This window comes from Kogia breviceps, chromosome 20 (assembly GCF_026419965.1).
Source record: "Kogia breviceps isolate mKogBre1 chromosome 20, mKogBre1 haplotype 1, whole genome shotgun sequence".
NCBI classification, from domain to species: domain Eukaryota; kingdom Metazoa; phylum Chordata; class Mammalia; order Artiodactyla; family Physeteridae; genus Kogia; species Kogia breviceps.
In genome coordinates, this window is record NC_081329.1 from 16,427,195 (window position 1) to 16,499,283 (window position 72,089).

A 72,089-nucleotide genomic window follows, 5' to 3' on the forward strand; every position below is an offset into this window, starting at 1 on the left:
CTTTTCAGCCTACTTGGATTTACCCTTAATCCCTAGATTCATAATTATATTACATTACTATATTAAGTTGGTTAAAAGTTCACAGACTTAGCACACAACTTTAAATTTCCACATAGATATAAGGCAATCTTGGTTGTATCTTGTGCTATCTGAGTAAAGATAAACATTAAAGAGAACCTGGGAAAGGGGAGGGAGTGTTCCTAAACTAACCTTGATTATGTAAAGAAAATCCCCCATCTAAATGATAAAAGAAAAGAGTAATGCTTGTACATTTTATTAGTGTTTTAAAATTAGTGAGTTAAACTGTCAAAGCTTTGATTTTCCTTTCATGTGTGTCTGGGCAGGTCTAAGCCTCAGGTAACGCCCCTTTTCCTTCTCCCTCTCTTACCTTTCTTTGCACCTGTCCACTGTAGGCTCCCAGCAGCTCCCAAGGAGTCCAAGTATCCTCTTCTCTCCTTTTCCCCCTCCTACCCATCCCCTCCTCCCCGCCCCCGTTTCCAGTTCCCTCCCTTCCCCCCTTCCCTTCTTCAATATACCTGCCAAGCTGGGCTCCTTTTAGCAGCGATCTATCACTGCAAAGGAGCTCACATCAAAGGCAATCGCACGGCCGCAGCAGAACAGCATCACGGTTGTTCCAAAGACAACCCCAAAGAGCGGCCTTGACTGCGCCTCCCCGAAGTTGCTGGCCAGCTTTGGCCAAGTGCGGGAATGATTTTTGCGACTGCATGGATAGAGAGCCGTCAAGGGCCCCTCTGGTCACTTCCGAAGAGCAAAAACGTGAGAGGAGGCCGGTTTAAGATTTCAAACAGAGCCTCCCCAGCGAGCATGAAAGGACTTGATTAGCATATGTCAAGAGGACCCGCATATATACTGTGTGTAAGTACACAGGACTCTGATCCGTTTGCGGAGTTGGAGCCCCAGGCCCAGCCCCAGTATTGGCAGCGGCAGCTATAGATGTTTCTGCAAAGCCAGCAACCGGCTCCCACCTACCCCAGGAGAGAAGATCGCTCCAAGACAGTGAAGGCCTCCCTGCTCTCAGTGCAAAGTTCATCCAGCGACCTCACGGGACTAACCGGGCCTTAGCTTTTTTGCGCTTGTTTGGCTATAATTTCTCTCCATTCACCTCCCCATCCCTGCTCCATTTTTTAATTGGGGGTCTTTTGTTTTCCGGATCCTCCGCCTCTCCCTCCGGCCGCCCCATGGCTCCCTTAGCCGAGGTCGGGGGCTTCCTGGGCGGCCTGGAGGGCTTGGGCCAGCAGGTGGGCTCGCACTTCCTGCTGCCTCCTGCCGGGGAGCGGCCGCCTCTGCTGGGCGAGCGCCGGGGCGCGGCGGAGCTGGGCGCCCGCGGCGGGCCCGGGGCTGCGGAGCTGGCGCACCTGCACGGCATCCTGCGCCGCCGGCAGCTCTACTGCCGCACCGGCTTCCACCTGCAGATCCTGCCCGACGGCAGCGTGCAGGGCACCAGGCAGGACCACAGCCTCTTCGGTACGTACCGGCACCCCGCCTCCCGCGCTCCTCTGCTCCCCCTGTTGCGTCTCCCTCCCCGTCCGCGGAGGGAGTCGGGGCTGCGCGGGGCCGGGAGCCCCCGGAGCCCTTCCAGTGCGAGGTGCTGGCCGGGGCTGCTGGGCGGCCAGCGCAGGCAGCGGAGGACTTTCCTCGCCCGCGGGCCGCCGCGGTTGCCGGCAGGCCTGCAGCTCCAGACGCTGAAGGCAGGAGGAGAAAGGGGGGCGCTCCGCCCGCACCTGGCTGCCCTGCCCTTCCTGCTGCCTGGGGCACCGAGCCCTGGACTCGGAGCCACGCCTTTCCCGCACTCCTTACCTCGCGGGCAGCTTTTTTTGTGTTTGTTTTCGAAATCCCTATTATTTTCTCCTGCTTCCTCTCATGTTTCCCCTTAACAAAAATTAACAACCGGAAGCCTTCCGCTTCTTTAAACCTGCGCTGCAGCTGTGCAGTTGATGAGCCTCCCATGGTTACTGCTCCAAGGATAGCTCTAACATAGGATGCGTGCTAGCTTTTACGTGTCTACCTAGAGAACCATAAATGTTCACCTGGAAAGGTAACAGATTAACTTTCCGTGGGCACCATCGCTGCTGTCAGGCTCACCTGCCTGCAGTTCTCAGCGCTCTTAAAGTTTGGTGAGGGGGGAAAAAAAAAAAAAAAAAAAAAAAAAGCTTATCCGGCTACTGAGCATGCCCAGTCCTTCAGCCAAGATCCTTTTTAGAAATTGTGAAATCTGAAAGCAAAGATCTTGGTATTGACCTTAGGTAAGAGGAAATGGGGAAGCGAAAGAAGATATGGGTGGGAACACAAAGGGACGTATTTCAGAATACCTCCAACAGTGCCTGGGAGCAGAAGTTAAAAGAAAGAAACAAAAACAAAAAACCCCGAATGATTGTTAAGGCAGATTGTTGAGACACTAGACTGGGAAACCATAAGGTCTCGATTGTTAATTACCCCCTAACTAGCTGTGTGACTAGCACGTGCCCTCAGCGGTCTGGGCCTTAGTTTTCTTGTCTGTACAATGATGAGGTTAAATCAGGTGATTCTCTCAAGATGCTCTCCTGTTCTAACAGCCCAGAATCTTTCCTCCACTGTGGACGTTTTCATCATTAGAGTTTACTGGCTAGCACTCTCAAAGGATTTTGATCATCAAACTTGGGACTTCATTGGAGAGAATCGGTGTATTTCATTTTAAGGATGTCATTTACCTGTCAGCAGCAATGTGAAAGGGCCTAACATAGTGTCCGTTTTCCCTTTCTTTCCTAAGCACTGGGATTCTTTGAGAATCTCTTCTCTGAAGGGTCCTCTCTTATCCTCACCCCTGTTCTTATTTGGCTTTTTTTTTTTTTTTTTTGACTCGTAGTCCTCATTAAAACTTTGGGGAAGTGTAAATCTCAGTTTGCGGGGCATTTGTAACTCTAGATGTAGAAATGAGCATGTGGTGGTCATTTGGTAGCACTTAAAGGCTTAGAAAATTAACTTTTTAAAACCCACATGTTTGCAGCTTCCACTGATCGCTTCCAAATTCCCATTGACTATGAGTCCAGAGTGTCATGACCTAGTGGCCCACCTTGCGGTCACTTTCAGAAAGTAGTTTCTAAATTGAGGGGGCTGAGATTATGAGTCTAAAGAACTTTGTGACACCAGGTGGCTCAGTTCCTTGCCTGTAAGAATTACTGCATTACAGAAGAACCCTCCAGCTACCAGAAAGATTTAGAAATGAACGCAAATGTGATAATGCCTATAAGTAGAGCAGGTAGAAGTTAAGCTGAGGTCATATTAAGACATCTCCCCACCCCCACACAGGGATACATAGTATAAGCTTGGAAATTCTACTTTTAAGACCCTTATAATTCAACCGCAATCTCTCCAATGTCAAGAGTTGCTTCTTTCACTTTCTGTCTCTTTATAAGACTGACTCTATGGGAAGAGATTAGTAAATATTTATAGACTTGATAACATTCATTAAACTGGTATTTTTTTTTCATTCCTTAATAAATGTTGCATATCAGAATGACCATCTTAGTAGAATTTTTTTTCGCTAAAATTTTGTATGCTTATTTAGTAATTGGAAAAATATGACTTGGACTGACGTTTGTGCTGGTTTAAGTCACTCTGTGGTGCAAGGTACCTATCATTACAAAATATTTACTGTTACACAAAGGAAAGATAACCCAGATTAGCATGGTAGCTTAAAGGAGTAACAGCCTCTAGGATGCCTTAGAGTGCATCCTAGTGGCCTGTGATCGCTAAAACATCATAATTTATAGCAAGAGAGTGCAGGTGAGAAGAAAGTATATATACAACACGTGCAATATTATAAGCTTCTCCCTATATTTGCCTTCTCTTTTTAGTGCTTCAATTATTAACTATGAAATTATTTTTCTCTCTAAAAATTCATTTCTGTGTCATCAAAGTAAGAATTTTGAAAATGCTTAAGATGTGCTATTTGAGATGTTAAAGTAAGTAACGTTTTTGACAATTTATACTAATTTGGCTATGATTAAATAAAAAATTCGGAATACTGTGTTTTAAAATTTCAAAACCACATCAATAGAATATAAACAAAAAGGTCCCAGTAAGATTTAAAAAATTTCCTATCTGAGTTAGCTCTGTATTTATAATAGAGTTTTCCTGCACAATAGTACAGTAGGAAGATTTTACCTAATACATAAACCTGGAATCATTACTTAAAAAAAAAAAAGTTTAGCCTGAGATCAAACATATTCCTTTAAAGCCCTTTCTTTTATTCTCCCCTATTCTCCATAGATTTGTCTGATGTGGTTGCATTGTGGGTTGACTCACCTGTTTATTATGATTTTTAAAAAGGCTGGCTTTGAAAATGATACCAAAAAGACAAAGTACCTCCAAGTCTTTCTATGGGACACTAGGCATTAGAACATCTATCTAAGATCTGTGATTGCCTCATAAGGAGAGCTTTTCATGTCTGCTCTTTGTTAAATAATTAGCTTAGTTGCCACCCCATATTATAAATAAGAAAGGCTTGTCAAATCTCATTTAAGAATCAAATGATTACAAATTACTCTGTGATATACTATTTCCTTGTGGAGAAAAAAGGATCAGCATTTAAAAGTGTGGCTAAAATCTTTAAGAGGAACATGAAAAACACATAACCTTTTTCCCATCAGCCCCTATGAGCCATTGCAAAATTATTTCGACCTTGTTATATGTATATTAGGCTTTGGATGTCGTTTAATGAAGTCAAAGCTATTGAATATAATTATTCTAAGAATATATGTAAGTGCTTGTCTTTCTACAATTACATATTTTTTGACAACATAACGGCATTATTTTCAGATGAGAATTAAAGTGGTTTACAATTTAGTTTTGCAAGAAAAATGGATACTTTATAAGATCTGTTTTATAATTGATTTATATGGAAATGAATCTTGTATTGTACTTGAAAACTAGTTCTATTATACAGTCTAATCAGTTAATCAGTTCCTGTTCTTTGAAAGACAAGAGCATCTTAACGTAAATCAGATACTTAAAGAGAATTAAGTTACAAGTGAACTGCAGTACACTTCTCAGTCTGAATGTAACATTCATTACAACTTCAAGTAATTATACATTTGTAAGTGTATCTGGATGAAATTCCATTAATGTATCTTCTTCTACCAATCATGTTTTGGGCCTATATTTTTGTTTCTAACAGGAATCACTCACTAATGAGCTTGGCAGTACATTTAATTTTCCTTTACTTCCCACCTCTATATCAGTCATTATAATGGCTATCCTATGAGGTCTGTGTCTTCCTACTATATCTTACCTCCTCTCTGCCTTAGGCTCTCATACAGGGACAGTGACTCTTTCAAGCCACTTAACAGGCAATTTAGCAGTACGACATTGTTGCTGTAAGATCCTTGTTAGCTCTAGTGCTCTACATGATCTCTTAATAGTTTGCAAGAGCTCATCTGAGCTCTTAAGAATCTACGTTTAGAGCTTAAGCATCCATGTTTCTGCCAAAGAGTGAATTAGGATCTGGACAGAACAGAGACCTCCATATACGCAAATAGCCAGATTTTGTACTTTCCTTCGGCCTTGGGAACATCACGTGTCCAAACAAGAACTTGTATAATAAATCAAGAAATGACTTAAGATCAAGAGTCAGGCTAAATGGTACACATTTATACTGTTTGTAGAACTTAAGAGGGAGTGAAGGGGTGAAGGTAGAAAGCTATTGAGGAAGGCAGTTCCAAGCATAGAAAGTATGTCTATATACTTTTTCAGCAAAGAGTCTAAAGAGAAGAAAAAGACAAAGACATTAGTCCAAAGGTTAGTGTGTGCAGAGAAAAAGAATGATGCAGAGGGAAGCATTAAGGTTTTTTGTTGTTGTTGTTTTTGTTTAACTATGGTGTATTAAGAGTATTAAGTGGAGAGTTTTTGGTACTAATTTACCTATAGATTAAATGAAAATAATTCTGGAAAGTTATTGAAAGCAAAATCTACTTGCATGCTAAATTCTTGGTATTTGGCTATTACATTTCATGAATTATAAAGTCCTTTTACTTCTTTGAACCATAAAATTTATTTTTAAGGATCGTGGGACAGGAAACAGCATATTATATAATCTGTAAATTTTGAAACTACTGTCTTGTCCTCAAGAAGCACTGTTTTGAAGTACAAACATTGGATTAGGGCTCAGAAGACGTGAGTTCAAGTATCTGTCCTATTAATTACAAATATCATGTCTTTAAGCAAGCCTCAGTTTCTTTATATGTAAAATGGAATAATAATATCTTCTATGCTTATCTTAGGAGGTTGTTTTTGAGGACCACATAGAAAGTACTGATAAAAGTAGAAGCCCTTTATAAACTACAAAATACTAATACAACCTTATAAGATATACTGGCTGATGCTAGAAAAAAATTTACTTGATTCATAGTAAGCAAAAGCAAAGCAAAACAATTAATGGAACATGGTTGTCGAGGAGGAGAAATAGGAACACTTCTGTTATGTACTAATTTTATGGTAATAATAGCCTCCATTTATTGCATGTCTAAATGTTGCTAGTCTTTACCACTCTCCTGTAAGGAAGCATTTCGCCCATTTTGCATATGAGGAAATTGAAGTTCAAAGAAGACAAATGACTTACATAGACTAATCAGTAAGTTACTGAACTGGATTCAAACCCAGGTCAGTCTGGTTTAAGGTTTTACACCCTTAACATTTTATCATGACGAACAATTTTTGGTTTTCTAGTTTTATTCATCTGCAAAATAGGAGGCTCATCATAATGACAACTGTACATCACTTTTCAGTTTACAAAGGACTTCCACGTGCATCATTATATTTAGCAATTTGATCTACTGCTCTTTGGAAGATTTCATTAGTCGTATGTTCTTTAATAAATGCAAATCATTATTTTGTTTATAAATTCAGGTATCCTGGAATTCATCAGTGTGGCAGTGGGACTGGTCAGTATTAGAGGTGTGGACAGTGGTCTTTACCTTGGAATGAATGACAAAGGAGAACTCTATGGATCAGTACGTATTTTTTAAAAAATTATTGCAATTCATTAAATAATGACTATCCATTTTATGAGTAAAATAGCTACCAATTATGCATATCAGAAGAAATACATAGATAACATACTTAAGTAGAAATTAAAAATCTAGATCCTGATAAATTTCCATATGTCTAGGCAGTAGTATAGCATATAAGTAAGATAGCTACCGATTATGCATATCAGAAGAAATACATAAATAACATACTTAAGTAGAAATTAAAAATCTAGATCCTGATAAATTTCCATATGTCTAGGCAGTAGTATAGCAACTCACTTTCATTTCTTTTTCTTTTTTTGGCTGCGTTGGGTCTTTGTTGCTAGTTGCTGTAAGCAGGGGCTACTCTTCTTTGTGGTGCGCGGGCTCGTGGGCTCAGTAGTTGTGGCTCGCGGGCTCTAGAGCGCAGGCTCAGTAGCTGTGGCACATGAGCTTAGTGGCTCCGCGGCATGTGGGATCTTCCTGGACCAGGGATCGAACCAACGTCCCCTGAATTGGCAGGCGGGTTCTTAACTGCTGCACCACCAGGGAAGTCCCCTCACTTTCATTTCTTAAACCCTAAAGCTTTATTGCTTTTAGCTCATTAGTTTTTTTTCTGCCTATTATCCTGGGACCAGAGACAGAAAAATGAGAGCATTTTCTTCTTGCCATGTTAGATTCTTTTCATCTTTACATTCATTTAATATAAATTTTCTCTACCTATTATTACCTTCGTAGATAAGTATACATCACTGACTTTCTGACCTTTGCAATATAGGAAATGAATGAATGAAATCTTAGGATACCTTAAACAATAACAGAAAATGGCAACCACACTAGTTGGACCATATCTGCAGACTTGATAATTACAGTAGCCACACGCTTACTCAGAGTTGCATTGGGCAGTTTTTAACTTATCACTGGGGATAAGTGCACATATCTGTAGGTCTACGATAAATGTTTTAAATATGGAACTTACAGTAAACTTTTCAAGTTAATACTTCATCAGTGTAAGGTTTTTTGAAATTTTCTTTTCTTTTCTTTCCTTTTTTTTTTAACGACAAAGCAGCAAAAACAACACAAGAATTAGAGCAACAGGATAATATAAAACTCAATCTGCAGTACTATGTAGATCTTTCTCTTTCTCATTTTTTATTTGTTCGCAGTTGCTATATAATCGTAAGAAAATTGTTAAAGTGTAAATGCGGCCTACTCCCATCCATTCTCTCATGTGAAATCCCTTCTTAAAGTCAAAGTCTCTGTAGCTATTTCCAAAGAGAATTTACTTTTATGATTTAGCAGATGACACTACCTGGTACCTTCTTTTTTCTTAAAATCTCAATTGAGACCACAATATACAGTTAGAATCTCAATATACACTGAGGAAAATCGGTTATCATATTTCAGTAAATGGTACTTCACTTAATATCTGTCCTTTTAAGGACAACACTTGCCCTTTCCAGGCTTTCTGTCAGCTCAGAAGAAAGAGAAATAATGCATTGTGTAATCTCCTAAGAGTAGAATTACAATTGAAAGAGAAAAACATGCACATAATCTTCCTTCTTCATGTATGTGTCAGATTAAAAAAGCAACTGTAGTCTACCCCTTGGGATAATATACAGTCCACCTTGAAAAGACAAGAAATCACTGGGCTTTTACTACATTTACCTAATAGTAATATCCAGATATGAGTTAATTGTGGGGATTATATCATCAAACAATAAATTCTTAAAAGGAAGATATATGATTTGGTGTGATGATCTTGAGTTAGGAATTTGAATATTAGCAAGGTCTTGAAACGTTTCAAGATGGTAATGGAGATTTGCTGTGTAGAACTTTGACATCTAATGATGGAACAAGATAAACTACAGGCCTATTTGGCAGTGATGGTGATTGAAGGGAGGTCAAATGAAGCATGGGCAAGTTTAGAATATTTATTGTTTGAAAATAAAATTGAGAATTGACATTTAACTTAGAGTTCTGTAAACTAAACTGCTGGATGGAGTCACCTGGGAGAAAGAATTCCAGATAACATGAGAACGAAAACAGAACAAAGCAAAAACAATTTACCCTTTCTCCTTCTTTGTCAAGGATAGGCAAAGAAATAGAGGGTTGAGACTTTTCTAAGGAAATTCTCTTAAAGATATCTTTTTCAATGGCAGTTATCTTCTCTCTTTTAGGAGAAACTGACTTCTGAATGCATCTTTAGGGAGCAATTTGAAGAGAACTGGTATAATACCTATTCATCCAACATATATAAACATGGAGACACTGGCCGTAGGTATTTTGTGGCACTTAACAAAGATGGAACTCCAAGAGATGGTGCCAGATCCAAAAGACATCAGAAATTTACACATTTCCTGCCTAGACCAGTGGATCCAGAAAGAGTTCCTGAACTGTACAAGGACCTACTGATGTACAGTTGAAGGGTGATAGTGTCTTTACTGAAGAACCAAACTACAACTATTCTTTCTTATTACAGTTCACACCATAAAATAATAACGCAGCAAGACATTCAGAATGTTATGGAGTCAATTTTCCACTGGGAGACTGAATTTGGAAAGAATTTTGAGAACAAACAAACAAAAAATATCTTGACTTGAAGTAGATCAAGATCTCTCTTTACAAGTGGATTAAGTTCCCTCGGGTACACTGGCTCTGTCCTCACTTGTAGACTGAAGCTGAAAATCTGTTAAACTGTGGGTAATGGGAACCCCACCTACTTTGCTGCTGGTGCCTCGCCTCTCTGGAGTATGTTTACTTTAAAAGTTACATTAAAAATAGATACTTCATGTTGAAGAGATGTATTGACATAGTTGGCCAAGATCATTGCTACATCAATTTTGAGAACCTTGTAGGATTTTGCAGGTTAACGGCATTTTATGTAAAAAATTTGGGTGAAACACGGACTATGAAACATGCCACACCAAGACGGAACATTTTTTTTAAAAGGATGGACCTATTTATACATTTTCAGTTTGAAAATATTTATTATATATATTTATTTATTGAAGAGTTTATTTTTTACTAGTATATGAAGATAATACAAGAGAAAAAAGCAACAAAAATTTCTTTATCGTGCCATTACTTTGTTGTGATGTCTTGGGCTGTAAAGAAGACATCATTATTGCTACACATTAAACATAGAATAAGATCCTGAATTTCTTTTTAAAAATAAAGTATAGCATAGATTATATTTTTTTGCAGTCAATTGCCTTCTAAATGTAACATTGGTTTCTTTGGCCTAGAAAAATGCTGTATCAATTTGTATTGAATTCAACACACATTCAAAAAGGGAATTAAACATTTTAATTTTTATGTTTTGGTTTCATTCCTTTTCAGGTGGAGTTATTCTACTTATATAACATATTTTTTAAGTGACAGAATTCTGAGCTCCTAGAGAAAAGCTTGATATTTAGAGAACTCCTAAGGTGAAAATTATTGGACATTACAAGCCATTTATGCTTACTTATTTTCTTGACTTAGTCTGGCAAAGCCCATTTCTTTTCACCACTATGATCACAGAAAGAATGTGTCTTTGTGGTACCACCATTAACAATAGTAAGGCTCCATCTACCTATCTGAGTGTGCTATCTTTTCCGTTATAGCTGCTATTTTGTCATCATTTCAATAAACAGTCATTCAGCCTACTATACAGAAGATACTGTTAGGCACTGAGGAAAATATGGTGATCAAGACAGAGGTGGGTCCTGCTTCATGGAGCTTAATGTCTAGTAAGGGAAGCTAACGAACACCGTAACTGTGAATTGTGACGTGCTCTATGAGAAAAACAAGGTTCAGATACAGAAAACAAGAGAGAATAAATTTAGATAGGGTGAGTCAGAGGCTTTTCTAAAGGGCTGACATTTCTTAAAGGATAAGGCTAAGAGGAGAATAAGAGCCTTAAAGGAAGAGGAAACAGTGAGTCTGGAGTCCCTAAGGTGAGAAAGAGCTTTGTGGCTGGAGCTGAGTGACCAATTGGGAGAGTGGCACATATAAGTTTACAGAGCCACAAAGATACAAATCCTGTAGGTTCTTAAAGACATTTCTGAGGTTTTATTTGCTCCTACCCAGCAGTTGTCAATGTCACCACCTTCACATGTAGCAGTCATCATTGGGAATGTGCTTACAATCATGGAAGCAGCTGTCACCAGTTAGAACCTGGAAGTCTTGGTGAAACACATCGCTGGGCTCCAGCCTCACAGTTTCTGATGTGTGGGTCTGGGGTGAGGCCTAAAAATTTACATTTTTAACAGGTTCCCAGGTAATATTGATGCAGTTGGTCTGGAGACCATACTTTAAGAACCACTCACTAGTCTAGAGCAGTGTTTCTCACACTTTAATGTACATGCAAAATCACTTGGGGATCTTGTTAAAGGACAGATCTGTTAAACTAGGTCTCAGTTAGGAGGTGAAGAGCTGAACTTTTGCATTTCTAACAATGTCCCAGGTGATGCTTGAGATGGCCAGACCATACACCACACTTTGAATGAAAGACTAACTGTTGCTTTTAATGTTCTCTGGAGTTATTCCTGTTAATTCATCGTCTCATTACTTGAGTGAATTAATGGTAATGTGGAGGGTGAGGGTAGGGAGTTCAACAGATACCTTTAATAAAGCTACATGGGAATGTGTGCGTGGCTAGAGGGGTAGTGTGTGTACTTGCGTGTGTACAGGGTAAGAGGCAGATAAATGGATTAGCTCAAAACCTATTGGTTTAAATATAGAATGGATAGCCAGTGCGAAGCAGCTACATAGCACAGGGAGATCAGCTCAGTGCTTTGTGACCACCTAGAGGGGTGGGATAGGGAGGGTGGGAGGGAGACATGAGAGGGAGGAGATATGGGGACATATGTATATGTATAGCTGATTCACTTTGTTATAAAGCAGAAACTAACACACCGTTGTGAAGCAATTATACTCCAATAAAGATGTTTTAAAAAACCCCAAAACCTATTCCTTTTATAAAGGTAAAAAAAATAGTAAAAATGGTTTAGCAGTAATACTTTAATAATCTTCAGAATAAAATAATTCCGATTTATTTTTATTTGTCAATAAAAGTGAAAAACTAGTTTTGGTTCAGTGTTTGACACCTATATTTAAAGCATGTGTCCCAAAGCTAGTATTATGCAAGTATTTCAAATCTTTTGCAAAATGTTGCTGGTGTCTAAATTTATAACTGTGGAGGAAGTGATATAAATTTAAACAGATAATACACTGATCAAAGATGGCCCACAATGGATATTGCTACTCAATCAGAATTTCTTCTTTTTTTTTTAGATATAATAAGAATATAAATTTAACGTTTTTAAAAAATTGGGGTATAGTTGCTTTACAATGTTGTGTTAGTTTCCTCTGTACAATGAAGTGAATCAGCTATATGTGTACATATATGCCCTCCCTCCTGGACCTCCCTCCCCCCTCCCCCATCTCACCCATCTAGGTCACCACAGAGCACCGAGCTGAGTTCCCTGTGCTGTACTGTAGGTTCCCACTAGCTATCTGATTTACACATGGTAGTGTATATATGTCAATCCCAATCTCCCAGTTCATCCCACACCCCATTCCCCACCCTGTGTCCACATGTCCATTCTCTATGTCTGTGTTTCTATTCCTGCCGTGCAAATAGGTTCATCTGTACCATTTTTCTAGATTCCACATATATGTGTTAATATATGTATTTGTTTTTTTCCTTCTGACTTACTTCACTCTATGACAGACTCTAGGTCCATCCATGTCTTTACAAATGACCCAATTTCATTTATTTTTATGGCTGAGTAATATTCCATTTTATATATGTACCACATCTTCCTTATCCATTCATCTGTTGATGGACATTTAGGTTACTTCCATGCAAGAAAACCATAAGTTAGACGAAAAGACAACCCTCAAAATGGGAGAAAATAGTTGCAAATGAAGCAACTGACAAGGGATTAATCTCCAAAATATATAAACAGCTCATGTAGCTCAATATCAAAAAAACAAACAATCCAATCAAAAAATGGGCAGAAGATCTAAGTAGACATTTCTCCAAAGAAGACATACAGATGGCCAAGAGGCACATGAAAACATGCTCAATATCACTAGTCATTAGAGAAATACAGATCAAAAGTACAGTGAGTTATCAACCCCTGACCCTGGTCAGAATGGCCATCATCAAAAATATCTACAAACAATAAATGCTGGAGAGGGTGTGGAGAAAAGGGAACCCTCTTGCACTGTTGGTGGGAATGTTAATTGATACAGCCACTACGGAGAACTGTATGGAGGTTCCTTAAAAGACTAAAATAGAACTACCATATGAGTCAGCAATCCCACTACTGGGTATATACCCTGAGAAAACCATCATTCAAAAAGTTTAACTTTTTTATGGTGATAGCTACCTGTAGAAATTTGGGATATGAAATATGATTGAAGCAGTGGCTTTACAAACTTTCAGAAAACTAGAAAGTCACTATATCTTGCATTCTAATTCTATTTATATATTGGCATGTCTTCCTATGTCAGAAAAACAATTTGTATCTACTGAATTTATACTACTTGAAGAAATGATCTATTCCATATCTGAATAGATTTCACTTGATACCCCTAAGTGGAAGTAGTGTGTGGACATATTAATTAATTCATACATGGAAGGATAAGAATAATTTGGTTTATTATCAAATCAATCTTTTGAAAATAATTTATTTTATCCTCAGGATGCTTGGGGAAAATCTCACCCATTAGTCATCTTCTTTCTTCTTTATTTTAAATGTTCTATTAGAAATTATTTATTAACTTACATTTTCCATTCTTTCTTGCTTGGAATGTTAACTATCATTTGCAAAACTTGCCTACAATTTCTGCAATGATAAGAGAATGTATCTAAATAAACTTTCATTAGCAACAATTAACTTTTCTCCTTTTGCTCAAGGAGAACAGATTGATCTCTTTCCTGGTTGAGGGTTCTCCACAGGCTCCAGCCATTGTCATGTATAACTGGATATAATGAATACTTTGAGACCAAGGTTCTTCTCTCTATAGAGACCACTCTGGCATGGGAGGCTGCAATGCGTCAAATGGCCCATGACAGTTGGTTAAATGATTCCATAAATGCTGAAAATAGCCTTGCTTCTCATCAGACTAAGCAACCCCACATACAGGCCCCAAAAGTGCAGTTGATTGGGACAAGCTTGTACAGTGAAGTTGCACCCTAGTCTTGCATAGGATACTATGTCCGTCAACAGAAAAGGAGGATTAGAGACTAGACGAGAAAAGAAAAAACGAATCAAAGGCCTGTTAGTTTTAAAAGATTTCTGGATTTCAAATTAAAGTTCCCCTGGCCCTGTTTGAAAAAATATTCAATGTTTCCTGGTTCCTCGCCACTAAAGCTTCCTGTATGATTTGGCTTCTAGGCGGTCCACATGTATCTTGCCATCCATTGGGTCAAAGGGAGTTTGAATATTTCTTTTAGCATTTCTGGCATCCAGAAACAAATACGTGTCCTCATTTCATACACAAGTCCCCCCCACCCACGGTTAAAATATAATAAAATATAACTTCAGAGACAAGTGCTTACTTATATTTTTTTGACCAACCCATGTTTTTTCCCCAATGAATCATACACTCTTTACCCCAATTCAGTAAATAAGTCAGCTCTACTTCTATTTTCTCTCTATGTTTTTGATGAAGAAGCATTCGGGACCTGTCACTTGTATTGCTCCAGATCTCTTCATGGTGGTGGAATGGCCAGTCGTGTGTGCGGTTCAAGCATTATTTATTGGCCAGACTGCTACCTCACCCTTTGCCATGGGGCTTGAGTTGTGTGGAGGGTGGGACTGTGAAGGGGGCAATTACTGTGAAGGGAGAAATTATTGAGAAGATAAATTGTTAAGATGAAGAAGACTCCACCTCCAATCACACTGAGCTTTGGATGGCTGCCACATCTTGTGGTATTTGAAAATAACCGTCTTGGAGGTATCAGAGTGAAGAGTGCAGTGGTCAAGCACAGTGTTTCTTAGAAGAAGCAGTGTACCTTGGGCATCGGCAAGGGTGCTCTTGCCAAGGGCTGGCTCCTAGTAGTGCAACATGCTTCTGTGAAGGGCAGGACTCTATCCTGATCCTACTGCTTCCGTCTAACAATGGAGCTCTCATCTGCCCATCATCCCTTGAGAGTACTTGTGTATCAGATATCATCAAATTTGTGGTGGTGGCAAAAGGACTTGATGTTCTGTCTTTGGGTGGCTCTGTTTTAACGATGGACCAATAAGTGGCTGGCAACTGATTTGTACTCGAAAATGAGTACACCATTTGACAGACATGACAACATTTTCCTTTCCTTAGGGACACGCCAATGATTCCACGTCAAGGGGTCACTGGAGAGCCCACTGGGGAGTCATTCTGGGTTATATGGGCTGAGAGGTTAGAACGTTGCCTCTGTAATCTATAAGAAACCTGCCTGTCAGGAGGCCATGAGATCTAATGATGTTACTGCAGTAGAATACCCCGTTGCGTCATTATCCGTACCCAGCACTTACTTTTTTTTGCATCCTGTGTAGTGATGTGAGTTTCAAGGACAGACATCTTGTCCATTCAGTGCATAATTTATATGTTCGAAATAACAACACTCCCATAAAAGTTATTGTTTGGTGGAGGGCCCTTGAATTTAGTTTCTCTGTTAAATTGTTCTATCATTTTAAGTTGTCAAACTAATAAAGGAAGGCAGAGCCTCAAGTACAATTATTTCCAACTGCTACCCCAATGTGCCAGCTCTTAAATGAATACATCTTCTATTTGAATCAGATCAAGGGCACCTGTTTCAGTGTTACCTTATTAGATGATAATGTAGTACTAAATAATTTATCCTGTAGTAGGGCCATTCTGGCCAGACAAAGGTGCACTATATCGATGACCAAAATTAACAGGTCATAATTAGCATCTAAAAGGATGCATTTGCTACATCAGTGACCACAGATTACCAAAAGGTTGATTCAATGTCCATCTCTCTTTTGGACCAGTCAAACCAGGGTTCAAGGGGTAAGTGGTGTGTAGGGTTAGTCCCAGTTTCTTCAACATCCCTGCTATGAAATTTATTATAGGCCTACTGCACCGTGGTACTATTCCATATTTGCAACAGTGCGGTTCTAGAGCTTCCCTTTTGGCAGGTCCAGTCGTTGGGGGTTCTATTCTTTGACATTTGAAGGCTCTTTCCATCCCTAGAATTGCAATAAATCCCTTGCAATTACACACTCAGGGAAAGGAAATATCACCCCAGGAAAACTTCTTTGGTCCTCTGTGTCCGGCCACTATCCTAACCCAGGAACCTCAGCTACTTCTCCTCCATATCTTTCAATGGTCAAAAAAATTTCTCTCCTTATGTTCAAGTTTCCCAGAATTCATGTTATCTTTAAGCCTGTATCTAAAAGTTCCTGAGATTCTTGAAAATTATCCTTTGTTCAAAACAAGTCTCGGGGTTTAGTGTCTCTCCAGGCCAATCTAATGTTTTACTGGACCCGATGTTAAGGACTTGGGGGCAGATTGTCCTTCCCTTTGAGAGACTGGGTCTGATCTCTAGACTTTAGTGCCAGGGTTCTTAAATTAAGAAAGATCAGAAGAAATCAAAGGAAACGCTCTGGAAGTTGTCCTTTGCTTTCCATGCGCAGGGGTTTATCCTTAGGATTTATGAAGCTCTTGTCTCAGTGTTCCCTCTCTTGGCTCAGCTCCCAGCGATTTTGAAGTGGCTTGTTGCTATCTGTGTGGAGGGTTTGCCAAGGTTGTTGCCATAGCTGCCGTGCCTGCAAGTTTAGCCGATTCTTCTGTCCTATTGATCTCCTCCGAATCTCAGTAACTTGTCAGTGTTTCTCTTGTGAATGGAGGATATGATTCCAAATCGAATGACCCTTTGTCTTTAGCCCATAGGGAAATTGTTGTGCAGACAGTGGGCCCAATCGAAATTCATATCTTTCCATTAGCCTATTCTCCAGCTATTTCCCATGAAATTCATGCTTCCATAGAAAGCTTTTGGGAGTTAGAAACATGACCCTTTGGGAGAGACTCAAGATGATCATTTCTTTGCATTTCGGCGTAAAGATAATCATCTGAATTGTTAGGGTCACCTATCCTGTTGGTCAGGATGGTCCCTATTTGAAGTTCTTTCTTTCTAGTCTCCTTGATCCCTTGCTTATCAGTTTTCCATGATGAGGTTCCTCATCTTGGTTTCCAAGCTTTCCCTACCCACAGAATCAAAGCATTAATTTCAAAGGGGTGTCCACTTCTCCTTCTCACATATTATATTCATTACCTCTCCTTTTTCTAAACTGTGGTAAAATATACATAAATGTGCCTTTTTGAAACAATTAAAAATGTACAGTTCTATGGCATTAGGTACATTGACGTGGTTTTGCAACCATCCCCGTCATTCATCTCCAGAGCGTTTTCTTCTTCCTCACCTGCAACTCTGATCCATCGAACGCTAACTTCTCATTCTCCCCTCCTCTCACCCTTTGGCAACTACCATTCTACTTTCTGCTTCTGTGAATTCAACTGCTTTAAGAACCTCATATAAGTGGAATCACACATTATTTGTCCTTTTGTAACTGGCTTATTTCACTTAGCATAATGTTTTCAAGGCTTGTGTATGTTGTAGCACGTGTCAGATTCTTAAGGCTGAATAATATTTAATTGTATGTATATACCATATTTAGTTTACACATTCTTCTGTTCATGGACACATGGGTTGTTGGCACCCTTTGTCTATTTTGCAAAACTGCTATGAACATGGGTGTACAAATATTTATTCAAATCCCTACCTTCATTTCTTTTGGTCGTACTTTAAACAGTTTTTAAAAATGTTCTTTAAAAATTTTTATTGTGGTATAATTTACATAGAATAATTCAAAGATTTAAAGTGTAACATTTTATGGCTTTTGACAAATATTGATATATACACCCGTGTAACTCCCACTACACTCACGATATGGAATATTTCCATCAGGCCAGAATGTTTCTCCTTGCCCATTTGTGGTCATTACTTCCTTTACCCACAGCTCAAGGAAACCACAGATCTGCTTACTGTCTCTATAGATTAGCTTTTATTTTCTAGAATTTAGCATCGATGGAAACATTCAGTATGAACTCAGTGTTTTTGAGATTTACCCATATTGCATGTATCAGAGGTATCTTTCTCTTTATTGCTGAGTAGTAGTTCGTTGTAAGGCTATAACACAATTTGTTTATCTATTCAACAGTTGACGGACATCTGGTTGTTTCCAGGGCTATTGTGAATAAAACTGCTATGAACATATATTTTTCATTCTCTGGGATAAATATCTAGAGTGGAATTGCTGATGTGTATTTATAATACACAGCCAACCAGTGTCCCAAAGTGGTTGTACCATATTACTTTTAAAAGAGCATCATAAGGACTTTCCTGGTGGTGCAGTGGTTAAGAATCTGCCTGCCAATGCAGGGGTCACGGGTGGGAAGATCCCACATGCCGTGGAGAAACTAAGTCCATGCGCCACAACTACTGAGCCTGCGCTCTAGAGCCTACGAGCCATAACTACTGAGCCTGCAAACCACAACTACCGAAGCCCCTGTGCCTAGAGCCCGTGCCCGGCAACAAGAGAACCCACCGCAATGAGAAGCCCACGCACCGCAACGAAGAGTAGCCCCTGCTCGCTGCAGCTAGAGAAAGCCTACGTGCAGCAACGAAGACACAACGCAGCCAAAATAAATAAATAAATAAAATAAAAAATAATAAAAATTAAAAAAATAAAAGAGCATCATATAAGAGTTCCAGTTGTTTTACATGCTCGTCAACACTTGGTATGAATAGTCTTTTCTAGTTTTAGAAATTCTAGTGATAGCTCATGCAGTTCCAATTTGCATATAATTTACATCGAAATGCATTTTATTTAATTAATTAAATTCCATAGTGGCTAATGATGTGGAACATATTTTCATGAGGTTATTCGTCATCTGTATATCTTCTTCAGTAAAGCATTAGTTCAGATTTTTTGCCCAGATTTAGTGGGTTATTTATCATATTATTATTGAGTTGTAAGAGTTCTCTATATATTCTAGGTATAAGTCCTTTTTGAATACATATTTTGCAAATATTTTCTCTCAGTCTGTGGTTTATCTTTTCTTTCATTACCGGGTCTTTTGAAGAGCAAAGTTTTAAATTTTGATAAAGTCCAATTTATGAAACTGTTTTCATTCATGCTGTTTGTTTTGTATCTAGAATTTTTTGCCAAACCCAAAGTTGCTAAAGATTTCTCCTGTGTGTTCTTCTTGAAATTTTTATAGTTGTAACTCTTACATTTAGATCTATGATCCTTTTTTTTTTATGGAAATGCATTTCTTTTATTTATTATTTAGTTATTTTATTTTACTTTTGGCTGTGTTGGGTCCTCGTTTCTGTGCGAGGGCTTTCTCTAGTTGTGGCAAGCGGGGACCACTCTTCATCACGGTGCGCGGGACTCTCACTATCGCGGCATTTCTTGTTCCGGAGCACAGGCTCCCGACGCGCAGGCTCAGCGGCCATGGCTCACGGGCCCAGCTGCTCCGCGGCACGTGGGATCCTCCCGGACCGGGGCACGAACCCGAGTCCCCTGCATCGACAGGCGGACTCTCAACCACTGCGCCACCAGGGAAGCCCGCACTTTAGTTTTGAGGCCGTATTCCGCCAGGGTCATGGGGACCTTCGCTCCATCCTTTTCTGCTTTGGCTTTAGTGGCTGAAACCTGTTTCCTAATGATTTCGGCATATGCTTTGTCTTTTCCTGTACTGTCCCTCCCTTCTCTGAACATAACAGAAGCATCCACCTCGGCTTGGAGGAGGTGTTGGGCTCATTAAGCAATGAGGTTACACTTAACAGGATAGTCCTGAAATTTTGAGTAGGGTTCCGCCTTTCAGAGGGCGGTTCTCCACTCTGCGGTCGTCTACAGGCGGAGGAAGAATGGAAATGCATACCTCTCCATGCTCTTAAATGTTGGAGAGCCACATTTGGGTCAGGAATCTCAAGGTAGGTGGTGAATCCGTGTAATCAGTAGGGAATTTAATATGAGCCCTGAAGTAGCCGCCTTCGTAGAGGGTGTTAGGGGGTCTGAAGAGGGCAACCTCTCCGTTGTAGAGGTCGGATTCATCCACCAGGGTGACGCGGCGCCCTCCACCGCGTCCTCCTGCAGGGATTTCAGGTCGAGCAGCAGGGGCCTTCGGCGAACTGGTCATCTGCTACTGGGCCCTCGCATTGGTGGCGGCGTGGGATGGGGGCCCCAGTTCTCACAAGTGGGCGGGGGGGGGGAAACCAGGCCCTTCCCCGCCGCTTGCTCTGGCCGGAGCTGGATGGACCCCGGTGTCTTCACACACCCCGCGGCAGTACCAGGCCCCTGACGGCAGTGGGCCGGCCTGGTTCTTCGGCTCACGTTCGGGCCGGGTTGGGGGAGGGCTGGAGAGAGTTAAAGAAATTCTGGGTTGTTCGCCGCCCCACCTTAACTGGGGAGGGGGGGGCGCGGTGAGAGGAGGTGGAAGTGGAGGAAGGCGTCAGAGGGCCCGGAATGGTGAGGGGACAGTGCATGGCTTCCTGGCCCTCTCCTGGAATTTTATTTTTTCTTTTCTTTTTTTTTTTTTTCCCCAGTATGTGGGCCTCTCACTGTTGTGGCCTCTCCCGTTGCGGAGCACAGGCTCCGGATGCGCAGGCCCAGCGGCCACGGCTCACGGGCCCAGCCGCTCCGCGGCATGTGGGATCCTCCCGGACCGGGTCACGAACCCGCGTCCCCTGCATCGGCAGGCGGATTCTCAACCACTGCGCCACCAGGGAAGCCCTCTTTTCGTTTTTAAATAATGTTTATTGGAGTATAGTTGATTTACAATCTTGTGTTCATTTCTGCTGAACAGCAAAGTGAATCAGTTATACATATACATATATCTACCCTTATTTAGATTCTTTTCCCATATAGGTCATTAAGGCGTATTGAGTAGAGTTCCTTGTGCTATACAAAGGTTCTTATGAGTTATCTATTTTGTATATAGCAGTGTGTGTATATGTCAATCCCAATCTCCCAGTTTATCCCTCCCTCTCCCCCTTTCCTCCTTGGTAACCATTAGTTTGTTTTCTACATCTGTGACTCTTATTTCTGTTTTGTAAATAGGTTCATTTGTACCATGTTTTTTTAGATTCCATATATAAGCAATATCATATGATATTTGTCTATCTCTGTCTGACTTACCTCACTCAATATGACAATCTCTAGGTCCCATCCATGCAGCTGCAAATGGCACTATTTCGTCCTTTTTTTATGGCTGAGTAATATCCCGTTATATATATATATACCACATCTTCTTAATCCAGTTGTCTGTTGATGGGCACTTAGGTTGCTTCCATGACCTGGCTAGTGTAAATAGTGCTGCAGTGAACATTGGGGTGCGTGTATCTTTTTGAATTATGGTTTTCTCCAGATACATGCCCAGGAGTGTGATTGCTGGATCATATAGTAGCTATATTTTTAGCTTTTTAAGGAACCTCTATACTGTTCTGCATAGTGGCTGTACCAATTTATATTCCCATCAACAGTGTAGGAGGGTTTCCTAAAATAGATATGATGTACATTTTCTGTACATATTGGCTAAAGGTATTTGAGAATTTATTTGCATGCTACTTCAATTATCATAAGGCTGCAAGTATAAACCCAGGAGTAATTTTATAATATATACTTATGAAAGTGCACTGTATAGATTCATAAAAATGTCCTGAGATATTAATATGCTCTGGGGCCTCCCACGGCTCACTCTGTGCCCTGAGATTTGTTCAGAAAATGTAATCCAGGTGGGTTCTGTTAGACTCTGAGCTGGAGTTTAGAGAATAGAATATTTGTTAGGCATTGCCCTTGGGATAAACAAATGTGGAAAGAAAGGCAAGGAAATAAGATTGGGCAGGAAAAATTGAGCTGTGATGCAGACGTCATGTCAGACTTCGCCATTTTGATTGAGCTAAAATGGCGCTAGCTCACTGGGGTGAGTTGGCTGAAACTTCTCACTCATCGATCAGCTGCTAGATGTGGGTCCTCACAGGTAGTGGGACTGTGTAGCTGAGCCAATTTCTGAAAGGGCTGACACCAGCTAGGCAGCTGGGACTATAAATCCTTCCTTGCAGAGGCATGTAGATGATGAATCTCCATGTCCATCACCGTCTACCCGTTGCTCAAATCCACGTTTGCATGAAGGTGGTATGACTGGTGTACCTCCTTGTCACGGGCCCACTCTAATACCTGCTCTGCTGTGTGTGGGATCCTGGGCAGGTTGAACAAACCCTTGGGTAGTGATGCTGGCTGAGGCTCTGTGTGCAGGAAAGGCAATCCATGCCGAAAAAAGGTCTCTTCCTATCTGAATCAATCACAGGTCTTTTAAAGGTAGAAGGGACTCAGTGTAGACAAATTGCCATCAAATGGGCAGAGTGTCTCCTTAAGGAATAGTGCCACGGTATGGACTCAACATTGGTCTCTGTTGCTGGCAGGTTGGACATTTAGAGGCAGCAGTAGCTCGATTCATTATGGAAAGTGGGAGCCTTTGCTGCTGGGTTGATGCCTAACCTCTCTCTCTTTCACCAGCGCCACTTTTTAATATATCCATTGTTCCACCGTTGGACCGGCCAGTGACAGCTTTCTGTCATCAATTGGCTAAGTCATTCTACCTACTTGGTTGTTTAATGCCGCTTCCATAGTGGGAACTCTTGGGTTGATGTTAACTTTTAATACAAAGATTTTCACACTTTATATTCACTCCCATTTCTTTCCTTTTTCTTCTTTTTTACCATCTTTATTGGAGTATAATTGCTTTACAATGGTGTGTTAGTTTCTGCTTTATAACAAAGTGAATCAGCTCTACATCCCCGTATCTCCTCCCTCTTGCGTCTCCCTCCCTCCCACCCTCCCACTTCCCATGCACTATATTCCTTTCTGTGAGACCTCTTTGTCCCTGATCTTCCAATCTTTTTTCTTCTATGATTTTGATCAGCTAGCCAGACCACCCATGAGCCCTTATATGTCCTAATCTCAGGCCACTTCTTTTATCACATGAGGTAGATGACCAGATGCACTGTCCCAGTCCCTGCCTGAATTAGGCTGTAACGGCTTGCGTCCACACGCAGAGCTGACCCATCTGTAAACCAAGCGCGGGCACTGTCATCCTCCATCAGCTGGTCCTCCGAGATCCCCCTTGTGGGCCATGGGGTTACGCTGAGGAAGAGGTGCTGGTGCAACCATGGTGTATGACAGGAGTCTGGGCTATCTGAGTTGATGGGTCAGGGAAGATTTGGCTCATGAATTCATATGGTGTCTCATAGTCTGGTTTTCAGTTTGTACCATGCCAAGAGTTGCATTGCAAAAAACATATATTCTCTCTCGCAAGCTGTGTGACCTTGCTCCAGTACCCCAGGGGGCAGTGTTATGAGTTTCCCGCTGGGACTTGCCCTAAATTGCACATGGTGTTTTTCCCCACCACTGATACCTCTAATACAAGAGGGTCTGTTGGCTCACGTGGCAGGGTACAGCTCGGACCTAACCATAGGCAGTCCTGGTTACTGGCTCATTCTCTTACTTGCTCAGGATGATCTTTGATTTGATTTGATTTCGACTCTTACTTTTTAACAGGATTTCGAAGGGCTATGAACAAGGATCAGAATGAGATGCCTTCATAGGGCAGCATCTCTAGCTGAACCATCAGTGAGGACACCTGAAATGGATTCTAAACAAGGTTGTTTCTACTCTGTAGTTCCTGAGGATGCTGTCTGTTGCCCTCAGCAGATTAGAATGGTTATATCCATAATGGGCCTCCCGACGGGGTGTGTGTTAGTGCGTGTTTAAGAGGACTGGAGCAGAGATGGGGGATATAAAAGGCGAGAGTGGAGGGGTGGCAGGAAGTCTTCCAAATTAGCTGTTTGTTCAGGCTAAGGAGTAATGATGTTACTCTTTTGTAGTTTCACTTCTTAGAGATGTAAGACTGAGTCCACATCTTCTGGTATATTAACCTGCTCGATACACATTAATAAATATAAAGCAAAACCATAGAAATGGTGAAACATAGATGCCTTTCCTTGTAAGAAGAGGAAAATATGTACTATGTGTAGTATAGAGTACTTTATGTTCTATTTATTTAATCTAAGAGAAAAAACATTAGAATTTTTTAGAGCTTGAAGATACCTTAGCTTTCATCTAGTTCAACTTCTCCGTGTTATAAATGAGGAAAATCTTTTATCTTATTGACTCTTTTCAATAAAGTCATGAAACATTTGTTGTTCATAAGTTGGTAAGTGTATCCATATCCTTTTATAAGTTTCTCTTGTGATTTTGGCCAGCAATGATGAAATTAGTATGTTTTGATCTTTGAGCAAGTTGTTCAGAAGGAACTTAAAAAGAAGTATTTAGGAAAATCCAAGTGCTGAAACATTTAAGATATGCTTTATGGTCTCAGTTTTGTGTGATTGTCAGCCAGGAAGTTTTCTGATTAAGACAGCTTGCCAATTTCCTGCCAAATACATTATTTATTACACTAATGGGGATTTCCTATTTGAGATTTTAAAGACAAAATGTTACTGGTATTATTTCCCTTAAAGTAATTGACGTAGCTCAGTTGATGCAGGCTAATAAATTAAAATCAAGAACAAGTCAGAGGTCAATAAAAATATATAGGTATTTTACTAGTATATACTTATTGAAATAAAGTAGATTTCATTGGATTAGAGATTTTTTCATTCATTATTGATAGTGAACTTGAAGCTGGATGTTAATGAATTTGTATTTCCTTTTTTTTTTTTTTTTTTTTTGCGGTACGCGGGCCTCTCAACTGCTGTGGCCTCCCCCGTTGCGGGGCACAGGCTCCGGATGTGCAGGCTCAGCGGCCATGGCTCACGGGCCCAGCCACTCCGCGGCACGTGGGATCTTCCCGGACCGGGGCACGAACCCGTGTCCCCTGCACCGGCAGGCGGACTCTCAACCACTGCGCCACCAGGGAAGCCCAATGACACATTTTTAATTTGTTTGTAAAATTAAACTACATTTAAAAATTACAGATTGTAACAACCACTAGAGAGGAAAAGAACAAGGTGCTCTAAGAAATACCACGGGGCATTTTCTTTAGCTGAGACAATCATAAAAAGCATTTCTGAAGGACAAATCGTTAGGCAGACAGAGTCTGTGTGTGGGAGGAAGGATGTGTGTGGATCGCAATCCAGACCATCCATGAAAAAGGCCTTGTGGCTGCAAGTGTGAGATGTTCAAGAAAGAAGGCCAAGGTGGCCAGAGTGCAGTGAGGACAAGTTAGCATGAGATGAGACTAAGAGGACGGCATGACTGTGGGCCATGCTGACTTGTTTGAATCTTATTTTAGTGCAGTGGGGTGGCGGGGAGCGTCATAAAAGGATTTTAAATAGGAGAGTGACATCATTTCATCTATATCTTTAAAAGACCCCATTGGTTGCAATACGGGTATTGCATTCGTTTTGGATTGGGGTAAGAGTGGAAGAAGATTGACATTTTTAGGAGACAATTGCATTAGTGCAGGCGAGAGTTGGAATAGCTTGGACTGGGGTATTGGCAGTGCAAATGGAGAGTAATGGATGGATTCAGGGTGTTTTGAGGGTAGTAGAATCACTGAGGCTCAGTAATACATTGAATATGGAGATAAGAGAGAGATATGGCAAGATGTGCCCAGATTTGAGGCTTAAGCAAATGGGTGTGGGGAGGTGATAGTGTCATTTATTGAAATCACGTAAGTCTGGAGGATAACAATTTGGGGAGAAAATTTAAAAACTCAAGTCTGGAATGTCAATTTTGTGATGCCATGGAGATGATCGATTGACTGGGTCAAGTAAGCGATTAAATATATAGGTCTCTAAGGGTAGGCTAGAGATTATGATTTGGGAGTTACTGGCATATAGATGGTAGGGAGAAAAAAAATAAAAGTTCTGAGTCACATTAAATCGAGGTGAAGTAGAAGAGTTATCAAAAAGAGAGGGAGGGAGATGCTAGGTAAGAAAATCAGTAAAGTTTTGTATCACATAGACCAAGAAAAAAGCATTTCTGGAAGGAGGGAACAAGTGACTGTGTTATGTGTTACTGAGCAGTCAAATAAGACCAGAGCTAAAAAATATTGATTAAATTCGAGGGCATGCGAGTCCATGACCTTCAGGAGGTGACTTCAAGAACAAGAGGGACAGATATCAGACTGGAGTGGATTGAAGAGTGAAAGAGAGATGAGGAAGCAGAGAAAAGATGTTAAGACAACTGTGGTAGACACCATTGGTTGACTACCCAACAGCTATTTCCCCAGTGCTAATAGAATCCCAGTTTTTCCAGTGATATCTGAGTGGTCAAATCCCTTAAGAGTGTGAACTGATATTGTCCAAATTAATCATCGTGTCTCATTCACCTTGCCATGTGATTGCGTATTCTATACATTCTGGCCAGTATCTTCCTTCTAGTCTTTACTTAGGATAACACTAACATTGTAAATAAACTATTATCACAGGTAACAAAATAGCTTTGATTTGAGAATATTTCAACACTAGTATTGATCATGAACAATTATTCTATTTAACCTAAAAAAATTTACTGTCTAACATAACAATTATAATTATTACAATTTATTGCTAGCTTGCTATATGCCAGACATTGTTCAATGTGCTGTTTGTATAATATTTCAGCTAAACCCCCAACAAACTTTTCAGGCATAATTACTTTTATTTTTCAGACAAGTTAATCAAGACTCAGAAATGAAGTAAAATATCCAAGGTCACAATCAGGTAAGTGGGAGAAGCAATCAGTGACTTATTCAACCCATCAGAATTGTTCATTCCCTACAGAATACAGTACATTTTCTCCTGCATCTATTAAAGCAGTGTTTTACCCTTGTGCTCGTCTACACTTGCCTGTTTTCTTCCTTGCTCACACCTGTCTTTTTGATTCCATTGGCTTTCAGCCAACTATTACACATGAAGATTAAACATGTTGATTTTACTAAGCTGACCCTACTGGAATGATAAGCTTTCTCTGAAGATACTGGAAAAAGAGGTTGGGTTATTTAAAGGCTGACCATGATGGAAAACATTAATTAAAGATTTTCTTACCATACAACTTTACATTCAACCAAAGGAAAGGAATTCACTGTACATTTATAACATGGAATCAAAGAAATATTATATGGAATTATAAAACACTGACAGCCTGATTTTGGTAGAGTATTAAATTTTCATTTTCAAAATATGCAAATACATAGTGTTTTTGAAGATACAGAGTAGTTAATTAGGGCAAAGCATACTCTGCAAGGAGTCAGATAACAACCCTTTTAATAAAGGCTCTAGTACTCTGTGACTTGAGCAGGGCTCCTAACTTTTATGAATCTGTTTCCTCATCAGTCAAATGGACATAAAGCTGCATTGTTTTCAACTGAAATTCAAATAAAAGAAAGTAAAACCAAGTTTTATGAGCATGTTAAAGTATTCATTCAATAAGTGATAATTTAACGTCTATTGTGTTTGAGGTACTGTGGTCACCTATAGTTACTACAGATGGTGGAACAAATGCTTAAATACATAATTATTACATAAAAAGATGGTAAGAGCTGTAATAAAAATGTGCAAAATCCTATAGGAGTACCGGAAGGTGGATGTGGTGAGAAGTAAGTTTGGAAGCATAAGTTGGGCAGAAAATATAAAGGGCATTAAAGATATACTAAAGAGGTTAGCTGTTATTCATAGCAATGTGGTTATTGAAAGTTTCTACGTATAGTATAAGAATGATATGATTATATGTGAATGTACTAAAGATGGTGGTTTTGGATAAACTGGAAGAGGAAATATAGGAGTTAGGGAGATTGGTTATCTTGCTACTTCCAAAATCCAGAAGAGACTTGATGAGCCTCAGGTAGGGCCATCAACACAGAGAGAAAGGGATGATGTTTCTGTTAACTATGTTGCCTAATGATCCACCTCAACCTGAGTAGCTACAACAAAGAACGATGCGTTATTTCTTGTCAATATATGCGTTGGCTGGGTCCTTCTACTGCTTATCTTGCTGGGGCACATGCCTGTGTTTGCAATCAGGTTATGGCTGGAAATCCTGTATGGCTCAAGATGAACTCACACATATGTCTGGCTATTGGTGCTGTTGATCGGTTAAAGGAATCGCTCCTCTCCTCCACGTGGCTCCTCTCTTCCTTCTTGAGGTAAGACTGACTTCTTAACATCATGGTGGCCTCAGGGCAGAGTTCGAAGAAGACAAGCCAAAAGATACAAATGCTCATGAAGCCTCTATTTGTGTCACATTTACTAATGTCCCATAGGCCAATTCAAATCACGTGGCCAAATCCAGTGATGATGAGAGGAGTGGTAAATAATTTGTGTCCATTTTTAATCCATCACAAATGGTTTGAGGGATTTTGGAGGCAAAGTTGATGGTATTTGAGGGGAAATGAGATGTGGGAAATAGGAAGATCAAGGATGATTCAGCTGAGGAGTAAATGGTGGTGCATTAATTGAAGCAATGAATAGTACAGGAAGATTTGCTGGGAAGTGATCAGGGAGATTAGATTTGAGTATTTTTGGGAGATCTTGAAATTGATGCCTGTGGGATATGCCAAGGGACTACATACTAAGAATGTGGAAATAAAGACTGGAACATAGAAGAACTTTCTAGGAAAGGGATAGAGATTTGGGAATAATTGGCTAATAGATCTGTAATACTGTAAGAGAGGGTTAGATTTCCTAGTGATAAAAGCTAAAATAAAGACAAAAGTGAGCGAAGGATGGAATTTTGGGAAGTACTAATATCGAGGTAAGCAACAGAAAACAGCTAGCAAAAGAAACGGAGGAAATGAGTTCAGAGAATAAGAAACATATTCAGTGAGAGAGAATCATGACAAAGGAATAGAAATATAAAGTAAATTATAAAAAATGCTGCATAATGCATAATGCTTACCTATTAATAAAGAAATTCACAGTTACAACTAACTGTCCTCAAAATTTGCTTTGTATAAGGAATTTATATTAGCCTTAAGCTTTTTTTTTTTTTTAGTTCAAAGAAAAAACTTAAAGTGATGGATAAATTTTCAGATATAAATTTATAACTGAGCATTTCATATAGAAATAGAAAGATAAAAGTGGTTGGGACACCAGGAAAACTCATTTAAAAGCTAACAGTGACCAGCCAGAGAAGATGCAGTGTGTGAATCACAATCACTCTCTGAATTGCATAAAGCCACAGTATAGAACTGCTCCTGAATTTGCTTGAACAATGTTAACAGAAAATTCAAAGAGACAGTGGATATCATTGAATAGCTGTTGGGTGGTGAGTGAAAAGCTGCTTACATTAAAAAAAAAATGCATTTGTTTCTAAATGCCTATCATTTAAAATTTCAATCTTCAAAATTTATCCTTTAAAAAGTATAGACGTTAATGATGTGAGTGAGGTAATGGAACCCACCATATGATGTCCAAGAGTAGACTGTGGACTTAACATGGGGACAACCTTGGCACAAAGGGCTCAAGAAGCTGATTCAGACCTGACTTGAGACAACTAGTTTCTTGAGCCATATTATGTTGACTACATGAGGGAGGGATTATGGGGTCCGAGGGTTGGTTTAAGCCTCCAAGTACTATTATAATTGAATTGTCTCTTTCTCCCTTCAATGTTGTTGGTTTTTGCTTCATGTATTTTGGGGCTGTGTTATTAGGTGCACACATATATGTTTATAATTATTACGTCTTGATGAATTGATCATTTTGTCATTATGAAATGTCCTTTTTTGGTCTCTAATAATAATTGTTGTCTTGAAATCTATTATGTCTGATATTGGTAGAGCTACTGCAGCTCTCTTTTAGTTACTATTTGAATGGTATTCCTTTTTCCATCTTTTAATTTCAATCCATTTGTGCCTTATTCTAAGGTGTGTCTCTAATAGACAGCATGTTGTTGGATAACTTTAAAAAATCCACTCTTAAGTCTCCAAGTCTTATTCTGCCAATATATCCCTTTGATTGGAGTGTTTTGTTCATTTACATTTACTGTAATTACCGATAATAGTCATGCCTGCCATTTTGCTATTTTCTAGATGTCTTAGCTTTTTTTCGTTCCTCTATTCCTCCATTATTGCCTTCTTCTGTTCTAAGTATTTGCTAGTGTATCATGTTAATTCCCTTGTTGCTTCTTTTATTATATTTTCTGAGTTATATATCACATTTTAAACTAACATTTAAAAAGTATGATACTACATGAGACACCTAAATTGCTTGGCGTAAATGAAAAATTTCGGGCCTCATACTAGATGTACTGCGTCAAAATCTTATGGGACAGGAAGACCTTCAAGATGGCGGAGGAGTGAGACGTGGGGATCACCTTCCTCCCCACAAATACATCAGAAATACATCTACATGTGGAACACCTCTTACAGGACACCTACTGAATGCTGGCAGAAGACCTCAGACCTCCCAAAAGGCAAGAAACTACGTGGGGCAAAGGAAAAAACAGAGATAGAATAGGGACGGGACTCGCACCAGTGGGAGGGAGCTGTGAAGGAGGAAAGGTTTCCACACACTAGAAGCCCCTTCGCGGGCGGAGACTGCAGGCGGCGGAGGAGGAGAGCGCAGCCACAGGGTGCGAAGGGCAAAGCGGAAAGATTCCCGCACGGAAGATCGGTGCCGACCGGCACTCACCAGCCCGAGAGGCTTGTCTGCTCACCGGCCGGGGCGGGCGGGGGCGGGGAGCTGAGGCTCGGGCTTCAGTCGGATCCCAGAGAGAGGACTGGGGTTGGCGGCGCGAACACAGCCTGAAGGGGTTAGTGCGCCACAGCTGGCCGGGAGGGAGTCCGGGAGAAGTCTGGAGCTGCCGAAGAGGTAAGAGACTTTTTCTTGCCTCTTTGTTTCCTGGGGCGCAAGGAGAGGGGGTTAAGCGCGCGGCTTAAAGGAGCTCCAGAGACGGGCGCGAGCCGCGGCTATCAGCGCGGACCCCAGAGACGGGCATGAGACGCTAAGGCTGCTGCTGCCGCCACCAAGAAGCCTGTGTGCGAGCACAGGTCACTCTCCACACCTCCCCTCCCGGGAACCTGTGCAGCCCGCCACCGCCAGGGTCCTGTGATCCAGGGACAACTTCCCCGGGAGAACGCGCGGTGCGCCTCAGGCTCGTGCAATGTCACGCCGGCCTCTGCCGCCTCAGGCTCGCCCCACATCCGTGCCCCTCCCTCCCCACGGCCTGTGCCAGAGCTCCCGGATCAGCTGCTCCTTTAACCCCGTCCTGTCTGAGGGAAGAACAGACGCCCTCAGGTGACCTACATGCAGAGGAGGGTCCAAATCCAAAGCTGAACCCCGGGAGCTGTGCGAACAAAGAAGAGAAAGGGAAATCTCTCCCAGCAGCCTGAGGAGCAGCGGATTAAAGCTCCACAATCAACTTGATGTACCCTGCATCTGTGGAATACCTGAATAGACAACGAATCATCCCAAATTGAGGAGGTGGACTTTGGGAGCAACTATATATATAATTATTTTTTTTTCCTTTTCCTCTTTTTGTGAGTGTGTGCGTGTACGCTTCTTTGTGTGATTTTGTCTGTATAGCTTTCTTTGCTTTTACCATTTGTCCTAGGATTCTGTCCACTTTTTTTGTTTTTTTTTAGTATAGTTTTAACGTTTGTTAAATTGGTGGATTTGTTTATTGGTTTGGTTGCTCTCCTTATTTTTTATTTTTAATAATTACTTTTTTATTTTAATAACTTTATTTCCTTCCTTCCTTCCTTCCTTCCTTCCTTCCTTCCTTCCTTCCTTCCTTCCTTCCTTTCTTTCTTTCTTTCTTTCTTTCTTCCTTCCTTTCTTTTTTTCTCCCTTTTCTTCTGAGCTGTGTGGCTAACAGGGTCTTGGTGTTCTGGCTAGGTGTCAGACCTGTGCCTCTGAGGTGGGAGAGCTGAGTTCAGGACATTGGTCCACAGTTGACCTCCCGGCTCCATGTAATATTAAAGGACGAAAGCTCTCCCAGAGATCTCCATCTCAACGCTAAGACCCAGATAAACTAAACAACCAGTAGGTTACAGTGCAGGACCCCTATGCCAAACAACTAGCAAGATAGGAACACAACCCCACCCATTAGCAGAGGCTGCCTAAAATCATAATAAGGTCACAGATACCCCAAAATACACGACCGGACATGGTCCTGCCCACCAGAAAGAGAAGAGCCAGCCTCATCCTCCAGAACACAGGCACTAGTCCCCTCCACCAGGAAGCCGACACAACCCAGTGAACCAACCTTAGCCACTGGGGGCAGACACCAAAAACAACAGGAACTACGAACCTGCAGCCTGTGAAAAGGAGATCCCAAACACAGTAAGATAAGCAAAATGAGAAGACAGAGAAATACACAGCAGATGAAGGAACAAGGTAAAAACCCACCAGACCAAACAAATGAAGAGGAAATAGGCAGTCTACTTGAAAAAGAATTCAGAGTAATGGTAGTAAAGATGATCCAAAATCTTGGAAATAGAATGGGGAAAATAAAAGAAACGTTTAACAAGGACCTAGAAGAACTAAAGAGCAAACAAACAATGATGAACAATGCGATAAATGAAATTAAAAATTCTCTAGAAGGAATCAATAGCAGAATAACTGAGAGAGAAGAATGGATAACTGACCTGGAAGATAAAATAGTGGAAATAACTACTGCAGAGCAGAATTTTAAAAAAGAATGAAAAGAATTGAGGACAGTCTCAGAGACCTCTGGGACAACATTAAACTCACCAACATTCGAATTATAGGGGTCTCAGAAGAAGAAGAGAAAAAGAAAGGGACTGAGAAAATATTTGAAGAGCTTATAGTTGAAAACTTCCCTAATATGGGGAAGGAAATAGTTAATCAAGTCCAGGAAGTGCAGAGAGTCCCATAAAGGATAAATCTAAGGAGAAACATGCCAAGACACATATTAATCAAACTATCAAAAATTAAATACAAAGAAAAAAAATCAAAAGCAGCAAGAGAAAAGCAACAAATGAAGTATAAGGAAATCCCATAAGGTTAACAGCTGATCTTTCAGCAGAAACTCTACAAGCCAGAAGGGAGTGGCAGGACATATTTAAAGTGGTGAAAGGGAAGAACCTACAACCAAGATTACTCTACACAGCAAGGATCTCATTCAGATTCGACAGAGAAATTAAAAGTTTTACAGACAAGCAAAAGGTAAGGGAATTCAACACCACCAAACCAGCTTTACAACAAATGCTAAAGGAACTTCTCTAGGCAGGAAACACAAGAGAAGGAAAAGATCTACAATACCAAACCCCGAACAATTAAGAAAATGGGAATAGGAACATACATATTGATAAGTACCTTAAATGTAAATGGATTAAATGCTCCCTCCAAAAGACATAGACTGGCTGAATGGATACAAAAACAAGACCCATATATATGCTATCTACAAGAGACCCACTTCAGACCTAGGGACACATACAGACTGAAAGTGAGGGGATGGAAAAAGATATTCCATGCAAATGGAAATCAAAAGAAAGCTGGAGTAGCAATTCTCATATCAGACAAAATAAACTTTAAAATAAAGACTGTTATAAGAGACAAAGAAGGACACTACATAATGATCAAGGGATCAATCCAAGAAGAAGATATAACAATTGTAAATATTTATGCACCCAACATAGGAGCACCTCAACACATAAGGTAAATGTTAACAGCCATAAAAGGGGAAATTGACAGTAACACAATCATAGTAGGGGATTTTAACACCCCACTTTCACCAATGGACAGATCATCCAAAATGAAAATAAATAAAGAAACACAAGCTTTAAATGATACATTAAACAAGATGAACTTAATTGATATTTATAGGACATTACATCCCCAAACAACAGAATACCCTTTCTTTCCAAGTGCTCATGGAACATTCTCCAGGATAGATCATATCTTGGGTCACAAATCAAGCCTTGGTAAATTTAAGAAAATTGAAATTGTATCAAGTATCTTTTCCAACCACAATTCTATGAGACTAGATATCAATTACAGAAAAAAAAAATCTGTGAAAAATACAAACACATAGAGGCTAAACAATACACTACTTAATAACCAAGAGATCATTGAAGAAATCAAAGTGGAAATCAAAATAATACCTAGAAACAAATGACAATGAAAACACGATGACCCAAACCCTATGGGATGTAGCAAAAGCAGTTCTAAGAGGGAAGTTTATAGCAATGCAATCCTACCTCAAGAAACAAAAAAAAAAATCTCAAACAACCTAACCTTACACCTAAAGCAATTAGAGAAAGAAGAACAAAAAAGCCCCTGAAGTTAGCAGAAGAAAAGAAATCATAAAGATCAGATCAGAAATAAATGATAAAGAAATGAAGGAAACAGACACATTCTATGAGGCCAAACACGTTCTATGAGGCCACCATGACCCTGATACCAAACCCAAAGATGTCACAAAGAAAGAAAACTACAGGCCTATATCACTGATGAACATAGATGCAAAAATCCTCAACAAAATACTAGCAAACAGAATCCAACAACACATTAAAAGAATCATACACCATGATCAAGTGGAGTTTATCCCAGGAATGCAAGGATTTTTCAATATACGCAAATCAATCAATGTGATATACCATATTAACAAATTGAAGGATAAAAACCATATGATCATCTGAATAGATGCAGAAAAACCTTCTGACAAAATTCAACACCCATTTATGATAAAAATCCTCCAGAAAGTAGGCAAAGAGGGAACTTACATCAACATAATAAAGGCCATATATGACAAACCCACAGCCAACATCATCCTCAATGGTGATAAACTGAAACCATTTCCACTAAGACCAGGAACAAGACAAGGTTGCCCACTCTCACCACTATTATTCAACATAGTTTTGGAAGTTTTAGCCACAGCGATCAGAGAAGAAAAAGAAAAGGAATCCAAATCGGAAAAGAAGAAGTAAAGCTGTCACTGTTTGAAGATGACATGTTACTATACATAGAGAATCCTAAAGATGCTACCAGAAAACTACTAGAGCTAATCAATGAATTTGGTAAAGTAGCAGGATACAAAATGAATGCACAGAAATCTCTTACATTCCTATACACCAATGATGAAAAATCTGAAAGAGAAATTAAGGAAACACTCCCATTTACCATTGCCATGAAAAGAATAAAGTACCTAGGAATAAACCTACCTAAGGAGACAAAAGACCTGTATGCAGAAAAATATAAGACACTGATGAAAGAAATTAAAGATGATACAAACAGATGGAGAGATATACCATGTTCCTGGATTGGCAGAATCAACATTGTGAAAATGACTATACTACCCAAAGCAATCTACAGATTCATTGCAATCCCTATCAAACTACCAATGGCATTTTTCACAGAACTAGGACATAAAATTTCACAATTTGTATGGAAACACAAAAGACCCCAAATAGCCAAAGCAATCTTGAGAAAGAAAAATGGAGCTGGGGGAATCAGGCCCCCTGACTTCACACTATACTACAAAGCTACAATAATCAAGACAGTATGTTCCTGGCACAAAAACAGACAAAAACATATAGATCAATGGAATAGGATAGAAAGCCCAGAGATAAACCCATGCACATATGGTCACCTTATCTTTGGTAAAGGAGGCAAGAATATACAATGGAGAAAAGACAGCCTCTTCCATAAGTGGTGCTGGGAAAACTGGACAGCTACATGTAAAAGTATGAAATTAGAACACTCCCTAACACCATACACAAAAATAAACTGAAAATGGATTAAAGACCTAAATGTAAGGGCAGACACTATAAAACTTTTAGAGTAAAACATAGGCAGAACACCCTGTAACATAAATCACAGCAAGATCCTTTTTGACCCTCCTCCTCGAGAAATGAAAATAAAAATAAACAATGGGACCTAATGAAACTTCCAAGCTTTTGCACAGCAAAGGAACCCATAAACAAGACCAAAAGACAACCCTCAGAATGGGAGAAAATATTTGAAAATGAAGCAACTGACAAAGGACTAATCTCCAAAATTTACAAGCAGCTCATGCAGGCCAATATCAAAAAAATGAAAAACCCAATCCAAAATTGGGCAGAAGACCTAAATAGACATTTATCCAAAGAAGATATGCACACAGCCAACAAACATATGAAAGAATGCTCAACATCAGTAATCATTAGAGAAATGCAAATCAAAACTGCAGTGAAGTATCACCTCACACCAGTCAGAAATGCCATCATCAAAAAATCTACAAACAATAAATGCTGGAGAGGGTGTGGAGAAAAGGGAACCCTCCTGCACTGTTGGTGGGAATGTAAATTGATACAGCCACTTTGGAGAACAGTATGGAGGTTCCTTAAAACCTAAAAATAGAACTACCATGTTACCCGGCAATCCCACTCCTGGGCATATACCCTGATAAAACCATAATTCAAGAAGAGACATGTACCACAATGTTCATTGCAGCTCTATTTAGAATAGCGAGGACATTGAATCAACCTAAGTGTCCATCAACAGATGAATGGATAAAGAAGATGTGGCACATATAGACAATGGCATATTACTCAGCCATAAAAAGAAACAAAATTGAGTTATTTGTAGTAAGGTGGATGGACCTAGAGTCTGTCATACAGAGTGAAGTAAGTCAGAAAAACAAATACTGTATGCTAGCACATATATATGGAATCTAAAAAAAACAAACAAACAAAAAAAAACGGTTATGAAGAACCTAGAGGCAGCACAGGAATAATGACACAGATGTAGAGAATGGACTTGATGACACGGGGAGGCAGAAGGGTCAACTGGGACAAAGTGAGAGAGTGGCATGGACATATATACACTACCAAATGCAAAATAGATAGCTAGTGCGAAGCAGCCACATAGCACAGGGAGATCAGCTCGGTGCTTTGTGTCCACCTAGAGGGGTGGCAAAGGGAGGGTGGGAAGGAGACACAATAGGGAGGAATTATGGGGATATATGTATATGTATAGCTGATTCATTTTGTTATAAAGCAGAAACAAACACACCATTGTAAGGCAATTATACTCCAATAAAGATATTTTTTAAAAAAACCATGAGACTGTGCTCAGAAATTTGTCTTTTTCACAAACTCCTCATGATTTTTACGCACCTTAATTTGAGGAAGAATATGTAAAGGGAAACTCTTCTATTGCTTCAAATATTAGAAGGAAAAAGAAGACTAAGGTTAATTAAAGTTTCAATGTACCTGTGTCTCTGCCAGATATTAAAACACATTATTTTATTTAATCCTCATATAACAGCCCTATGGTGTCCATATTATTTTACTCATCTCTGGTTAATTATCTTGCCCAAGGACATACAGATAATAAATAGCAGAGTCAAAATTTAAATGCAAGACTTTCTAGTGAATAAAGGGAAGCAAAATCCCAGACAATATAGGACTAACTTACCAAAAAAAAAGTACTTAGAAGGATATTAAAGGAAAGGGAATACATGTGCTTGGTTTTCTCTTTTCTGGTAAGAGATTCTGATGATTGTTTTATGCAAAGAAAATTACATGAGTAGTTTGAGTTCTGGTACTAATCAGCATGAGAAAAATCAGAGTGAGCCTAAGCTTTAAAAATTGTTTGTGCTCTATAAGGTTTAAAATATCTGTGGTTTTACTCACATTTCTTTAAAAGTTGTCTATGAGATGTTTCAGTTTGATTGTGGACAATTAGGGGTATAGTTGGGTAAGGCATAAGTCATTGCCTGGTCGTGCTCCAGCCATACAGGCATTCATAAACTCAAGGTGAATGATACCCACCGCATGCAAAGGTAATTCCTGTCAGGACACAAACCGTTCCTGCTAAAGAGGCACTGTTAATGAATTCACTCACAGGGACTGTTGTATTTGCCCACTCAAGCCAGGGGTCAGTTAGGTTTTCAGTGCATTTGGGAAGTAAATCTCCTATCATGAAATAAAAGGTTGTTCTAAATTCTTTGCAAAGATGGTTGCTGCTGGTGAGCTCTTTTTGTGTTTGGGGGCAGATCTGATATAGATAATCATAAGAACGTGGGGTGCAAATGAATTGTGATTTGCATAGGGATTTGTGTGTAATTGGGCAAGTACAGTTATAATGAGAGAAAGGTAAAAACAAGGCACTGGATGTTCTGGCTGTAAAAGTTGGACTCTGACTTCTAAGGGGGGTTGACTGTAGTTTATAGTGACATTGGGAATAGAAGAAAAATTTATCATGGGATTTTTAATATCATCGACTGTTCAGAATTTTTGATGACAAGTCCAGCAGTCTACGAGGGTACCCCCCTTAGGAATGGCCTGGGAGATATGGATGATGGTGTTATCTTTCAAGGTCAATGCCAAGTTCAAGGAAAGAAAGAGAAGAAGAAAGGTTATGAAGTCGATTCAGCATCTTGAGTGGAAGCAGTCTACCTCTATGTCAGCTATTTCTCTTCCTTGTCAGTTTGATTTGGAGATCTCCAGAATTTGAGCCAAACCAGATGTCAGGTGGAGCTTTCTTCAGCTGTGAGATGTGTATCCAAGATACAGTGCCTTCTAGCTTGGCAGCAGTGTCAGGGGTCAGGAACGCTTGATAAGATCTTTTGCAACAAAATTCAAGGGCTGTCTTCCTCTTGTGACGTTTCCAGAATACCCAGTCAGTAGGTGACCAATAGGATCCTTTGAACTGGGATCTGGGAAAGCTTCTTTAACCTGTTGATGATAGGCTTTAGCAAGACATTAAAGACTTAAACAGTAGCTGGTCATATTAGTGTGAGATAATAAGGGATCAACAGAAAGTTGTATACTGATAGACATTGGTCTACCAGTGACTATCTCATGTGGAGTGGGTTTATGTTTCCTGAAGTGGGTACTGTGAACAGTCAGCAAGACCAGAGGCAAAACCTTAAGCCAAGGGTGTCCAGTAATTTCAGCAAGTTGAGAGATCGTGCATGTGAGGACCCCATTAGCTCTTTCAGCCTTGCCTAATGAGTGAGGGAGATAGGCACAGTGATCGTTCCAAGACGTTTGTGAGGTTTTTATTAAGGCTTGTATGATTTGCCTAGTGAATTGGGAGCCCCAATCACTGGTGATTGTGGAAGGTATACCCCAAGTGGAAAACATGTTTCTAACGGTTTCTTTGCCACTGTGAAGGCATCAGTCTTGCGGCAAGGGAAGGCTTCAACCCACCCAGAAAACATACATACAATGACAAGAACATATTGCCAACCCATGTAAGGTGGCAGCTGAATGAAGTCCCGTTGCAGGCACTCAAAAGTTCCAGAGAAAGGAGGCTTGAGGCTTCTGAAAACAAGAACTATGTTCCCGGGATTATGGACTTGAGAGGTCAGACATTAATGGTAAACTGTTTTCACAATGTTATAGAGTCTCTACAGGTATTTATTCATAATGTGAGTTATGTTAACTGCACCATGGAGGGCAAAGGAATGCAAGAACTGAAAGAAGGGGTTTGCCAGGGAGCCAGGGAGAATCAAGCAGCCATCTTGGGTTTGCTGTAGCCCCTACTGTTCATTGAATTTACAGTCTTTGTTTGCCCATTGTGATTTCTCTCAGGAGCAGAATGGTGCCATGACCCAAGGACATCAGGATGGCAAAAGTTTGGCAACAGGGGGTCATTTTTTGCAGATGCAGACTGGACTTTCTCTTCCTATGTCACATCCTTTAGAGATTCTGTTGCTGCTGCCTTTGCAGGAAAGTCAGCCAGGGCATTTCCCTGAGACTCAGGTTTAATGTTTTAAGTGTGAGCCTCAATTTCCGTGGTAGCAATTTCAGAAGGTAAGAGAATGGCAGCAAGAAGATCATTTACTTGCTGTCCATTTTTGATTGGGGTTCCAGTGGACAAAAGAAGACCCTTTGTTTCCATAACAACCCCAAATCGTGGATGACCCCAAAGGCATACCAGCTGTCAGTACAAATATTAAAAATTTGTCTTTCTGATAACTGGCTTGCTCTGGTAAGGGCATGGAGCTCTGCTCATTGGGCTGATTTAGCTTGTGGTAGGTTTCCCCTCTCAAGTACTTGATATTGGGTAGTAACAGCATAGCCAGCTTGGAAATTCCCTTTTTCATTTTTACAGTATGACGCACTAACAAACAAAATTAGATCAGGATTAGTCAAAGGGGTGTCTCGTTAATACGGATGCAATGTCAGAAAATGGGACGTTATTACCTTGCAGTCATGGGGTTCACCCTGGTCAGGCAGGGGTAACAGTGTAGCGTCATTAAGAAGGTTGCAACTTTTAAGATGAAGATTAGATGATGACAGCAAATGGATTTCAGAGGAGGTTAGTCAGCTTGCAGAGAAATGCTGAGTCAATTCAGAATTAAGACTTTGCACAGCAAGCTTGTGGAGTTTGTAAATATATATCATTTCCTAGGGTTCAATCTGCTGAGGCCTCTGCTAACTTTGCAGTTATAGCCATAGCCTTAAGGCAGTGGGCTGGGCAAGAGCAACTGAATCCAGTTGTATGCTGTCATAGGCAGTGGGCTTCTGTGTATTGCCATGTTCTTGTGTGAGCCTCCCCAGAGCTTGGTTATCTCTTGTGCACAAATCAGGGTCTGAAAGGCTTTGAATAGTTGGGCAGCTGTAGGGCAGGTGGTTCTTTTAGTCTTATAAAGACCTGCTTGTGTTTATCTTACCAAGGAAGGGGTTCAAGGACTGAAATTTTAATAAGTTCGTAGAGTAGGGAAGCCGATAGAGAAGATTAGGAACACAAACTCTACAATAACCAGCTGGGCCTAGGAATCCACAAAACTGTTGCTTAGTTGTGGGCCTAGGGAATTCTTGGATTAGTTTAAGTAGTTTTGGAGATAGCTAGGTTCCTTCAGCATTCAGATTATACTCTAGGTCATGTCTAAAAATAATTGTAATTTTTCCTTGGAGACTTTATGTCCTTTTCCAGCTAACTGTTGCAACATGGAATAGATGGAATCCAATAGATGGAATCCTTTATGGATGCCTCTTTGGTAACTGAGGTCATCTACCTACAGTAGAAGGGTCAATTTCCTGGGGAACTGGAGGGTCCTTACATCTTAGTGGAACACTTGGGATAAATAAGAAGGGCCCTTGGTGAACCCTTGAGGCACGAATGTCCAGGGATATTGTTGATTGTTCCAAGTAAAGGCAAATAGATATTGGCTGTTGGGGGCTACAGGGATGCTGAAGAAGGCTGAACAAAGGTCCACAACTGTGAACTATTTTGAGTCTGATGGAACTTGTGACAAAAGGGTGTTGGGTTTTGAATAACTGGGAGATGGTGAATAACTACTGTAAGTCCCCTACACACGAACCTTCGAGTTGCAAACTTTCAAAGATGTGAATGAATTACAAACCTATAACAGTACAGTACTATGTAGCCGATTGTGTAAGTTGGGTACATAGGCTAACTTTGTTGGACTTACGAACAAATTGGACTTACAAATGCGCTCTCTGAACAGAACTCATTCGTATGTTGGGGACTTACTGTACCTTCTTAATAGTTAAGTCCTGCACAATTCCTCATTCCTGCCCATTAGGTTTCTGGACTGGCAAGATCACTATGTCGCAGGGGCTGGTACTGGGAATAATTAGCCCCTGGGCAATAAGGTCTTCTAATGTTGGTGTGAGGCCTTCCATGGCCTCAGGCTTTAATGGATATTGAGGAAACTTGGGAAGAGTTATGTTATTCCGATAGTTAGGTCTATCAGAATTTTTAGAGGTTCTGCATGCTTTACTCTTCCAGTGTCAGCATTAAAGGTAGCCCACAGATATTTGGGCACCTCAATTAAATTAAGAACCTTTTGACAGAATTCTTCCTCGTCTATATCAAGGACAGTTTGTAAGAAACATAAAAGATCAGGTTTGGGTTGCTTAGAAAATTCTAAGGTGAAATCTCTACTGAAGGCAAAATGTATTAGCCCTTTTCATTTAGAGAGAAGCTCTCTACCTAATAGACTGACTGCAGCTGTATCACAAAGCAAAAAGGAATGTTTTTCAGTTTAGGTCCCAGAGTCATTTGCAGTGGTTGAGGTAGAAACTCTCTCTGAATTTTATTAGATACCCCACTACAGAAACTTCATTTTTACTCTGAGGGATCTGTTGTCCTATGCGAGTGGGGTTTAAAGTAGAGAGTGTGGCTCTGGTATCTACTAGAATTTGGCAAGGTTTTCCATTAATTTTAATTTTAGTTCATCCGTGGCTGTTTAAGGGAATAACTGGTAAGTTTACCAGAGAATCTCTTGGCGTCCCATCAACTCTGGGAGGAGCCCATATGGAGGGCCTCCCTTTGTGGTAGATATGGGACTATTCAAGTTGATGTGGAGGGATCTTTTGTCCAGTGTCCAAGTTGACTACAAATAAGACACTGATCACTGGGCCAGCATTTTGATGATGAACCCTAGGAGGGTGCAATGCGGGAGGCCCAGGTATAGCTTTATGTTTCTGGCCTTGGAGCTGTTTCAGCTCTTAGGCTAATAACGTGGTGGACTTTTGATTATGGTCCTGTTCCAAGGTTCTTTAAAAATGCTCAGGTATGGTCATGAGTTCAGTCAGGCTGGTGCTTTCCCATCCTCTCTTCTGCCTCTTAATCAACCCACTAATCTCAGGAGACAATCCATTTATAAATAGGGCAGCTAGAGAAGGTTGGGTGACATCATTTATTGCATGGAAGCCAGAATGCCACAGGAACAGAGCTTCCAGACCAACTTTGAAGTCTGCCACAGATTCATATTTCTTTTGTTTGCAGGTTTGAATAATAAGACCAATCAGTGTGGGCCGGGAAGACTCTGGGGATGGCTTTTAAAATATCAGTTGCTATTTTGTGAGCTTTTTCTGGTCCCTGGGGAGGCCATGTTGAAGACTGGCATCTCAAATACCATCGTAGGCTTACACCATTCTACCTTCTGCATCCAGTTTTGGGTCTCACCAGGTCCTACCAGCATGTGCACAAGCTGATAAAGACCTGGCAGCCCAGGATCACAGGACTCTAAATTCTCCAGGAATCTTTCGATGATCCTCCTTGGGTTTAGAAAATTTCTTAACTATGGCCCTTAGCTTAGTCTTTGACCAGTGTATGAACCTGCAGCCTCAGGTGGTCATCCTTTAAAAGTTAACTGTTTAGGGCTTCCCTGGTGGCGCAGTGGTTGAGAGTCCGCCTGCCGATGCAGGGGACGCGGGTTCGTGCCCCGGTCCGGGAAGATCCCACATGCCGCAGAGCGGCTGGGCCCGTGAGCCGTGGCCGCTGCGCCTGCGCGTCCGGAGCCTGTGCTCTGCAAGGGGAGAGGCCACAACGGTGAGAGGCCTGTGTACCGCAAAAGTTAACTGTTTAATTGTCTCTTCAGAGTAGAAAGGCAATTCAGATAGAGAATGTGAGTGAGTACTCAGCTAAAGAGGATAGAGTGGGGCAGTACGACTCACATCAGTCTTATTGTCTTTTGTTTCAGGCACATTTTGCGTCTCATTTTTCACTAGCCTTTTGCCACGAATCTTCCAATGATGCTATTTTGGAATCTTGAAGCCTGTTGGGAGCTTCTGCACACCACATGGAGCAGGTATCCCATTCTGTCTGTTTGATTTGGGAACCCTTCCCCCCTTTTAAAAAAATACATTTATTTATTTTTAATACATTTATTTATTTTATTTTATTTATTTTTGGCTGTGTTGGGTCTTCGTTGCTGTGCGTTGGTTTTTCTCTAGTTGCAGCAAGCGGGGGCTACTCTTCGTTGCAATGCGTGGGCCTTTCATTGCGGTGGGTTCTCGTTGTGGAGCATGGGCTCTAGGCGCGTGGGCTTCAGTCGCTGTGGCTCACGGGCCCTAGAGCGCAGGCTCAGTAGTTGTGGCGCACGGCCTTAGTTGCTCTGCGGCATGTGGGATCTTCCTGGACCAGGGCTCGAACCCGTGTCCACTGCATTGGCAGGCAGATTCTTAATCACTGCACCACCAAGGAAACCCAAACCCTCCCTTTTATGTGCACTTCTTAAGTGCACACCTTGTCTGTTTGGAAATTCCCCATAATGGTCGTTGTAATTCTAGGTTGTCTTAGTAAGATTTTGGCATTTTTGTAAATATCTGTAGCTTCCAGGACCACAGTTATTAGACATTAAAGTAAGCAGGTATGCTGGAAGGTGATGCACTCAACTCTTTGGACCTAAAGAATCCCATTTCTTTAGCTAAGCTTTGGGTCTCTCAGAGCCAAATTAATACCTAAGAGAGATGTGCTGTTGTGTTGGAGATTGTGTGGTGTTTTACAGTGCACCTCATTGCATGGAAATTTTCTTGAGGTTGGTGGTGATCTAGTGTCAGTCTAACCTGTTCCATGACCAACTTATGCTAACACAGGAGTCTTAGAACTAGGTGGCAAGAGCTCTGACAGCTTTTAAGTGCTCGATTGGTGCCCACCAGTTCTATGGCTTTGGCTTCCAAGATTTCCATTAGCAATAGCCTTTACCTCATGTGCATATGAACTCCTGAGTGACTGGTTTAAGATTCCATTTCTAGGAGAGCTGAAACTGTAATTAAATTAAGTAGTAAGTCTCAGTTTGGTGTCATGAGGTTTAGCATAAGTGATTCCATTTGGGGCTTGTTTTGTTTTTAACAGGTGCTATCTATCACTTTTTAGATGTTTGAGATTTATGCTTTAGAATCATCTCTAAAATAAGGGTTAATTATAATGACCTCTTAAATAGTAAAAAGTCTAGAATTAATGATGCTCAAATCCATATACCCCTACAAATCTGCAAATAATAATTTCAGTCTTGGTACTGACAATATTCATTTCCAAGAGTAGTGATAAATTTTCTCAAAATTAAAAAATTCTATTCCATGCTTTAGTTTGTTCAAATGGGAATAAATTTGCTTGGTTCATTTATTGTGAAGATTAAGTTAACTAAGGCATGTACATGTATTTTATGTACTGGCAGGAGCTATACAAGTGCTGTTAACAATTATACATGATTTTCATTGCTGTGCACGGGCTTTCTCTAGTTGCAGTGAGCAGGGGCTACTCTTCGTTGTGAAGCACGGGCTCTAGGCGTGTGGGCTTAAGTAGTTGTAGCACAAGGGCTCAGTAGTTACGGCACGTGGGCCCTAGAGTACGAGGGCTTCAGTAGTTGTGGCGCACTGGCTTGGTTGCTCTGTGGCATGTGGGAACTTCCCAGACCAGGGATCAAACCCATGTCCCCTGCGTTGGCAGGTGGATTCTTAACCACTGCACCACCAGGCAAGTCCCTCATCTTTTTTATTTAATAAACTTAAGTTTTTAAAGAGCAGTCTTAGGCTCACAGCAAAATTGAGCAGAAGACACACAGATTTCCCATATATTCTCATCCCCGCATATGTACACCCTCCCCTGCTATTGACATCCTGCACCACAGCGGTACATTTGTCATGGTCGATGAACCTGCACAGAACATTGTTAGCACCCAAAGTCTATAGTTCACATCAGGGTCTACTCTTGGTGTTGTGCATTCTATGGATTCTGACAAATGTACAGTGACATGTATATACCATTGTACATTGTACTATCAGCCAAAATAGTTTCACTGCCCTAAAAAAAAAATCCTCTGTGATCTACCTGTTTCTCCTTACCCTCTGGAAATCACTGTCTTCATAGGTTTCCTTTTCCAGGATGTCATACAGTTGAAATCATACAGTACATAGCCTTTTCAGATTTCCTTCTTTTACTTAGTAATATGCATTTAAGTTTCCACCATGTATTTTCATTTCTTTTTAGTGCTGAATAATAGTCCATGGTCTGAATGTATCAGTCTATTTATCCATTCACCTACTGAAGGACATCTTGGTTGTTTCAGGTTTCGGTAATTATGAATAAAGCTGCTATAAATAATCATTTCAGGTTTTTGTGTGAATTTAAGTGTTCATCTCCTTTGGGAAAATACCAATAAGTGCACTTGTTGGATCAGATGAGCAGAGTGTGTTTACTTCGGCAAGAAGCCAGCATAGTGTCTTCCACAGTGGCTGTGCCACTTCACGTTTCGTTCCCCGCGGCAGTGAGAGTTCCTGTTGCTGCAAGTACTCACCAGTGTTGTGTGTTGTCAGTGGTCTGGGGTTTGGCCATTCTAATAGGTGTATAGTGGTATCTCATTGTTTTAATTTGCAATTCCCTAATGACATATGATGTGAGGCATCTTTTCATATGCTTATCTGCCATCTTTATATTCTTTGGTGAGGAACTGAAGGAATGCCAAGGCTTGATGGTCACCAGCAGAGGCTCGGAAGAGGCAAGGAAGGACAATCCCTTACAGGTTTCAGAGGGAGTTGGGCCCTGCTGACACCTTGTGTTTGGACTTCTAGCCTTCAGATCTGTAAGAAAATTAACTTCTGTTGGTCTAAGCCACCTAGTTTGGGGTACTTTGTTATGGAGGCCCTTGGAAACTAGTACATCATCTCATGCATTGTTTTGAGGGTTAAACAATTTCATGTCTGTAAATTATCTAGCCCAGAGTCTGGTACATGGTAAGCCTTTAATATAGTGATTGCAATTATTTTAATTGTCATTATACTGAATTATGATTGTCTTTTTACTCCTTTGTCTACTTTGAAAGAGACTCTAAGTTGTCTATTAATATTTATTATCCTCTTCTTCCTTATTAAAAGATCCTAAATTTTAGCCAAGAATATTACTCTACTTCCAAATGAACAGCACTGATTAGTTAGGACTAAACAACCATATTATCCTCTTATCCTTCATTTTGTTTTACTCTGTTTTCCATATTTCCCTTAAGGCATAGGATTATTATAATTGCTTAAATGTTAAATAACAAAAGTAAAGAAAAATTCAAAGCTTCTGCAATAAAATAAATCTTCGAAGAGCTGATAGACAGCAAATGTTCAGTTGTATTTTTAGACATATATCTAAATTGAGGGCTTCCCTGGTGGCCCAGTGGTTGAGAATCTGCCTGCCAATGCAGGGGACACGGGTTCGAGCCCTGGTCCGGGAAGATCCCACACGCCGCGGAGCGGCTGGGCCCGTGAGCCATGGCCGCTGAGCCTGCGTGTCCGCAGCCTGTGCTCCGCAACGGGAGAGGCCGCGACAGTGAGAGGCCCGTGCACCGCGATGAAGAGTGGACCCCACTCGCTGCAACTGGAGAAAGCCCCCGCACAGCAACGAAGACCCAACACAGCCAAAAATAAATAAATAAAGAAGCTTTCATTTAAAACAAACAAAAAAATAAAAATAAATTGATATTACCACTAAAATATGCTATTCCATTCTCAAAACACATCAGTGATATTCTTCATACATTCTGGTTCTTGAATCTAAAATTAATGTGGGCTGACATAAAATTTCATTGTTCTTCATATGACAAAAGTTTTTGAAGAGTCATTTTATATATAAGATTCCAACTTCTTCATATACTTTTAATCAAAAACTCAGGAAACAAAGGAATTCATCTTGAGAAACCTTGAAACTCAAAACAAGAACATTTTATGGTGTGTAGTGCCAGACCCCACAAGCTGTTTTGCTGTTTAAGATAACCACTGGAAGAAGAAATTCACCTGAGCACTGCTTTCAAGGAATGTTTTTGAGTAGCGATGAAATCGAGTGATTACAGGTTGAATTATTGCCTGGTCAATTAGGAAACCATTGAAGCACAGAACTGTATTGACTAGCATCTTCCATCACAACATTCTAACAGAGCTCTAAGTCACAGTAACAACTTTTGGGTAGACCACCTTCATTGTGTTCAAACACACACTTCTCACAGAGTAACTTCTTGCAGGGAGGCTGAGAGAGCACACAGAGAAAACAAAACTGAAAGATGAGAAATTGAAACTAGGGCAGGGGAAGGTAATAAAAGAGAGATGTGTTAACCTTCTAAAGAACCGCTATTGTTCTAACCCTAGAAAGTCATAAATTCAGAGACTCAGCCTGTCGTAGATCCAAAGGGTCATGGAAATCCAAGTCTTCTTTGGGATACCAGATCCTGTGGGGCAACCTAAAATTACCAAGTAACACATAAGTAACTGAAATTTTCAGCCAGCCATACTTCAGCGTTAATAGGATACTTAACGTCTCTTGTTGCAGCAATGCAATTGAAAATAGTGGTTCACTCCCTGGAAGAAACATGAAGTTGGTGAGGGGAGGAATTAGCTGTGTACAAACACCTTCATTCCCATCAAAGGCAAGTTCTCCTTCTCGTGTGTTCCAAGTAATTCACAGCACGATCCATCTTATACTAAAATATGGCTGAAAACTTTAACAAATAATTCACATCCGTGGGATTATTTACTTTCAAAAAAGTAAGCTTTTGAAGTTTTAAAATACATCAATCATAAGAAATTATGCACTGAATATTAATGACCTCGTGCTATTAACCAGGGGAAATACTTAAGTAAAAACCTCTGAGATCTCTAAAAATGGACTGATGTTATATAAGAAAAATAGGAATGAAGGAACAAAAATTCTCCTTTTTAGGTCTGTGTTTCAACAGAAAGGCTATGGATCACCAGTGAAGATGCACATAAAATAACAGGCCTAAATATGGTTTAGATATAACTCAAGGAGGGAAAATTTTATTAAAAAATCAAGTAGGCCTTTGATTAGTAGGAAGACAATTTTGGTCTATAGGAGATGCTGTATTTATCGTTGTATAAGTTTGCAAACATTATAATATCATTTATCTATGAGGCTGCTATTTAAAATGATTGCTAATGATAAACTATACAAATGTAGCAAATTGCTTCTTCAATATTTCCTCTTTCAACATAAGGACTCTTTCCATGCTGTATCAAGGTACCTAACTGTCATGAAAGCTTTGCCTGACTGTAAACATCAGTGCACCCTAATAGTCATGGCTAGGGATATTTTCCCTCAAGGTCACTGTTGGCTTTTGTCTCATTACAGGACCTTCCACCTCTTACATGTATCAATTCGCTGGTCTTCTTATCTTCAATCTCAATTTATTTTCCAGATCATTTCTAGATTGACATTTCTAAGAACAGGTGTAATTATGGCATCATTCAGATGATGCTGATTTGTTGACATAGAATTATCAAACCCTGCCTCAGTCACTCATTCTCTCAGCAACCTGTCTTGATAGCTGTGATTTCTCTAGAATCTTAATTCCATGCATCCCATGTGGAGAGCATAATTCCCTTTCTCTCCAGTCCTGTATCCTGTCCCCAGTGGTCTTTCAACCCCACTGGTACCTCCAATCCATTCATCTTACCATCCTTTTAATATCCCTCACATTCCTTATATCCTCACTCCTCTTTCTACTGGACTTAACGTTTCATGGTCAGTGATCATGCTGACTTCCTTGCCTCCCTCTGGCTTTGTAGATCTTGTACTTACTTGCCAAAATCACAATCTTGGTTAAATCCAACTCTGCCTACTCTCCACCTACGGCTGTGAAGCTGAATGAAGCTAGAGGAAGACACACGATCACTCTGTCTTTCATTTAATTTATTTTATTTTTAAAAATTGAAGTATAGTTGATTTACAATATTATATTAGTTTCAGGTGTACAACACAGTGACTCAATATTTTTATAGATTATACTCCATTTACAGTTATCATAAAATACTGGCTATATTCCCTGGGCTGTACAATATATCCTTGCAGCTTATTTATTTCATACATAGTAGCTTGTACCTCTTTATTTCCTACCCCTGGCTGCCCCTCCCCCTTACCTCTCCCCACTGGTAACCACTAGTTTGTCCTCTGTATCTATGAGTCTGTTTCTGTTTTGTTCTATTCATTCATTTTATTTTTTGGATTCCACATATAAGTGATAACATTTAGTATTTATCTCTGTCTGACATTTCACTAAGCATAATACCCTCCAGCTCCATCCTTGTTGCACGTGGCAAAATTTCCGTCTTTTTTATGGCTGAGGAATATTCCATTGTATATATGTACCACATCTTCTTCATCCATTCGTGTGACAGTCTCACTGTTAGAAGCATGTAAGTGCTTCTAACAGAGGTCTCCTAATGCCAGGCAATCACACTATACTTTCCTAGCATGTTTACTCCCAAGCTCTCTCTTAGAAGCCTTCTTCACCTATTAGCACCCTCACCCATGTAGTTTGCTTTCCTGCCCTTTGAACTTTTCACGTTACTATCTGAGGCCCATCCCTTGACTCCTGCCCTAGATACCATTTCCTCTCATTTGCTCAAGGACATTGCTCCAGCCATTTTCCACTCTTTCTCCTGCCTCATCAGGTTTTCTCTTTACTGGATCATTCCAGCTGGCACACGAGTATGCTCTGATTGCCTCATCTTTTTTTTTTTTTTTTTGCGGTACGCGGGCCTCTCACTGTTGTGGCCCCTCCCGTTGCGGAGCACAGGCTCCGGACGCGCAGGCGCAGCGGCCATGGCTCACGGGCCCAGCCGCTCCGCCGCATGTGGGATCTTCCCGGACCGGGGCACGAACCCGTGTGCCCCGCATCGGCAGGCGGACTCCCAACCACTGCGCCACCAGGGAAGCCCTGATTGCCTCATCTTAAAAACCCAAACGACAAAGTTCCTTTTGATCCCGCTTCTCTCACCAGTTAGCAGCACGTTTTCTTTCTTGCATTGACATCCAGGTACCATACCCTCTTGGGTTTCGTCCCGCGTGCCTTCTCCTTCCTCCTCGGCCTCCTTTGCTAGCAGGTCCTCCCTGTTTAATTTTAGTGTATGCCTGTACTCAGACCTTGATTCTCTATGCTCTTTCTACCCTTGATGATGTCAGCCAGTGTTATGGCTTTAAAAATCATGTATGGGGGCTTCCCTGGTGGCGCAGTGGTTGAGAGTTCACCTGCCGATGCAGGGGACGCGGGTTCGTGCCCCGGTCCGGGAGGATCCCACGTGCCGTGGAGCGGCTGGGCCCGTGAGCCGTGGCCGCTGGGCTTGCGCGTCCAGAGCCTGTGCTCCGCAATGGGAGAGGCCACAGCGGTGAGAGGCCCGTGTACTACACACACACACACAAATCAAGTATGTGCTGGTGACTCCCAATTATATATCTCCATTTCGGATATTCTGCTGAACTCCAGACTAGTAATATATCCAAATGCTGTATTGACATTCCTTTTTGATGTCTAATATTAAACTCAACATGTTCGGAACCATTTTTTTCTTCTAGAATATATTTTACCCACAGCCTTTGTCATCTTATTTAATGGCAACTCCTTCATTCCAGCTGCTGAGGTTAAAAACCTTGGATTCATTTTTGACTCCCCTTATTTTCTCACATCTTCTCACCAGTCTTCCAGAATCCTGTTGGGTCTATATTCAAACTACACCTAGAATCTGACCACTTCTCCCCTCCTCCACTGCTATAGTCCTGGTCTGAGCTACGGTTGTCTTCACATGGACAATGCAGTAGCCTCCTAACTGGTCTTCCTGCTTTTACCCTTGACCCACCTCCTGGCTCCTGGATTCTTAATCCAGCAGCCAGAGCAATGCTTTGAAATTCTAATTCAGGCTGGGTCACTTCTCTGTTCAAAACCTTTCAACTCGTCCCCATTTTACTCAGTAAAAGCCAAGGTTTTTACAGGCCCTGTGTTATCTGCTCCCTCTTTCTACATGTTCACTTCTTCGATTTAATTTCTTTCTTTCTTTTTTTTTTTTTTTTTTAGCGGTACGCGGGCCTCTCACCGCTGTGGCCTCTCCCGTTGCGGAGCACAGGCTCCGGACGCGCAGGCTCAGCGGCCACGGCTCACGGGCCCAGCCGCTCCACGGAACGTGGGATCCTCCCGGACCGGGGCACGAACCCGTGTCCCCTGCATCCGCAGGTGGACTCTCAATCACTGCGCCACCAGGGAAGCCCCGATTTAATTTCTTATTCAACTACTCACTTTTGCTCTGTTTCAGCAACATCCTAGCCCTTTGTGTCAGCTGTTTCCTGTGCTTGGAACCGTCGTCTTCCCATTGTCAGCATGACAAATTCCCTCCCCTCCCCCTAGTCTCTCCTGAATGTCATTTTCTCAGGGAGACCTACGCTGAACTCCCTATTTAACATTAGGTTCTCTCCTGCTACCCCAGCGCTATGGATTCCCTCCTTACCCTACTCTACGTTACTTTTTGTATAGGCATTCGTTATTTTTTAACACACTAGATAACTTACTAACGTATCATTTCCATTAAATATCTCCCTTTCTCCCTTGGGATGTAAGCTCCAGGCAGACACAGATCTTTGTTTTGTTCACACGTGTAACTGAAGTATCTAGACCAGTCCCTGTCATTTAGTTGGTGCTCAATACATTTTTTTTTGAATGAACAAATATGAGTGTAATTTTGTATGTTGTTAAGTCTGTTTTCAAAAATTATATTTGACTTTAGATGGATGCATTCAAGATCTGCTAGAGAAAGTTCATGTAAATACTTATTTTCAGCACATTTAATTCCCTTCTACAACTTCGAAGCCATATCCTACTCCTCACCAAAATATTAGACTTTGGTTTGGGGTGTTGTGCTGCCATCTAATGAGGTAAATATAAATTACATAAATTTCCTTTTATTCTGCTGTTACAGTGCCTTTTTCTTCAGGAACGCCCCCTTACCTTCCTAGAGTTGCAAAGACTTGTGGGGAATATTAACTAGTAGATTTTGATCCACATCCTTGTATGCATGCAAGTAGAAGCATGCAAGCAGCTCTCTTGAAGTCTGAAAGTGCCCGATGTACAAAGCTGATGCAGAGTAAAAGATTATATCAATTACAAGGGTATTATCTTTACTTCAGATAACATTTGCACTGGAAAATGAAACAATTTTATGGGTCACACTTTTATTTACAAAATAAACCTCTGGTTTGACCTTGTACTGAACATGGGGGATTTCTTCACCATAAAGTGGAGCCCAGAGGGAAAATTTGCAAGAGACTTAGGAAAGTGAAAGAGAAGGACTGCATTTTTTTCTCTATGCCTGGGACTCAAGAACAACTTACTGGGGCTGGAATTTTAGAGGTAGTGGACCACAATAGATTTGATTCAGAAGCCAACTTTGCAGGAAATATCTCACAGGACTATAGACATGGTTCAGCTTTAAGGACCTTGAAACAAAGGGAAATACTGAGGCACAGAAGCCTATCTGATGATCTTGATTGATTGTGGAGCAACATTCTGAGAGAACTAAATGAAAACCTCTCACAACTCAAAATATCATATAAAATTTATTGCAGTGTCTCCAATGTCTATCATTTTATGCATGCTGTGCATGTGTTTCCCAAGGACTAGAAAATTATCCACACTATATTGGCAATCTAATCCACAGTCTGCCTTCATCTCATGTATTTTTCCTCTCCCAGGAAGTTGTTTCTCTACCCTGTTCTTTTTTGGTCAATATTTAGTTTTGAAGTATAATTGATTTATAATATGTTAGTTTCAGGTGTACAGCACAGTGATTCAGTAGTTTTGCAGATTATACTCCATTATAGGTTATTACAAAATAATGGCTATAATTCCCTGTGCTATACAGTATATCCTTGTTGTTCATCTATTTTATATGCAGTAGTTTCTGTTTGTTAATCCCATACCCCTAATTTGTACCTCCTCCCTTCCCTCTCACCTTTGGTAACCACAAGTTGTTTTCTGTATCTGTGACTCTGTTTCTGTTTTGTGCATACGTTTGTTTGTATTATTTTTTAGATTCTACATATAAGTGATATAATACAGTATTTGTCTTTCTCTGTCTGACTTACTTCACTAGGCATGATATTCATCTACATTGCTGCACGTGGCAGTACTTCATTCTTTTTAATGAATAATATCCCATCGTATATATATACCACATCTTCTTAATCCAGTCCTCTGCTGATGGACATTTAGGCTACTTCCATGTCTTGGCTATTGTAAATAATGCTGTTGTGAACATTGGGATGCGTGAATCTTTTCAAATTAGTGTTTTCGTTTTTTCCAGATATATACCCAAGAGTGAGATTGCTGGATCGTATGGCAGTTCTATTTTTAGCCTTTTGAGGAACCTCCACACTGTTTTCCATAGCGGCTGCAACAATTTACATTCCTACAAACTATGAAGGGTTCCCTTTTCTCCACATCCTCTCCAGCTCTTGTTATTTGTAGACTTTAAATGATAGCCATTCTGACAAATGTGAGGTAATATCTCACTGTTGCTTTGATTTGCATTTCTCTAACAATTAGTGATGTTGAGCATCTTTTCATATGCCTGTTAGCCATCTCTATGTCTTTCGACCTTGTTCTTTATGATTGCTAAGAGTTTCTTCTATTTAGTTTTTTATTTCTATTTTTTACTTTTTTAAAACTTGAACTGTGTATGTATGGAACATACATCTTGAATTCCCCCCCCCTTTTTTTTTTTTTGCGGTACGCGGGCCTCTCACCCTCACCGCTGTGGCCTCTCCCGTTGCGGAGCACAGGCTCCGGATGCGCAGGCCCAGCGGCCACGGCTCACGGGCCCAGCCGCTCCGTGGCATGTGGGATCTTCCCGGACCGGGGCACGAACCCGCGTCCCCTCCATCGGCAGGCGGACTCTCAATCACTGCGCCACCAGGGAAGCCCGAATTTTCCCCTTTTTAAGACTCGAGGTCTTAAAAAGTCACCTTTATTTTATAGACCACAAGGCCATGTTATTATTTTTTCTTATGATAATCTGCAATGTTAATGCAATCTCTTGGCTTGTTTATTCTTAAAAATTAATTTAACAGAAATATCTCTAACCTCAAGTGCTTGGCAGTTTGAATGGCATCAGATACAAAGTAGAAAATTGACATCCTGGCTAAAATTCTATGCAAAATTTATACTAGAATGAGTCCTTAAATGAATTTCAATAAATCCATTCTCTTCCAAATATTTTTTATCAAGTATCTACAAGTGAATTTACTAAGAAAAAATCTGTATATGATTCCAAATATTTTGAGATTTTGATTGGTTAACTTTCATAGTAGGACAAACCCTTAAGGAGTCTCTGTATCACTATTTCAGCTACAGAACCATGAGGCTAAATTTGTGCTCTTGTGTTCCTTCTTCCTCTAGAATTCATTTCGTTTACTTAAATGCTTGAAGCTCGATTCTATTCCCACCCTCTATCACTCTTCTCCTGTCTCATGCCTGGAGTTTGAACTTGAGAATTATAATAACTTGCGGTATCAAATGAGTAGGAGGAATATTGCTGAAAATAATTCAAAAGTCTTGACTATGCTTGTAGAAATTGAGTCTCATACTATTGTTAATCCTGACTTTGTATTTTAAATGAAGTACTAATTTATTTAAACCATTTTATATAAAAAAATTCCAGACCACTTAAATTTTCTCTTCTCAGAAGCAATAACAAAACTACTGGTAGCTTTTTGGAAGCTCACGGGTTGGAAAAGTATGAGTCATGTACTAAGTTGTTTACTTAATGTAATTAATGTGCAAGGCAAAGTGGAAACTGATAAGTTATAAATGATTATTATCTTTCATGAACTTTTGCTTTTAGAAACTTCTGTGTTTTTCAAATTATGTGAAATTCACAGTCTATTTTCCATTTATGTTTCATCACCAGCATAGTTTTAAAGCATAAGGTAGCTCTAAACAAGTAGAAGCCAACGCTAGAGGTTGTCAAATATCCCTTCCCTGTTCAGCCCTTCTGTTCATTTCTTCCCAGATTGTTCATTTGTTCAGTGTTTAACCTTCCAGATAGTGAGAACCATCTCTGGTCAAGGGTATGAGTGAGTGCAAACTCTTGCAGAAACTAGAAAGCAAGGGCTAGGTAGAAAGATCACTGGAGCTTTCTCTCATTTCAACAAATAAGTAAAGAGGGTTGCGTATGTGAACCATTTCTCAAACAGAGCATGAAAGAGGAAAAGCTGCGACTGTGAAGAATTTGCTCATCCTTGTGGACCTCAGGGTTGGTTTAATCCTCATCTAGGGAATGTGATTTAAAAGGCTAGATGTCAGAGGGAAAGTCTAAAGTGAATGAATAACCCATATGTTTAGCAAGGAAGTAGAGCAGTATATAATTGGTCACCAATAACTAGAGTTAGCTTTATGCAGTGCATATTCACAATGTAGAATAATGTCATTGACTAGTAACCAAGGGGTAGGGAACACTTTATGTCAAATAAAAGACTTCCTCCTTAGTACAGTTCTATAAATGTGCAAGTCTTGTAGAAAAATGTCTATTTCCCTTTAGCGCTTGACTTAAAATGTAACTTCCTTCCTAAACCTAATCCCCAACTCTGTGCATTTCTTTCACAGCATTTAGCATAGTATGGATTTTTTGCATGTGATTGTGTGTGTGTGTGTGTGTGTGTGTGTGTCTCCTCCACTAGACTATAAGCGCCACAGGGCTGGAACAATGTCTTTTTTGCTCATCATTACATCCTCATTGCCTATCACAGCACCTGGCACATAGTAGGTATTCAGTAAATGTTGGATGAGTGAAATTGACACTCATATAATTGACACTCACAGATATATGTATATCTGTGCCAGATGATATTTTCATGTAACTAGCCATGTGTGAATTCTATTGATGAACACAGCTTGGGTTCAAATCTGATCTCTCTCAGTCTATACGCCCATGTCAGAAGATAATACAGATGTGAAGTAATAAGGGCTTGAACACATTTGAAGTGAACTAATGGGATGCTTCTTTTCTTATAACAATTTAGAACAATAGAGAGAATCCCTCCTATAAGAATATCGCTAATCTGGTCATTACCAGCAGAACTAGCAAGGTTCTGAACTGGCCAGTAGGTGAAAACTAAAGTTCCATCTATGTTATTTAATGGAAATAATGACCGACAATAAGTAACTGAGCTTCCACGGGCTTCACTTCCTTCTTATGAAAGCGGAGGGGGTTGGACTAGATGGTGTTCCGGTTCTTCCTTTGTGTGCCACATACCTTTCCATGACCGTGGATGCAGAGATTTGAGGTTTCTTGAGCAGGAATGGAAGACAACTAGAGATAATGGCTATCCTACAGACCTTGACACTCAGTAAAAATTTTAAAGTTAAGAAACATGAGATCTTAGGAAACTCATGAAAAAAGAATAGATAGAATGAACAATCTAGACTCCAGTGCCATGAGCATAATCCACTTTGGATACTTCAGCTAGCAATACTGTTAGTGCATTGCTGAGCTTCCCATGTTGTGAACAATGACTAACTTTGTTTTTCCATTTTTCAAATCACTCTCTAAGATGCAAAGTCTGAGGAATAACCAATCAACCAGGGTCATGTCCTTTGCTCATGCCCTGGCTACCTGGACCATCTGTCTTCCCTTCTCTTTCCATAGAGAGAACCAAGGCCTTGCTTCCTTTCTAGTCTAGCTGATCAGTTTCTGGGGAGGCAAAAATAACAAACCTCTGCTATATTGGACTTGTGACAAAATAACAATCTAGTGAATTCTTTAATCTTATAATTCTGAGGCTGAATGAAATAGCTTCATGGCATGGATCCAGATTTAGAAAATGTCTGAGACAGAACTAGGGGATGCATGGTTTATGTGCCAACCTTTGTTCCTGTGCATCACAGGACACCCACTGCTTTGAAAGCTGCTCCAGGTTTTCCAGAGGGTCAGAGGAGGCTGTCCTTTTCCAACGCTGCCAGCAGCCACCCAGAGACCACAGCCACTGGGGACAATTATTTGTCTTCTATGCCTGTGCTGCTTCTGCTGTCTTACTGCCCTGGAGCTATGAAATTTGACTCTTGCTCCGATGATAAAAATGCATCCCACTGAAAGTGTGCCATGGCTGCTCTTGTTTTAACTAATAGCTTCAAGGAATTCTTCATTAATAAGGGGGATATATAAAGGTTCCAGAGCAACTTGTTCTTACTTAAGTAAATAACCTGACATGATTTCAAGCATCCTTTTCTATGTGATTAACCCCACTCTAATCTGCTAATCTTCTCGGTCCTGATCCCCAAGTTTTCAATGATATCTTCTACTGTTTTATTTAAACTTTGTAATTTCATGTATGTTCATATGAAGTTATTATGAATCCTTCATGGACAGTATCTATATAGTAATCTACTCATTCAAAAAAGAACTAAGCACATTCGGTGTTTTAAGTGCTGAGTATACTATCGATGGACAAGAGTCAGTTCCTATTCTCAAGTATCATACAACCTTGTGAGGCAAATATATATGTAAAAAATTATAGTACAGTATTATGAGGCATGGTGTATACGTCTCCACAGTGTCCTGGGGGCAGAGTGGATGGGCACCCAACCTCTCAGTGGGCAAGGGTAGAAAGGGTTGTCTTGGAAAGTTTTTCAGACAAGTTGACAATTGACCTGAAATCAAGAGGAAAGAAAATATTTTTTAAATAGGAGAAGCATGATAATGGCATTTTGGAATGTGGAAACAATCTTTGCAAAGTGAGCATGGCATAATTGGTGAGTGGAAGGTAGTTCAGTTATGACTGGTGTATATTTAGATTTATCATTGGTGAGGTAGAATTTTTGGTGTGGAAGGGCAATGATCACATTTGAGCTTGAGGCAGATCACTTTGGTGGCAATCACTGGGGAAGATGATGGAGAGGAAGCAACACTCAAGCATATGTATGTGCATAGGTGTGTGCGCGCGTGTGTGCACGTGTGTGTGGGTGTCGCTGTTTGTGTGTGTCTGCGTGTATGTCCTCAGAGAGGAACGGGGAAGCCAATGACAATGGCAGGGTGGCATAGTACCTTCCCCTTGCTGGCTTTTAAACTCCAGTGCAGAGGTGCGTGTGTGTGCATGTACATGTGTACATGTAAAGGGCAACACCTAGGAAAAAGTTATACCCCAAAGGGAAACTGAATAAGACTGGCTAAATGAGAAAAGGGAATAAATCTATAAGTGGGCAGTTATACATGAATACTCATTTTGAATTGAATGAAAGACTTAGGTGTTTATATAAATTCACATGGCACCTGCATTTCCTCAGTTGGGGCTCTGTTTGCAAGCTTGAAGCATCTAGCATTGCTAATATGTGTACGCATATGCCACTAGGTAGCACATTAGTTGGTTCACACACAAAAATACAGCATGGATCTCAGAGCCATCTGTCATACGCTGGGCTAGAGGATGTTAGAAAATGAGCAGATCTTTGAGGCCGGTAAATTGTGAGATACTGAAATAATACAGAATCATATTCTCAACATTGGGAAGGACTTAGAACTGTTTGGTTCTTCCAGTTAATGGCCACTGTTTATTTTTAAACCTTACGCGTTGCTGCGTATGTGATCAAAGATACAATGTAAGGAAAGCAGGCAAATATTCCTTCTGGTTTCCTTTCCTGCTTCTCTCTCCCTTTCTGTCACGCATTTGCTGTCTGCTGGGCTCTGTGCTCCGTGCTGCGGCATCAGGAAGACTAAGACACAGATCCTGACCTCGTGGAACTCAATTTCTCTAAGAGGATGCAGACAGGACAAGAACTAATTATAATGCAATTTAATAAGTACCCTAATAATAGAATGAGACGAGATTTGGGAGAATGGAGAAAAGAACAATTAATTATTGTTGCCCAGCAGAATTGTAGAAGTCTTCACAGAGGAGGTGACACCCGACCTGGCTGTTGAAGGATGGACAAGGTTTTGCCTTGTTAGGAGATAGGTCAACAGGGGATTGTAGGCTTCAGACAGGATGCATTTCCTTACCACGCAAAAAGAGCTTCCTGAGCCTGTGTTCAGTGACTCAAGAACTTGAGGACATATGTTGATGCTGAAAAAGCAGACTAATTAAATTCTAAAATTGGATTAAAAACTTGGACCAGAGTCTGGGCATGACGGTGACATGCGGAAGGAAAAGAGAACCAGTATTTGCTGTTTTGCTACAGTTGATCAAGTGCTTAATATAGTTGATCTCAATCCCCAAATCAGCAAAGTAGGTATTAGTACTTTTTCATTTTTAAAGGTAAGAAAAATGCTCAAGGTCACTCAACAGTAATAGCCAATATTTGGACTTGGATCCTTCTGACTGAAAAAGTCAGCGTGATTTTCACAGCACACTCTTGCCTTTATGCACCTGTGTTGAGTATACTATATACATATACACACAAATACAGAGCACTGTAAACAAACAAAAATACATACATACAAATAAATAGATAAATCTTACACACACACATATATATCTTATTTGTGCTCTTTTCCACAGTATGCATCTATGTTGTAGGAAAATTTTTGCCCACTAACATAAGTGATTTGGAAATAAAGTATATTATGCTCTTCAAGGTAAACGCTTTATTAGGGAATAACTTTGGAAATTTATGTAAATGGACACTAGCAGGCCTAATCCTGGCTTGAGCTGTGCTCTTTTGTTTTTTTTTATTTTGGTACGAGATATCAGCAGGACAGCCTGTACCTGTGGCAAGATTCAGCCCATCGCTGAATCCTTTTACTGAGAAGCTTTCAACACAGAGCTTAGTTACTGTTTACTAACACTTACAAGTGTTAAAATCTTTCATGTCAACAGGTTGGGGATCTGGCTGTTGAGTCAATGGGGGCATTTTGTTGACTTCGTGGGCTTCCTACAAAGGAGATCAAAGGGATGCATTATGTTTCAATACATAACTTTATAGGACAGATGGAATCCACCTTGAAAGACCCATGACACTTAAAGCCAGATTATCAAAAGTTTCAGACACTAAAACCTATTAGCTTGCTCCAACCTTATCCTCACACGGTCAGCACTTTTTAGCTTCATTTATAGGTAGTGGACAGTCCAATTTGAATTTTAACTCCTGCCAGAGTTCAAGCATGGGTTAGAAGGATGGCCACTGAAATATGGGTTCTTCTAATGATACTGTGGTCTGGTATGTGAACTTGCTGTCTTGAATGGTGCTATCACACAAATGGCTAAATCACTCTATTTGAATAAAGAAATTACCCACTCATAAATTTCGGGAAGAATTCTGGAGCTTGGTATTTGGCTACGTGGCAGCTTCGCAAGTCTGTTATATCTCTGAAGAGAAAAGGGCATGGAAGTCGTTTGTTCTTTCATCTTCCAGAAACTCCAACGGGATTCTACTTCTGCCCACATTTAACATTGGAAATACACACAAGCTTTGAGTTTCCCCCCTCAAGCCTGAAACAAACTGCAGTATTACAAATGAGGGTGGTGCGCTCGAGTATCCCTATTTTTTTAATCTATGAAAAGACATGATTTCTGTACATCCAGACCATTAACGATGAAAGCTCATCAAAAATCTTATTTTGTAAAAACAATATATATAGTAATTAAAATAATTATTTTATAAATTAAGATGATTAAATGACATCTTGCTCTTTGATGAAATAGGCATTTAATCCAGTGTTTGAAAATAGTTTTAAATGTAATTACGTCCCAATTTAATATATACAGCATTCCAGTACTTTACTATCTTTCACGTATACTGCTATTTTAAGTGGTGCTGCAAAATGAAATCTTTTGGATTTTCTATAAACTTTCCAAGTTTCACAATTTAAAAAATTCTTATTTTTCTATTACTTTAAAATAAGCAGTTGGTTTAATTAAACATTTTCCCAAACAGATGCTTTATTTGTTCATTTCTTAGTGACTCATCTATTTATCAACTTAAGATTTCAAAAAAATAGATGAAAACAAATGTTTACTGTTTTAAAAATAATATGACTAGGTAAGGCACTAATTTGATGAAGCTTGCAAATGTTTAAAGTCTACAAATTACCCATCTAGTATTTGCGAGATAACTTTGTCTTTCAAAAAAGTTTTTTCAGAAATTCATATATGCTATATTTAGTCTTGATAAATTTTCTAGTAATAAAATAAAAATTGGCTACCATACATACTATGCAATGTCATAAGTTTGCTTTAAATAATAATTTATTTTCTTTGGGTGTTTTTAGAAATCTGCTCCCCCCACCTCCCATTTCTGTTAAGAGCAACTATGAATACTTTTTTCTATTAATATAGTTTCCTTCCAAGCATGTTGCCAGATATATTCTATAATTAAGCATTAAACCTTGTCATATAGAGAACTTTTGTTTGCCCACTCTTTGAAGAGTGTGCTTTACCGCTTCTGTCTTGTGGGGACCCATCTCACTTTGTTGTACAGCAGAAACGAACACACCATTGTAAAGCAATTATACTCCAATAAAGATGTTAAAAAAAAAAAAGAGCAGCAGAGGTTAAAGGCATCCACCCACCCAGCAGGTGTGGAAGTAGGAGAAGTCTCCGTCTGCCTTTGTTGGTGGCTCTGAAAGCGCAGGTGTTGAACATTGGCACCATTCTGTTTGATAGTCGGGCTTTTGTGTGTGTCAGGTGGGACATTTACACTAAATCTGAAGGAAAAAAAGCCTCCCATAACTTTGTTGTCTGAGAAGCATAAAACAGATTTTTTTTTTTTTTTACTGGTTTTAAAGCTGCAAAGATTGGAGTGGCTTTACCTGTCAAGCCTTCACGTAGGAGTCTTGTTTTAACTTGACCATAAAAACAGATACAGTTTATTCCTTATTAAAAAAATAAACATTAAATGGTTCTAAGTAGAGCACTAGATATTTCTAGCATTTAACTGAGAGTTCTTGGGCAAAGTGAATCTTTTGCCCTCATTGGAAGATACCCCACCTTTAAGATACTTCTATTTATTTGGACCCTTTAGGTTTAAATGATAATTGTACTTTGTTTTCTATCGCACTATCTGTCGACTTAAATTAAGACGTATGTAGCACCAGGTCAGAGGCACTAAAGAAAATCTCCCTTTAAAACACAGAAATTATCTCTGGTATCTCTTGGTTGCCCCGGCTCCAATTCAGCTGTCACTTCTGCTCCATGATTCATTCTGATAATGGTAACCAGCTGTTGATTAAAAAAAATCTGTCATTGCTAAAATTCAGTGCAGGCTTATTGGTTCTTTGTGAAATTGCCAAAATAATATAATAATGATTTTTATGTTCTTTATACCCAAATATGTTATTGTCTTTCTGCAATCCAGGTAGAAAAGTACATCTGTCATGCTTTGAATTCCCTTCACATCTGAGCATGACTCAAATGGAAAAATAATTCTTACATTTGCATCACATGGAAAAGTATCAGAAAGGTTGTCAGGGCTCCATAGTATCAACATGTGACAACACTGATTTTCCTAAATATCTTAGTATCGTGTGTTCCCTTTTAAAAAAATTATTTAACATTTTTGTCTTTATCACCCAAGAGAAGAGGCTACGTGGCTCAAGAAGTGTCAATAATTTGATAAACTAAAAAGCATTTGTCTCTCCAATTAATTATTATCTTTTAAGTCACAGAAATTGGTAGGAAGGTGAAGCCAGTTTATTAAAGAATTTTAAAATAGCCTTTACATGTTTTTAATGTTAAGACTTGCTTATGATACAAATTAAATATTGACTATTCTAATAAAAATTTTCGTGCAAAGATTGAATAACCACATACATTCTCATGATGATAAGAGCTACTATTTATTTTGGGCCTACTTTATATCAAGTAGCCTCTTTAATCTTTTATACCAAGTATTATTTAAAGTATGAGAAAACTGAGACTAGGAAAAGTTTAAGTAACTTGCAGTCACCCAGCTAATAAGTGACAGCTGAAATTCAAACCCACCCCCAGCTGATTCCCAAATAGCTTCTTTTTTCCAGCCCTTGCTTCTCAGTAAAAAAAAAAAAAAAAAAAAAAAAAAAATATATATATATATATATATATATATATACACACATGTATATATGAAGAAAGAATTGCATAATATGATGTTAGAATTAATTGCATTTTTAGGTTACAGTACATTCATTAACAAAATCTTCCTTGGGTTCCTTGGGTTTACTGTTTACCAAAAAATTTCTAACACACACTTGCTTTAAGAGAGTTTAAATAGGAAAACTGAATTGATATAACATAAGCACAGTTCCTGTGTGCTTGACATGAATCATCTCATTTATTTGTCACACCTCTATGGACTAGATACTGTTATTATGATTCCCATTTTACACAGATAAATACGCTGAAGCCTAAAAATTTAACAAGCAAACAGAAAAGCCAGGTTTTGAACTTATGCCTCTCCAATTCTAGGAGCTAGGCTATATTTCATGCTAGCCTTACTCTGTAGATCAGTTTTTACTGAACAAATTTGAATGTAAAGGATCCACAGGATTTGACGTTAAACTTATACTGTGCCCAGTCTATATTGTAAAGGTTGTGTGCATTTGTTTAATTAAATCTAATATGAAATTCTTTTCCTTGTGATTTTCCACTGTCTCCCAAAATTGTATGAAAAAGGAAAGAGCAGTTAATGAAGAATTCTAGTGTAGTTATTGACGTTTTACTGTATCTTGAGTCTCACTACTAAAAAAAGATAATATTGAGAAAACAAAAGAGGCAGGAAGGTACCCAGGCCACCTGAGCTCAGCCCTTGCTCTGGAGTCAGTTGGCTTTGGTGAGAACTATGTGAACAAATTTGGTCAGAATTTGGTTGGATGAGAAACTGTTGTCCTTTATTCTCTCCGTGGAAATGTTACTGTGTGTTGAACTTTCTTGTGAATTTTGTAGTTATTTTGTTTTCACCGTTCTTCTAAGTATTTTTACCCTGCCTTTTTAGTGTATCAGCAGAACAGAGAGAAAACAAACCTAATTCACAGGTGTACTGAGGAGCTCAAATGAATTAACACATGTAATTTGGAACTTACTTTATACCCTGAAAGATCTTCCATGTTGTTTTTGTATCCTTTACAGTATGACTATCAACTCTATTATAATAGACCAATGGATTAACATAAATATTACAAAAACAGTAATTCAGTCAAGATTCAGTCAAGAAGTTTGACTTCTAAGTCCAGGTCTCCCTGTAAGCATTTCTTTCTCGTCCTTTTGTGGGTCCAGCTTATTATAGTTATTTAGCCAGGTTTTAGTCTTTATTATAGAGTTCATATGCAAACTCATATTAATGAATTTAAGTATATCAGTACAATAATAGTGCTAAGCCTCTAGTGAATTCTATCACTGTAATTGCTAAATTAAGCCTAATGTGTGAGTGTTTATAAGCATGTGTGCATGTTGCTCCACTTGAATCTGTAATATTTTACATGATTAGAAATAAATTATAGTTTTTCACATGCAGGTAAACCTTAAAATTATGTGCTCTTAAGTTTTTGGAAGTTAGTTGAATTTTGAGTTTTTGAGATAATTTCTTTTTCTCTCCTGGACTGTTCTTCAGTATTCCTTCTGGAAAGATCATTATTTGTTCTATTCTCAGTTGCTCTAGGATACTTGAAGTAAAGGCAACATTTTAACCCAAAGTATATTGTTTTATATTAAATAAGTTATTGTATAAGGTCATATATAAAACAGAAATACCTTCAGATACTATGTAGCCACTGTTTAAGAGTAAGTTAGATGTACCAAACAGATTATGTGTTTTTATATTTATGATTTCTTTATTTGACTTAAGATCCAAATAAATTTAAAACATTGTGATTAATTGCTATAGCTCTTATCTTAATCTCCTATTCCTCTTCCATCCTCTGCAATTTATTTTTTTTCAGCATTTTAAAGATATAATTGACATAACCTTGTGGAGTTTAAGGTGTACAATGTGTTGATTTGATGCCCTACTATATTGCAAAATGATTACTACCATAACATTAGCTAACACCTCCATCACATCACTTAACTACCATTTCTTTTTTTGTGGTGAGAACAAATAAGATCTACTCTCTTAGGAACCTTCAAGTATATAATTCAGTATTATTAACTTAATTATAATCATTATTCTGTACATTGGGTCCCCAGAACTCATTCATCCTATATCTGGAAGTTTGTAGCTGTTGACTAACGTCTCCCTGTTTCCAGATCATATTAACTGAGCATGTTTAAATATGTAGGCATCTTCTTTACTTCTACCAAGAAATCAAGTCTCTCTAATTTTTCTTGATAATGTTTTCATCCAACAGTCGCCTTCCCACATTTGAAAAGGAGGTTTAGGTATGAGGTAGCATATGTTTTGTTCTTCTAAATCTGTAACATGGGAAAGATAGCACAGGCACAATGAATGGTAAACGGCAATGGACACAGTTTCACAATAGCAAGTTCTGAGTGTGGGACTTTGTCACACTAGAGAGTGTCTGACCTTGAACATGCAGAATTAGCTGACTGTTTCCATCTAAGCATATTTCTGACTGTTAGCAAGAAATTTGCATTTTTATATGAAAACTTCCAATTTTCAAAGATTGGCAATGAATTTAAAAAATTTTTTTAACACATAATACTTGCTAGAATGAATTAAAGCTCAAGGTCCACAGGCCTCCAGTTTATGGCAACTGGCCCTGTTTTTCTCTCTACATAGTTCACCCAGAGAAATAGATTTCCCATCAACCCAAAATGTAATATTTCCCTCGTCTCCAAATGTTTCCATTTCTCAGCATTATTTGTGACATTTTTGCCATTCTTCTTTTAATAGAAATATTAGTGTGCCAGCATCCAGGTTAGCTATTTTGAAGCTTTGCTGGGTCAAAAATTTTAGAAACAATTTAGTCCACTTTCCTTATTTTATTTTGTTTATTTTTAAATTTTTGGCCGCAGCCCTCGGCATGTGGGATCTTAGTTCCCCAATCCCTTAGTTCCCCAACCAGGGATCAAACCCATGCCCCCTGCATTGGAAGGCAGAGTCTTAACCACTGGACTGCCAGGGAAGTCCCTTCTCATTTTGTAAATGAGAAAAATGAGACATAGGAGCACTTGTCCTTTCCTGCACTTTAATTTTATGATTTGTCCAGTAACATTCTTTCCGGAGGATTTTGTACAAAGTAAATTTCAGTTTAGTTCACTTGACTTGTATTGCAGTATTCTCAGAATATAGTTTCTTAAAAAAATTATCTGCTTTATTTACTGAGGGTTCCTGTTGTAGATACTGTCCACTTTATCCTTTAATATCACAATTGTGAGAATCCTCAGCGGAGAAAATTCCATTGGATCTCGATGTAAGGAAAAGTGTTGCTTCTCTGATGACACCAGGATATCCAGTCTTATGATCAGTTTGGATTCTGAGTCTGACTGTGTTTTCTCAGTGTGTTGGCCACCAGGAAAGTCAGGGCCAAATTAGCAATTGACATTTAGGAACTGACTTTAAGGACCTTAAGGCCTGCCTTTCTTTGCTTAAAATTTCTCTTGGTCTTTTTTATCTGTAGAGCTTCTCTCTCTGATTATAGTTATCTATTTTATTATTTTCCAGTATATAATATGTATTTCTGTAAGCCACACAAAATATTTTGCAAAAATTCCAGGAAGGTAAATAAATACATGTGTATACTTACCTTTATAAATCTGCATATATTTATATATATACACACACATATATACATTTATATAAAAATAACTCTTCAGAGTAGGTTGTGTCTTTCACAATTATCTACTAATTTCAGCAATTATCATTTTAAAATTAATAATCTAAAATAAGCACTTAATCTATCTTTTAATGAATCTGTTTCTCTAACATGTTTATTGAGCAAAGGGGGAATGATTGACCAAGCAAGTTCTCATTATTTAAGGCCAGGATACTATTTTTTGGGACAGCACATAAAACTCCTGTAGAATGGATATCCACATTGTATCCACGTTCTTTAAAGTTGATCTGCTTTGCCAACCTTGGACTATATAGTTCCTAAGGCACCGACGATTCTGCTTTAGTATGCTTTACACATTATGTAACACTTTCTTACAGATGCTTAATAAAAGCCTTTAGTAATGGGAGTAGTTGGATTATTTTCATTTTATATGGGAGGATGTTGTTCCTATTTTCTAGAAATGGAAATAAACAAAAATACTGCTGAGAATCTGGAATGTTCCAGGTACTCTGTCCATGTATTTTCTCACTAAATGTTCAATATTCTCACACAATAGGTCATTATCCTTATTCTGTTTGGTTAGAAAACCAAGCCTCTGACTTTCCTGAGGTCATGTATTACCAGTGATTCTCAAGCTGTGATCAAATTCTATCCATCCATGTACCTCCTCCCCCATTTTTATGGCACTGCTTTTCAGGAAGACTAATTTGGGGGATTCATCTGAATTAGTTTTATGCTCACCTTCCACTAACCTACCCCTGCAAAATAGTATTTTGATGTTCAGATAAAGAAAAGATTTGGTAGGTTTGTGGAAGTCAGTGTTCATTTAGGTCCATCGGGAGTGTGATTCAATGCCTTTATACACATTTATCTCAACTGAACCCACGTAACAAAATTATTTAATTTATAATAAGAGTAATTAGAATAATGCTACCTTCTTTTTATAAAGCTAAGGCTCCAGGTTTAGTTAATAATTTTTAATAGGCAACATTTAAATTCCTTGTTAGTTAAATATAAGTCAAAAGAGTTGTCTTCACCATAATTATGTCCCAACCTATGCTCCTGCCCTTTCTCCCAGGACTTGTGACTTATTAATAGTATTAAGCATTTAATAACTACTCTTTTTTTTTTTTTTTTTTTTTTTTTTTTTGCGGTACGCGGGCCTCTCACTGTTGTGGCCTCTCCCGTTGCGGAGCACAGGCTCCGGACGCACAGGCTCAGCGGCCATGGCTCATGGGCCCAGCCGCTCCGCGGCGTGTGGGATCTTCCCGGACCGGGGCACGAACCTGTGTCCCCTGCATCGGCAGGCGGATTCTCAACCACTGCACCACCGGGGAAGCCCATACTCTATATTTTGATTTCTTTATATACTTATGACAGATGATTCTATTGAAATTATTATTTATTATTGTTGCTAAATAGTCACTCTTATCTAATTAGCTTAACAACATAAATAATGCTAATATAATTTTAGGACAATTAGATTGATTTTTTTAATGGTTTACTCAGTGACAAGTGGCTGACCTTATGGCATGGGCATTACTTTGCATTGTAAATTCCAAAAAGATAGGAAATTTACTGGCTACTCATTTTTCCATTGTGATGAATGCCACGGCAAATAATTTCAGTTTTGATTAATAATTTAATGAACTAAAAAATTACTGTAGAAAAAAGTTTTAGTTGACATTTACTTTCTGTTTTTATGGTGAACTTTTTTTTTCAATAAGCATGTGTTATTTATGTTATCAGCAAAAACAATGGCACTATTAGCATTTTAAACAACTAAAAATGAACCAGTGAATCTGTAGGCTGTTTTTGTGGATCAAGCTGTAGATGAGATGATTCCTGGGAAGAAAGCCATTTTTTGTTTGTTTGTTATGTTTTCATTTTTTTTTGTCAGATTGAAAAACATTTACAGAAAGAAAGCAGCTTGACTACAGAATAAATAACATTTGGCACACTAAGAGCTGGGCTTGTACTAAGATTCAGGTTTTCATATTTTGCCTTTATAGGCAAACAACAGACTCCAATTCTGTTGATGATATTATTTATGTTGAATGTAGTGAAAAGATTCTTGTGACTTTTGATGATCACCTCTTGAGATTCTATAAATTTAGTTGAGACATGAAGTGCAAGAATATCTTAGATGGCTGTGGAGCAAAGCCTGGACCTAACGCTAATAGATGTGTCTTTAACCTGAGAACTCAATATGAAGTGATTATATCAGATTGGAATGAGAAAAATTCAGGCTCATAACCATTGGGCTTTATCTAAAAAACAAACAAAAAACCCAACCCAGTCTTTATTATCAATAGGTGAGAGAGTGGCAGGGACATATATACACTACCAAATGTAAATTAGATAGCTAGTGGGAAGCTGCCAAATAGCACAGGGAGATCACCTCTGTGCTTTGTGACCACCTAGAGAAGTGGGATAGGGAGGGTGGGAGAGAGGGTGATTGAAGAGGGAAGAGATATGGGAACATATGTATATGTATAACTGATTCACTTTGTTGTAAAGGAAAAACTAACACATTATTGTAAAACAGTTATACTCCAATAAAGATGTTTAAAAAAAAAGAGCATATTAAAATCCTATTTGAAAATGTGAAAAAAAAAAAAAGTATATCTTGATATTTATTAGTTCACCTTTAAAATAGACACAGATGAACCTGTAGAAGAGAAACCCCGTTAAAACAAGTAGGGGCACACAGGGATTTAAGATGATATCTCTAATGAAATACAGAGCTTCAGCACTGTGAGAAAATTAAGACTTGGGCCAAGAATCAAAGAGGAGCTCGATAGCCTTTCAGAAGGCATTTTTATAGTCTGGGATCAAGGAGGCTTCATCTCCTGAAGTGTCGAGGACTCTAGTAATGGTCTGTTAATCTATGAGGTGCTTTTATATTGTTTTCTTTGCAATTTCTGAGACTGTTAAAGCTTAAGAGGAGGAGGCTGGCAGGCTGGGAATCAGATGTGCTCTAGATGCGAGGTGTCCCACCTTGTTTCAGTGCCATGTGATGCTTTTAGGATTCCCTTAAAGGTCAAAGATGTTAAACACTCTCAGTCACTTCAGTGATGTTCTAGGGACAAAATAATTGGAGAATGAAAGGGGAAGGCATAGTCAGCTCTTGAGAACTGAGAAGCTTCTGAATTGAGAGTAACAATTGCATGTAATTGTGTGAGAACATGACATTGGATTCTTCCATACTAAATTAATCTAGTGGCCAGTAAAAATTGGGCATATACTTGCAAATCATTTGAATATTTATGGAGAAACCTAGGATTTTCATAATACATATTGATGTTTTAAAACTGGCTTTTGATCTTCTTAATAAGAAAATGGTGAATACAGTTTGCTTGTTTCCATTTTGAATGCAGTGGTGCCACATCTTACTGGGGCGGATTGCCCAAGTTAGAACACACAGAAATCAAATGGAGTCAAAATTATGCTTGAAAACTCCTTACATCCTCCACAAAGCACAGCATACCTGGTTGTATGTAAACAGCTTCTACAAGAATCACGTGCACATTAAAATACAATGTAGATTATGTAAAGTACAATTTTATAGTATATAAAATTTAAAAATTGCATCTTTATCATTATTTTTTTTTTGCCAAGCACATTATGCAAGTTAAATATGCATCCGAAGAAACTTTACTCTGAAGAAAAATCAATTAAATATATGATAAAGTGAAAGCAAAAGGTCTTTGATTTTTAAATGTCAGTGTAACAGGAATACCCAGAAGATAAATGTTGCCTTGGCATACTTAATAGGTAGTAAGATTCTGCTGATGAATTCAATCATCGCCATTGGTCTCAACAGAGCAATCCTTAGGGAAGTGCTGAGTGCTTGGGAAAACCATCCCAAACGGCTTTGAAAAGATGATTTCAGCAATTAGACACTATCATCTCTTTTCTGTTAAAAATTTAGAAAACAGCAAGTAAAATCTGACAATAAATGATCTTCTAAGAATATTTAAAATTCTAGTGAAAAGGAAAGCTTGAAAACTTGCTGTCCTTTTCTTACTTTTACTTTTCCCATCATTGAGTTTTCTATAAAAAAAAAACCTTCTACCTTAAAAATGATCATCACTACTGAGTCATGATTTTTATTAGCTAAATGGAAAAAAATATGTTTCCCCCCGTTTTACCTCTAGAATACTTGAGAGTAGGAAGATAGGTAGGCTAAAGTAAGAAAAATACTAAGGAAATTAGGAAAAATATTTTCATATTTTAGATAGACCCGAGTATGTATTACATACTACTGAGGTAACCCTCTTTCCTCCATGGCTGTTATTTAGAAATGTAAGTGATTTTAACTATTAGTTAAGGAAATGATGTTTAGATTTGACAAGTTATCTCTTTTCAACTAGGCCAAATTAAATTAGGCAGCTGTAGGCTTGGGTTTGAGTCTAGACTCCGTACCAAGTAAAATGTGCACATCTCTCTGAGAAGTGATTAATTGAGTGATTAAATGAGATTAAGTGAGGATTAAATGAAAGTAATCTGTGAAATTTTTTATATACCTTAAAGCACTTTAAATTCATGGTTTAGAGGTAGCATTGCATAGTGCAGAATAAAAGCTTTATTGTCAAACAGTTTAACCTTAAAACCCCCAAATCTTCAACAAACTCTCTGGGTTATCGTTCCCAAGTCACCTAACCTCCTTAAACCCTAGATTAACAATCAGTAAAATGAACATGATAATAGTATCCACCAAATAAAGATGTGCACATTAAGTGAAATAATGCATGTAAAGCTTATGACCCAGTGCTTAGCAAGTTTTTTTTTTTTTTTTTTTTCTTACCCTTAAAGATTTAATGGTTTCCTTTTTTTAAAAAAATCTTTACTGGAGTATAATTGGTTCACAATACTGTGTTAGTTTCTGTTGCACAACAAAGTGGATCAGCCATATGCATACAC

General features: G+C 39.4%; 1 protein-coding gene and 1 pseudogene across 1 annotated transcript; one reads left to right on the forward strand and one right to left on the reverse strand.

The window, feature by feature from the left end:
- Nucleotides 1-1,199: 1,199 nt before the first annotated feature.
- Nucleotides 1,200-9,430, forward strand: FGF20 (fibroblast growth factor 20). The gene is made up of 3 exons (XM_059049204.2): nt 1,200-1,485; nt 6,904-7,007; nt 9,185-9,430. Exons 1-3 carry the CDS (start codon nt 1,200-1,202, stop codon nt 9,428-9,430), a joined length of 636 nt encoding a protein of 211 aa, XP_058905187.1.
- Nucleotides 9,431-11,099: 1,669 nt separating this feature from the next.
- On the reverse strand, nt 11,100-20,562 carry LOC131747597 (ubiquitin-conjugating enzyme E2 R2 pseudogene; annotated as a pseudogene).
- Between the last annotated feature and the right edge of the window lie 51,527 nt (nt 20,563-72,089).

Bases quoted from the DNA above. Each gene is read 5' to 3' on its own strand.
- FGF20 (XM_059049204.2), top strand. From the start codon at position 1,200: ATGGCTCCCTTAGCCGAGGTCGGGGGCTTCCTGGGCGGCCTGGAGGGC. The intron at 1,486-6,903 runs GTACGTACCGGC...TTATAAATTCAG, and splicing joins GCAGGACCACAGCCTCTTCG to GTATCCTGGAATTCATCAGT. The intron at 7,008-9,184 runs GTACGTATTTTT...TCTCTCTTTTAG, and splicing joins AAGGAGAACTCTATGGATCA to GAGAAACTGACTTCTGAATG.